We start from the raw sequence: 72089 nt of genomic DNA, 5'->3' as shown, positions 1-72089 counted from the left end.
AGTCTAACATATATAATATTGCAGTCTAGCGTGGTGTCACAGTGTCATTTTAAAAGTGTTGTCATTTTTTATGCACCCATATATATATATATATATATATATATATATATATATATATATATAGAGATGCGATCATATCATAACCCTCAAATCACATGATAACTCTATAACTAAATCTGGACCACACATATTTTATAATCTTGTGGTTGAGATTCAAACTTAGATTTACTTAATAAAAATAGGCGCAGAGGGTAAATATGTCATTTCGCTAATTTAATTTTTGAATTTCGCTCCAGATTCACTCCAGATTTCACGCTCTTCTCATCGGTTTCTTCTCAGCGATTTTCGATTCTCTCCTCTTCTCTGCGATTTTGTTTCCATACTTCTCGCTTATTTCGTTTCCATAGGCTCCAGATTTGATTCATTTTCCATAGTCTTCAGATTTTGTTTCCATAATTGTGATCGGGAAGATGTTTTCAATTTTGCGTTCTTATTTTCATTGATTACCTCTTCAATTGCTGTGAAAATTTGCTTCGATGGAATCTGTAGCAAATAACGAAGGTAACAATCATTATCTATTATTTAGCTTATTGATTGTGTTCATATTCATGTATTGAATTTGATTTTAGATTAATATTAGTTGTTGATTGGTTTATGTTTCTGATGTACTGAAATTCTTATTTGATTATATTATGTATTGTCGATTATGTGTTAAAATGATACTTTTGGCTTATAAATGTTAGGTTTACTGCATAACATGATAGTTTTGTCGGATAAAATGATATTATGATAAAATGATACTATGATAAAATGATACTATTACTGATTTGTAGGTATGTACATTCCTGTTTGTGATGATAGGTTTACTGCATAACATGATAGTTTTGTCGGATAAAATGATACTATGATAAAATGATACTATGATAAAATGATTCTATTACTGATTTGTAGGTATTTACATTCCTGTTTGTGATGATAGGTTTATTGCATAACATGATATTTTTACTGCATAAAATGATACTTTTAGTGCATAAAATGATACTATGATAAAATGATACTTTTACTGATTTGTAGGTATGTACATTCCTGTTTGTGATGATGCTTTGAAGCCAATGATTGGTATGAAATTCAATACATTAGTAGATCCAATCGGGAACCCAAGAGTTATGTGAACATCTTCATCATCTAAAAACAGTGATTCCCCACTGTTCAACTCAATTGATGAAGTTTTACTGTTAAAGTTGTTGATTAGATAATACGCTAATGCTCTTGGGAAACTTCTTATATTGAAGTTTAGGAGTGCGCCAAACCCAATCTCTCTAACAGCTCTTCTTTGATTCTCGTTTAGAGATTCAAGCATGTCAACGAAGAAGTCAGTATTCCTTCTTCCTGCCAAAGTTGCTATCCTAATGACTGTAATATCTTGAACAACTTTTTTCTTGCCCTTCTTTGATGCTGTCTTACCATCAGTTGTATCGTCATTCTTTCTTTTCTTCTTATTTCTTATATGTTCTACTTCTTCTGCTAATGTTCTACGTTGATCATCATCATCATCACGAATGTTCTTTCCTAATAAACAAAAGATTTCAGTGTGTTAAACAGTTTATGTCATTATATAAAGTCAAAGTATCATTTTATAATCTGAAACTATCATTTTATCAAGGGTATTATCATTTTATCTTCTGAAACTATCATTTTCTATATTTCAATGAGTTTAAAAAAGCAGAGAGGGAATAGCAGAGAGGGAATAACTTGTCACTTAAGTAGAACAAAACACTATTTACAAAGTATCATTTTATCATTTTCAGAAACTATCATTTTATGCACCCAAAGTATCATTTTATCAAGCAAAGGCACAATTTCTACATACAAAAACACAGCAAAAACACAGCAGCAGTAGCATCAGGACACACACACAAACAAACATAAAGTATCATTTTATCCCATGAAACTATCATTTTTTCATTCAGAAACTATCATTTTATCCCATGAAACTATCATTTTATTCCATATCCCATGAAACTATCATTTTATAATCTGAAACTATCATTTTATCAAGGGCAATTATCATTTTTTCTTCTGAAACTATCATTTTCTATATTTCAATGAGTTTAAAAAAGCAGAGAGGGAATAACTTGTCACTTAAGTAGAACAAAACACTATTTACAAAGTATCATTTTATCATTTTCAGAAACTATCATTTTATGCACCCAAAGTATCATTTTATCAAGCAAAGGCACAATTTCTACATACAAAAACACAGAGACACACACAACAACACACACAAAAACACAGCAGCAGTAGCATCAGGACACACACACAAACAAACATAAAGTATCATTTTATCCCATGAAACTATCATTTTTTCATTCAAAAACTATCATTTTATTCCATATATCCCATGAAACTATCATTTTATAATCTGAAACTATCATTTTATCAGAAACTATCATTTTATCTACATTTAAACAGATCATGCAAACACATAGCAACACACACAGCAAAACACACATAAACAAAGCAAAACACACACCGGCAGCATACATTGTTATGCATGAACGATATTGTATAAATATAAGAAATATCTACACTAAAAAACTACAGAATCTAAAAATAATCGAGAAAATCATCAGCAAAATGATAAATCGATCAAAATCAAAAGTGAAATAAGTAATAAACTTCATCCAACCTTTCTTCGATGAAAAAACTATGATTTCCTTCGACATATTCCAGAATTGTGATGATTTTTCCTTCGATTCGTAGGGTTTCAAATGCGATTCAGAGTGTTTGAGTGTTTCCTTCGATTCGTAGGGTTTGAAATTCGATTCAGAGTGTTTGAGTCTGAGATGAATTCAGAGCGTTTTCTTTTTTCCCACCAATTTTAAAATTGAAATGACAATTTTGCCCTTAATATATCCGAAAATGATAGTTTTATTTGATAAAATGATAGTTTTGTTAGATTAAATCTAGACCACATATTTTAAAAATGTGTGGTGGAGATTTAGTTATAGGGTTATCACACAAATTGGGGTTATCATTATAATGCACCCCTATATATATATATATATATATATATATATATATAAATTGAATTTAATTATACTTAGTTTTTAATTTAAATTATGTTTTTTAATGTTTCACTTTTTTTGAGCATGTAAATTTCTTTATTTATGTAAGTTTTAGTTGTTTTCATGAAATATCAAGTTTTCAATTTATTTCACAAATCTTAGTGGTTGTATAACTAAGAACGAAAGGAAAAAATAAATCATGTAAATGTTTAAGATTTTAAGTATATGTTACATATTATTAATAATGGAGAATTGGAGATTAATAAGAGAGAATAAGTATATGATTATTGTAATTAGTATCACGCCCGTGCTATGCACTTAATATATTTTTAAAATATTAATTTTCAATTTTAAATTAATTAAATAAATTAGAATCAATATTAACAATGAATAATATGGGTAACAATTTTAGTTATATGAGAATCAAAACTCTATACAAATCAACATTGAAACATAATAAATTTGAAACAAATCACGTAATATAATGTTTAAACAATAAATCATGGAGTATGAAGATAAAAATTTATCACAATAAAGAATTAAATACAATGGATAATTACTCATCATTTTTAAAACTTCTTTAGACACCACATTAACTTTAAAGTTAAAATCAAATCATTATGAACCTAAACCTTCAGTTCTTCACAATTTGTCACTCTTCAACAGAACTCGTAGGTAAAGTCGCATGCCTCACCTAAAACTACAATAAAATAAAGAACAAAATCAATTTTCAATGCGCAAAATCAATGATCAGTATGTATTAAAATGATCATCCGTAGAGTAAAGCATAAGATGTATGAGACCCATGAAAGTACACAATTGAACAATTCACACCACATAATTTTGTGGAGGCTTCCCTAGCCATCCAAATCAAGAAGATAAAGCTATAGTGACTACAAATTAACATCAATCAAAGTGACAAATAGAGAATAAAAGTATTTATTTATCTGGGAATGGGAGAGAGAGGTGAATATGTCTATTGGGTGAGAATATATATAGCATAACTGATTCCATGAATTTAACCAAAAGAAGCGTCAATAAGAAGCAAATCCAAAACTCAACCTGTTAATTTCACCAAAATCAAATATAAATATAGTAGTAATTGTATACTATCAAATTAAAGAAAAAAATATTAATTAGAAAGAGAAATAGAAGTACCCATAGCCAAACATGAGGAAAACACCAGTGGAGGAAGAAGAATAGCCACGACTGCCTGATATGTCAAACTCCAAGTGAGTGCAAGAACGATCTGATGCAGGAGTGTGGAGTTCTCTCTTTCCAGCAACATTTGCCCTTCAACAATCAAGATGTAAAACTATTTAGAAGAAAAATCCTTCAAATTACAATAATATTTTTTAAAAAGAAAACAGAAGCAAGCATAATATACATGTAGGGATGTTGAGCATCAATAACAGTATTACCATTGGCACGACCATTTGGAGAGAATGTTGGGAGATAGAAAGATTGCGCATGGTAAAATTTATTTCTATATTTTTTTTTTCTACTCCAGAATCCAGATTGATAAAAGTTGTTGCTTTGATGCTAACATTAATCTAGTATTTGTGTTAAAATCCACAAATTTATTTCTTTTTTTTTTTACTCCAGAATCCAGATTGATAAAAGTTGTTGCTTTGATGCTAACATTAATCTAGTACTCCCTCCGTCCCGGCTAAGATGACACATTGCTTAGCCGGCACGAGATTTTAGGAGTTATTGGTTAAAGTGTTTAATTGGAGAGAGAGAAGGTGGGTGTAAGTATTAAAGTAGAGAGATAAAGAAAGACGAATATTTTAATAGGAGTGAGAAAAAATGGTTGAGTGTATTAATTGGAGATAGAAAGTTACCAAAAAAGGAAATGTGTCATCTTAGTTAGGACAAACTAAAAAGGAAAATGTGTCATCTTAAGCGGGACGAGGGAGTATTTGTGTTAAAATCCACTGTAGCGCATGATGAGTCATGAGCCCCATGATCTTTTTTCGTAATAATTGCTTTGCTAACCTCCCACTCACTCACGTATATATGAAACATGGGAAACTAATCTCCACTAATAATATAAAATGTGGTTTCTAAGTAGGATTGTATATTTATTATAATTTCTGAATTTTATATTAATTGTATTTACACCCCTCAGCATAAAATGATTATTCAAAACCTCTCAAAACTCCGCTTTTATGTATTGTATACTTTATATATATCGGGATGCTCATGTTCCATTGCATGTAAATTTTTAAATGATATACTCTATCCGTCCCATAAAATTATATCATATTTCCTTTTTTGTCTGTCTAATAGAATTAGACCATATCTATATATGACAACTTTTTCTCTTTCTTTTTAACTTTATTGTTTATGGGCTCCACCATCCAATAAACATTTTCAACTACTTTTTCTTCTTTTTATCTTACTTACAATTACACATTAGAACCCATGTGAACCCCAAATAACTTATTTCTATGGGAAAGAGAGAATATTTGATAATATAATAAAGAAATATTTAGTCATTAATTGATTTAAATTCCGTTGAAGTCAAAAGATATGAATATTAAATTCCCTCCCCCCACCCCCACTTTAGTAGTCTTGGTTTTTCATTCTAGTTCGTCCCACGTTAAAAGTCTCAGTTAGAATCTTTCATAAATGGTAAATGTCGCACATTTCACTAACTTCGTTATACTCATATTTTATTACTACAAAACTAATTTTTCATCCGTTCCATGTGTTGTCACATTTTTTTTCTCGTTTTGGAAAACTTATAATAATTGGTTAGAGCGGAGAGAGAGTAACATAAGATAGAGAATAATGTAGAGAAAAGTCTTAACTACATTATTCTCTCCCTTACTTTATTTTCTCTTCACTTTAACTATTTATTATCATTTTTTTAAAACAAGTGCAAAAAAGAAATGTGTCAACCCTAATAGAACAGATGGATTATAGTATAAAAATGAGACTCACATTCCATTATTTTTTTCACCAACTTTCTTTTATAAACCCTCCATTTTCTAAAAATAGCAACTATTTCCATTTTGGTTCGACTCCTTAAAAATAGAAACTTTAGAATCTTTCTATTTTAGGACATGGACCCACAATCCACTAACTCTACTTTCACTACTTTTTTCCTCTTCCTCTTTCTTACTTTACTCATTTTTCTTTTGTTCTCTCTTACTTTACCAATTCTTCTCACTTATTTTACCAATTGTGTATTAAAACTCGTGTTGTTCCAAATGTTTCTATTTTTTTAATACAGATGAAGTACATTTTAAAAAATTCATGCACAACTCAACTGAGACTGCTAAATTGGACGGAGGAAATAATAGTATGTATATATAAAATTATCTTTATTTACATTATATTATTAATTTGGATCCCATTACAGACATATAAATATATCCAAAGAAGAGGCAAATAAAAAGGTAAATAAAATAACTGCCATATCTATTTTTTTTTCATAAAACTTCTTCTCCCGTAGTCCCATGGGAAAGATATGTACTACTACCTTCTTTCATTTCCAATTTACCTTATTCTCTTGAAATTTATTATTTTTTTTAAAAAAAATACTCCTCTTATCTTTAAATAAAAAAATATATTCTTAATTTGCAATTATAGATGCTAGTAGTATAATACTAAACCAACAAAAATTTTATTAGTTCTCTGTCTTCTTATAACCAACACTAATTTTCATAAGAAATTGGTCTCCTCGTAAAATCAGTTCCTCAAACCCCAAAATTAGAAAGAAAAAAAATGTATTCCCTAGAATGGAATAATAAATGTCAAAAATATTTCGCCTAACTTAGGGTTGATTTCTTCCCGAACATGTTGAACGTAGATATAAAAAGAATTTTTTTCAGAATTGAAATACGAAAATAAAATATTTTTGTAAAACAAATGACGTACTAATAAATTGAATATTGATAGCAGGAGGGAAAAAAATAAAAAATAAAAATGGCGCGTGGAGCAAACAAAAAAGAAGGCGGACCGTCCAAAAAAGCAGTAATTTTCTGGACCCCATTCCCTTCATTTATCCCTCTTTCACATTTTGCTTTCCTTGCTGATTAAAAACTCTGTTAAGGGCAAAAACTGGAGGAACTTCCCATTCTAAATCCGTCCTCCTTTTTTGCTCTTCCCAGATTATTCACCCATATTTAATCCCTAATTAACATCCAAATTCCATCAATTCTATAATCCAAAACTCCGTTTGGTGTGTTGGAAAGGGGAAAAACACCATGGCCGAAGAGCACGGATTCGAATCGCCCGAAGGCCACCGCCTGTGCGCCAATAACTGCGGATTCTTCGGCAGTCCAGCCACGCAGAATTTCTGCTCCAAGTGCTATCACGATCTCTGCCTCGAAAATTCCGCCGATTCCACCTCCGTCTTCCCCGCCCCGTTGACCGGCGGGTCCTCCTCCTCTCCGGCGCATCACACGGCGGCGCCGGCTGTCGCGATCTCCCTCCCTGAGAAGGCTCAGATCCAGGCTGCGCCGGTGGCGGTGGCGACGGCGAACAGGTGCTCGGCGTGCAGGAAGAAGGTCGGGTTGACCGGATTCCGGTGCCGGTGCGGAGTGACGTTCTGCGGGACCCACAGGTACCCCGAGAAGCACGACTGCACCTTCGATTTCAAGTCGGTGGGGCGGGAGGCCATCGCGAAGGCCAATCCGCTGGTCAAAGCAGAGAAATTGGAGAGGATATGATGATTAAGCTTAGATTTAATTTTTCATTCATTTCGATGTTGATGAATGAATGAGTGGATGGTGAATTCAACTAAGCAGATCGATCGATCCTTCCGTTTTAGATTTGGCCGCCGTTGTAGTGAATTCGATGTGTATAATTTTTACATTTTCTTAAATTTACTATAATAACCTCTTCTCATTTACGATTCAGCACCAGTTTCCAGCTATTGATGATTTGAACTAGCATTAAGGGCATCCGCAATGGGGCGGACGATCATCGTCCGCCACTGTAGCATCGCGGACGATGGGTAACCCATCGTCCGCGGACGATGCGCGGAGGATATCTATCGTCCGTCGCATTGTCTGCCACTGTGGACGAGGCGGACGATGGGTCACGGACGATGCGACGCGGTTTAGTTTTTTTTTTTAATTTTATTAAATTTTCAAAACCTATATATATCAAATTCAATTCATTTTTCACGCTTCATTTTTCTCACTTCACTCTCAAAATTCACTACATTTTCAAGCAAAATGGATTCCGGAGATTATCCGAATAGTCCGATGTTCGGTGGTGCACGATGGCCGGGTACAGAACCCGACGAATACCGGCCATTCGACACCAACGCCGAGTACGATCCCGACTTTTCAACCGACTCATACGGGCTGTCCGATATGGAGCCGTCTCCACATCGCCCCTCCGCCGCCACCGCACCTCGCCGCCGCTTCCGGGTCCGCCACCAAGAAGAAGCGGATTGATGTTTCGGAGGATTTGGTGTACGCCAACAACCAGAGGGTGACTGCGTATTGGGAGCGCATCGCCGAGAAATACAACGCGGCCAAGCCGGCGAACGCGTACAAGCGCCACAGGGAGTCGCTTAGGGCGGACTATATAGCCCGCCCCACTGCAGGTGGAATAGGAGGAGAATAAAATACTGACGTGGCGGTGCATAGGGTGTCGCTTAGGGCGTCTCATTGTGTTTTTATAAAAAATTATGTATTTCATAGATAGGATAAGCTCGGGAATAAGATTATTAGAGCATCCCCAATCATACTTTTTAGAGCATTTCCAAGGAAAGAGGGAAATGATGAGTTACAGTCTTTTCACCAAACTGAAACTTTAGATTATGTTAGATTTATTTTCTTTTCATGAAAAATCATTCTTAAATGGGAAGAGTATTTGAGAAGGTAATATATATATTTTCATTTTAAAGAGGTACTCCGTCCGTCCCTCTGTAGCTGAGTCGTATTTCTTTTTTGGTTGTTCCACTGTAGCTGAGTGATTTACTATTTTGGTAAAAAGCATCAATTTTTCTTTTCTCTTACTTTATTCTCTCTCCTTCTCTCTACCTTTTTCCTTTCCGACTTTATTCTCCATACACTTAACTCACTTTTAGCACTGTTTCTTAAATCCTGTGCTGAAAAGAAACGCCTCTACTACAGAGGAACGGAGGGAGTACTTTATTTACTTCTCCATTAATGGAGAGGAATGGAGAGGTAAAATTTTATAACCACCATATTTACCTTCTTTTCATGAAAAATCATTCTCCAAGAGAGAAGATATTTGCGAGTGTATTATACATTATTTGTTTTGGAAATCATTTTGTACTACCTTTTTTATTTTAGAAATTAATTTATCTTTCTATATACTTTTTTTCTTTGGAGTTTGTTATTTTTTGGATGCAGTACAAGACAAGACTTGGAGGCTAAGAAAAAAAATATTTTGAATTTCATTTATTTCCTAGTTAGTAAAATTAGGAAAAATATTAATTTTCCTTCTACAAATTAGGTTTTCCTTTTGCTTATTTTCCTTATAGTTATTTTTGCTTATAATCTTTTTAGTTATTTTCTTTCCATAAGTTTTGAATTTCCCTTTGCCTATATAAAAGGCCCCATTATTGATTTTAAAAGAAAGACTTTGAATATATAATTTTGCATTGAGTTTTTATACTCCAAAGTTCTCAATAAGTTTGAGTTCTTTATTACCAGTTCAGTCATTCTCATACGTTTCTGCGTTTCATTTGCGTCAGAAGGCTATATTTCTCTTTTGGAGTATGTAAATAGATTATATAACTTTTCTATATATCCTTCCTCTTTGGAAATGATGCTCTTAGCTAAGAGCACGATTGCGGGCCCGGCCCCCCTTTTATCCATTTTTTATTCTCTGCTCTTAGCTAAGGCACAATATCCCCAATCGTGCTCTACGTTAAGGCATGCTTCATGGGTCCTACTATTCTATTATTCAAATTAAATACTTCAATTACTAAAACACTTCCATAATTATAAAATACATTAGTAAACCCAAAATATGATTACAAATTCCCAAAAAATAAAAAAAGAGCATAACTAAAATTCCTAAAACGTGAGAATTGCATAATTTAAATTCAAAAAATTAATAAATAGTACATTTTTCGGGTTTGGAAGAAGACCACAACCTAGTGGCGGGCGGGCCGGTGGGAGGGGTAATAATACCCAATTGCACTTGAAGGGCTTCAATCATCTTGGTATTTACGGCTCTTTGCTCGGGAGTCATCCGGGATGGGTAGCCGCGATAGCTCTCTCCAAATACTTAGATAACGTGTTCGGGTTAGGAGGGAATGCAGGAGGTGGAGGCACGAGAGCTGGAGCCGCCGGTTTGGATTGGCTATTTGCGCGACGGGGTTAGCCGTCGCCACCTTTGACACAAGCGGACGACATGGCGAACTGCTCGGACCAGCCTCAGATCTATCCAAGTGAGCTCCGGCAAGCTGGCTTGCCACCTCGCCCTCGCCAGCGTCGGATAGCGAGCTCAACTAGTTGCCGGAGGAGCCCGAGGAGGATTGGGTGCCTCCCGACCACTTAGGCATATGATGCACCTTCTTCCAAGTGTTGAGATGCTTGAATGCTTTGTTGGTCATCGTGTGGAAGACCGTCATGGCGCTCGTGATGATGTCGTATTCGCTGGAGCCGTTCCCGGCCATCCGCTGTTCCTCGGAGAAACACCCATGGAACTTTTGTATGTCCTCGCTTGCTCTTCTAATCGCATTGCACAACATACTCGTGTTGCACTCCACAGTTCCCACAGGACGGTTGGTGTTGTAGATGTCGCAGCTGCGATCCCAGAACTGCCTCCCACTTTGGTTCGTGTCGACGGCTACATCTTCAGACACCGAAACATAGACATCGAACATCTTCTCAACCTCGTCCGGAGAGAACGGAGTGCAAACATTGGGATTATTTCCTCTGCTACTGCCACCGCTATCGCGACTGACATCGAGGGGGTTGCTCCGAAAATTAGGACAACAGTTGCGTCGAGCCAGAGCCGGATTCGGGCGTCTAGCCATATGGCCATAGGCAGCATTTTGCATGTCAATTGGGTAAGCTCCGTTGCCACTTGAAATATCCGAGCCTTGGGTAGGAGGAGAGGGACCTTAAATCCCGTATCCGGCGAGGTGGATGACGGAGTCCCGAACTAATTGTGGTTCCAATCGCCGAACATGTTTGCAAGAGAGAGTGTTTGAGATTTGAGAGAGAAAATGAGATTGAGAGAGAGTTTGTTTGGTTTGATTTTTTTTGGGTGAAATGGGAGTATTTGTTGATGAAAAATATGCATTTCGGAGTAAGAAAAATGAAAAATAAATTAAGAGTGGGGGAAAACGGATATATTTATTGGGAAGTAGGAAAATAATTTTTTTATATTAAAATTCAATTTTTTGCATTTTTCCAATTTAAAAATAAAAACATTTATCACAACGGCTATATTGAAGCCCCGTCGCGGGGGATGCGATTGGGCCTCACCGCCCAACGTGAAGGGGTCCATATATGACAACTTAAATGAATACGAGTCGACTAAGTTCATCTTTAACCATACATCAAAACTACTTTTTGGTGTAGAAAATTTCATTATCCATACACCAAACCTAAACCTAAACCCTAACCCTAACCCTAACCCAAACCCAAATTCTTACAAATAAGGAGAACAACACCAAATATGGTGCTACTACAAAAAATTACTCCCTCCGTCTCATTGAAGATGACTCACTTTCCTTTTTGGTTTGTCCCAATCAAGATGACCCATTGCTTAAAATGGAAATCCATTTATCTCTACTTTATTCCCTCTCTCTTACTTTACTCTCTCCACTTAACACACAAAATAAAGTTGCATAAAATTTCGTGTCATCCAAGAAAGGGGTCATCTTCCTTGGGACGGAGGGAGTATGAGATATTGCTAACCAGTCCATAATTATTTAATAATGTGATTTAAAACACATACAACAAATTACAATAGCAAAATGAAAAACATAGTCAAATAATTCGGTGCAAAATGAAAAACATAGTCAATATTGTCGAAGTACAAAGATATGTTTTAGTTGCATTGTCATTTGGTCGTTCTTGTTGTTGAGCTCTTTTCTGTAAAATAAGTCTTCTTTCGTTTTGAAAGTAAGCACGACTACGAGGATCGTCTATAGAACTTCAAAATGTGTTAGTTGATCATTTGTGAGAACAATACACAAATTTTGAGTCTTGAATTTTACTTATTTGGTATGCATATTGTGATATAATTTTGTAATTTTGAAATTTTTATATGTGTTATACCGTCCCACTTTAGGAGTTCCGGTTTACTACTTTTGGGTGACCCATTTTAGGAGTCCCGGTTGTAATATTCCATAATTGGTAATAAGCCTCACATTCCACTCACCTTCTTCCACTCACATTTTATTATAAAACCAATATATAAAAGCAGGACTCACTTTCCACTATATTTTTTCACCAACTTTCCTTTATATTTCTTAAAATCCGTGCCGAACTCAACCGGGACTCCTAAAGTGGGACGGAGAGAGTACAATTTATGTTTTAATTTTATTATAGCATGTTTAATGTATTTTAATTTCCAAGTTAGTGTAATTTTTTTAATACAAAATACATTTATTACATAAATATATTATAGGATGCAAATTTTATTTAATTATTTAATTTCTTTAAATTATTGATAAAAAGGTGTGGGATTAAGATGTAATTTAAATAAGTAAGTAGGTATAACTGAAAAAGTATTAAAAATAGGTGAATCGAGAATATTATTTTGGATTCGGAATTAGAGTAAATTATAGAAGTAAAATTAGTACTAAGATGACATGACTCAAAAATAAATATAAGTTTAGTGTAAATGGTTGCAGAGATAATTACGCATGAACACTTCATTTTGCTGAAATTTATAACTCTTTAATGTTTAAGCTGATAGGAGACACATTGGAGACTTGATCATGCAGTTAAAATTTATTTTATTTACATAATTTTTTTTATCTGCCGAAGAATATAGAAAACTTGAAAGTACAGAGTAATAGAGGACTTTAAAAATTATCTGTTCAATAATTGTTACAAGGAAAAACTAAAATAAAATAAAAAAGATAAAATGTTATGTAACAGATGATGGTTGAAAATTGATTTGTGCTGCAAGGAATTTGTGATTATTTTATGTGATTGGTGACGATTCAGTGAACCAAATTTTGTTGCGATTGTTGTTTCATAGGATAAGAGCAAACACCTAGTCACCCATTTGTTTCGTGACACATGGGTGCTACATAATTAAACTATTCAAAAGAAACAAAACTAACAAATGCAGACTATCAAAAATAGAAACCAAAATTGCAGTCTATTAAAATTTTTTAAAAAAATGAAATCATTATACAAGAAGTATCGTGATCATGTTATCGTCAATTAATTTTAAGATAGATGATACCATATATTTATTGTGCACTGATCTAGCAGTCAATCTAAAACACATAGGACACAAAATTTAAGACGCAAGTATTAAGAAAGTTTTTAAAAATAATACTCTCTCCGTTCCACAGTAATAGAGGCGTTTCGTTTTGAGCTCTCATTTTGAAAAAATGATAATAAATAGTTAAGGTGGAGAGAGAGTAAAGTAAGAAAGAAAATAATGTAGTGAAGAGTCTTATCTACAATATTCTCTCTCTTACTTTACTCTTTCTCGACTTTAACTATTTATTATTATTTTTTGAAAATGAGTGCTCAAAACAAAACGCCTCTGTTACTGTGGAACGGAGGGAGTACTCTCTCCGTCCCACTTTAGGAGTCTCGGTTGGAATATTCCATAAATGATATTAGACCCCATATTCCACTAACATTTTTTCACTCACATTTTATTATAAAATTAATATAAAAAAGTAGGATCCACGTTCCACTATCTTTTTTCACCAATTTTCCTTTATATTTTTTAAAATCCGTGCCGAACTCAACTGAGACTCCTAAAGTAGGACGGGGGAGTACTAATTTAGGGCACATAATAAAGTGTATCTAAATTAAGGAAAAATTAAATTAATTTTTTGCTTTTTCAAGACGCTTTCAATTGCATCCTCTAATTTTAGTTGTGACACTAACAATAAGGACACTTTTTGAAGCATTGATAAAAACACAATTTAACAATCTTAGTTGCATTAGAAAATGTCTTTAACGGATTTTTCATTGTACATATATCTGAATTATGAACTAAATTTATTTGATCGAACAATATATATCTAGATTGAAATCGAAAATTCCAATAATTATATTGACGTTAAATTGAGCCAGTTTGACAGTGGACCGATAATATATACTAGTATTTATTTTAAATTTGAATTGGTTTAATAGTAGGTTAGTCCAACTTGTGTATAAAAAAATTTCAATCTCCCTAAAAATTCTCTTCGGATGGTTTGAGGCAGGATGTATGCAAATAAAACAGAAAAATAAATACTATTCCATCTGTCCTAGCTAAGATGATACACTCTTCTTTTTAGTTTGCCCCAAATAAGATGACACATTCCTATTTTTGGTATCTTTCCCTCTACAATTAATACATTCAATCATTTTTTCTTACTCTAATTAAATATTCAACTTTCTTTCTCTTTCTATTTAATACTTACGCTCACTTTTTCTCTCTGCAATTAAGGACATCCACAATGGGGCGCCCTATGCACCGCCACGTCAGCATTTTATCCTCCTCCTATTCCACCTGCAGTGGGGCGGACTATAGCCCGCCCTAAGCGACGCCCTAAACATTTTATCTATTATTTGAATATTTAAATACTTCAAAATTTGGAAAACCAGCTTCATTTCATTAAAATTCAAACATTACAATACGAAATAAAAAAACTACAATTTCTCGACGGCGGCAATTGCGGTTCCAAACTTCTTCAATCATGTCGGTCATGAACTGAGTATGGTCTTGTTGGTTGTGCATTGAGGCCTATCACTGTAGAACCGCACCGAAGCCAGTCCGTAATCCTCGAGTGACAGGCGAGGTCGCCGTGCTGGAGCTAGATCCGGCTTCATCATCCACCCAATTGGTGACATGTCCACGTTCTTGTTCGACTATCATGTTATGCATGATGATGCACGCATACATGGCGTCGGCGATGACTTCCTTGTACCAGAAACGCGCCGGACCTTTCACGATTGCCCACCGCGATTGGAGCACCCCAAAAGCCCGCTCCACATCCTTCCGCGCGGACTCCTGCTTTTCCGCAAACAAGACTCTCCTCTCACCAATTGGGCAGCTGATCGTCTTCAAAAAACAGGCCACCTAGGGTATATGCCATCGGCCAAGTACTACCCCATATGATGTGTGCGGCCGTTGGCAATGAACTGAATGGCCAGACCGCGACCCCTGCACTGATCGGCCAATAGGGTGGACGAGTTGAGGACGTTGATGTCGTTGTTCGACCTGGCTACACCAAAGTAGGCATGCCAGATCCAGAGGCGGTGGTCAGCGACGGCTTCTAGGATCATCGTCGAGTGGCTGCCCTTGTAGCCGCTAGTAAATTGGCCTCTCCAGGCCGTCGGACAGTCCTTCCACTGCCAGTGCATACAGTCGATGCTCTCTAGCATCCCAGGGAAGCCGTGCACCGTCTCGTGTATCCGCATCAGGCTCTGGCAATCATCAGCAGTCGGGCGTCGGAAATATGTGTCGTCAAAAGCCTCCACAACTAACTTACAAAATTTCTTCAGACATTCGCGGCCAGTTGTATCCCCGACGTGAAGGTACTCGTCGAACATATCCGCTGTTGTGTCGTAGGCCAACTGGCGGATCGCAACCGTGCACTTCTGCAAAGGCGTAAGTCCGGGTCTGCCGATCCCATCTTCCCGATACTGGAAGTACTCATCACGTCCCTCCAACGTGGGCACAATGCAGAGAAAAAGATCTCGGCTCATTCTAAAACGTCGGTGAAAAACATTCGGGCCCCACCTTGGATTCTCGGCAAAATAATCTGCGAACAGACGTTCGTGCGCTACGTCATGCTCACGGGGGACATACGTCCGACGTCGTATTAGGCGAGGGACCCGCGCCTCCGCCTGCTCCTGCTGCATTTGTGCCAAGCATTCCGCCTTGGCTTCATTAACGGCATCAAACAAGGCTCGAGTCAAGGCCCGTCTGCAGCCATCTGATGTACTCAAATCGTAGTCGTCGGGATTCATTTTTGAGACGATGAGAGAGAATAATTGAAAAGTAATTGAAGAGATGTTAAATTGGAGTGTGTGAAATGGTAGAGAATAGTAGTGTTTAAATAAGAAATTTTTTTTGAAAAAATTCAAAACAAAAAACTAAACACGTGCCCATCGTCCGTGACCCATCGTCCGCGTCGTCCACAGTGGCGGACGATGGGTATCCTCCGCGCATCGTCCGCGGACGATGTATCCTGCGCGAACGATGGTTAACCCATCGTCCGCGATGCTGCAGTGGCGGACGATGCGACGGACGATGCATCGTCCGTGGCATCGTCCGCCCCATTGTATCGTCCGTCGCATCGTCCGCCCCATTGCGGATGCCCTAAACAAATTAACTAAGAACTTCTAAAATTCAATGCCGACTTAAGAAATGCGTCATCTAGCCGGGACGAATGGAGTATAATAACAGTCCAATCAGTGGAAAGAGCGAAGAAACTACTAGTACTAACATCGTCCGTCGCATCGTCCGCCCCATTGTATCGTCCGTCGCATCGTCCGCCCCATTGCGGATGCCCTAAACAAATTAACTAAGAACTTCTAAAATTCAATGCCGACTTAAGAAATGCGTCATCTAGCCGGGACGAATGGAGTATAATAACAGTCCAATCAGTGAAAAGAGCGAAGAAACTACTAGTACTAAATTTTATTAGTCATCCTTTCTATTATCAATTAATTTTAGAATTAGTTAAACACTATAAAATTTTATCATAGGATATATACACATATTTTGTATGAAAATTATCAAATTCAAGTAAAGGTTGTCGATCGATTAATCTAATAACAAGTTTTTTTCTGGTTAATTGCGTAGTCTTCCTTCAGGTTTGAGGAACACTAATCTTATCATTTCTTCCTAAGTAAACATCGATCTTTTTGTTTTCCTTTGATATTCTAACTCATTAATATAGGAAAGATGTCATTTTCGTAAGTATATAATTTGATACAATTAATAATTCCAGTCATAATTTACACATCCTTTATCACTTTTTTAAAGGATACTCCTTCCGTCCCAATTAGAAGTCACCATTTGACCGGGTACGGGTTTTAAGAAATGTAAAGAAAAGTTGATTGAAAAAGTTAGTAGAATGTGAGACCCATTTTTTATATATTGGTTTTATAATAAAATGTGAGTGAATTGAGTTAGTGGAATATGAGACCTACTTACTATTTATTGTAAAAATGAAGTGTGACTCTTAATTGGGGATGGACCGAAATGGAAAAGTGTGACTCTTATTCGGGGACGGAGGGAGTACTACAAGATTTTATATTAAATTAAATAGAATACAATGAAGAAAAAAATTTAATATATTAATGAGTAAAGAAAAGAGAGAATCTATCTCTTTAATAGAAAATGATCATTTAATTAGGACAAATAAAAAAGAAAACAAGATTACTCCAATGAAATTAATGGAGTAAATTTTAGTTATTATGTCACCTTATTTCAACTTTCTACCCGATGTTGATTTAGATCACAGCTTTCCCCTTCCACAAAAGCGTCATACTCTTTTTGCTATAAAGTTAATGCCAAAGGGATTCCATGTGAAGTAGCCTAAAAGTCCCATCCATTACAATTGGCTTCTTCAGATCATCAATCTTTTTTTTTTGTCAAAAGTAATTGCTCCATTAATTGAAAATGTTTGTGGAATCATTTGTTTCCACTATTTTGCTTCAGATTGGAGATGGCAAGTTAACGAATTTCTGTTTAGATGCTATAACACTAATTACACCATTTAAGATTCGAGATATCTGATTAATTGTTATTTTGCCATTGAACGATTTTGTAACATGTAAGCCTACAAGAATACTTGTATAAGATACAGATTTTCATATCTTTACTTAGGGTCGTTTGGTAGTTATGCTACAACAAGTTACAAGCTCATTTCTAGTTTTAACTGTGCATTTGGTAGTTATTTAACCTTAGTAAACAGCCCGTGTTATTTTTTTGGTCCAAGGAAGCACGCTTTGAAGTCTTTGTTTCACCTAGATTATTAACCCATAATTGGTTGGGTTAACTAACAATTTTGGAATTTGAACCAACATAGTGAAATAAAATTATTAAGTTATCCTCCATCTTCCCTATTCTCAGTACCATGATACATATCATAGTCATTAATTATCCTAATTAGGTGTAACAACTAACATGTCTAGGTTTTTATAATGGACTTACAATAATATCCTAAAGCATAATGGGCCACCAAATAATATAAATTGCCCATGCTGGATTGGATCAAGCATCAGGCCGTTGAATTGTATAAATGTAAACTTAAATGCCCTCCCCTTCCTAAATATATCAAATGATGACATGACTTTTTTATGAAACATGATGAAATAATTATTAATCTCAAGAAAATCAACAAAATAATTCGACTGAAGTTCTAAGCATCATCTCGTTTAAAATTTTACAGTACATCGTTGATTTTTTTTAAAAAAATCATAATTTCATGCAGTGCTTATAAGGCCAGATGTTGTTTCTGTAAAATGTAGAGATAGTGATGCTCAAATGGAAATGTGGAGAAAATGGTTACAATAAAAATTGAAAAGGAAACTATTATTTTCGAGCTATGTGTCACATGAAAGACTATATTTAACTTGTAAGAGTGAAGATTGAAGGAGCATCCTCAGATATTTGAAACTATTCAAAACTACAATAGCTAATTCTGTATCAAATGGATCCCTGACAAGTTAAATAATATTCTAGTCGAATCATGTAGGAGTAAATAAATTGATGAATTAAGGCAAGTTACAATATTGAAATCCAATTATTTACATGATTGAGCACCATCACAACTCGTCATTAGTAGATTTTGACGAAATAGCAAAGTCGTTGCATTGTGTCGATGAGATCAAGCTCTCCAACCATATCTCATCCGCGGTGACGGAGTTGGTCTCGTTGTTGCGGTGCCACGACCAGTGTGCGTGCGTGTTGTTCACCACCCTCAGCCGGCCATGCCCGAAGCTTGGCTCCCGAAACATTGAGATTGAAGGACTAGGGCTCTCAAACCTTTAACAATCAAAACAACAAATCACATTAGTAATGTATTAATCAGGCGATCACATTTGTAAAGCAAAGGCAACAAAGTTGAAGGGCATTTACGTCATTGCGAGTCCTTCTCTGTTGCCACCATCACCAATTGTGACATGAATAGGACCACATTGATCTGCCTTGTTATCATAAACCCTAGTCTGAAAATAAAAAAAAAATCATAGATTTGTACCACATTTTTGTATCATAATATTACTATATGTATAACAAATAAATACTCACGAATCTTTCGTATGCGTGAACATGGCCAGCAAAGACCACATCAGCTCGCGCGTTGTACAAAATATTTTCCATGGAAACCCTCATAGTTTCGCCCTCGCCTTTATGGGCAGAATTGGTATTGTACCATGGCGCGTGGATCAACGCAAAAATCCAAGGGGTTTTGGACCTATCAACAGTTGCCAAGTCAGCTAGAAGCCAGGCGTACTGATCTGAGTCAACATTAAAATCCGTGTAAGAGCCAAGCATGAGGACGTGGGCCCCAGCCACGTCAAAGGAATAGTATAAGTTGGAAGGGGAGTTGCTTTCTTGGTAGGGCATTAGCCATCTAGCGTTATAGGCTGTGAAACCCTGAGGGTATATGATTGGGAAGGTTTCGATCTCGTGGTTTCCTTCGGTGACCATCCATGGCCTGGTGCTTGCGTACGGCTCCACCAGCTGTCCGAACGAGTCCCATAGCGGTTGCTGAGTGTCCGCGTAAGAAAGATCTCCAGGTAGGAGGAACACATCATAGTCCCTACCGCCCACGTGGGCTAAGGTTGACTCTGTCCATTCCGTCTGTCCTAGGTCACCTATTTATAACAGAGAAGCGGATACAGAAATTTATTTTGATATATACTTTCTAAATATCGAAAGAAAATAATATTAATACATTTTTTCATAATAAGATATTTTACACTACAATTCACACAAAATATCAAAAATAAGATAGTATTATATAAATAGAAAAAAAAAGACTTGGTCCCCACACCCTAAGGTGTGTCCGAATCAAGAAAAACATGTAGAATAAGGTTGAGAGGGGCTTTGCTTACCGGCAACGGCGAATTCGATGGGGAATGCGGAGGGGGGTGTCCGGAAAGTGAACTCGGGCCCACCGCCGCCGCATCTATAGTAGTAGGTGGTGCTGGGTTCCAATGGACCAATCTTGACGTGGTGAATTTCTCCTGAGGTGTAAAAGAAGTAGCGGTACGACGTACTATCCTCGCCGGTGGCGGACGCGCTGTATTGTCCGGCCGTTTTACCGTATTCGACGACGGATAGAGATTTTTCTTCCGTTATCCACGAAACCCTCATGTAATCCTTCCCTGCCAATGAAATGTGTACCTGATTTTTTAAAAGATTATTAAACAAAAAAAAATAAAGGAAATTAAATTATGTACTAGTATGATTTTACGAGCACATGTGTGTGAAATAAAATAACCTGTTGGGGAGCAGATTCGGGCCCTTTGAATTGCCGGAAAATGACGGGCCGGGGTGGCGGACGCGTGAATTCCGGTGAAACTACCGGTGCTGCGATAGCCAAACATAATAAGAAGAGGAGCAACATGATATTTCAGGCGTGATTGGCTTGTGATTTAATTTGATCTACTGTTGTAAATACTTCTACTTATAATAGATTCTGAGTTTTGAAGAAGAAATAAATAATGAAGAAATTATAAATGAGGAGTATACGACGAACCTATAGTGTTTGACCAAAATTGGTGATTTAAGGTACAATTAGTATTTGGTATACACATTCATCTAATATTATGCTAAAGTTTGCAATGTTTGGAACAATTAATTTTATTGACTTTCATATTTAAAATATTTGACTACACACATTTCACATACAAAAAAAAATCAAATAGAAAATAATACTATTTAAAATATTGTAAAATTCTATAAGAAAAATGATAAATAATATTTTAAAAATGGCTTTCATAATATCTCAAACTTGGTCCTAATTTGGCAATTTTTCATTAACTCGCAAAATTTGTGAATTTATCTTTTGTAGTGAATTTCCTATAAATTGAGGAAAAAAATTGTTTTTTCATGGGAAATTCACAACAGAACCTAAGCTCACTATTTTTATGATTAAACTTTAAGTTCGTGGGAAAATATAAAATTTTGGTCAAAGTTTGCAATTCTTTTAGGAACTAATTTTTATTAGATTATTCAAAAATTAATTTTATTACATTAATCATATATGGCAGGTAACAAAAAATAAAATTGTAATTTTTAATGTACCATTATGTTTGGTATATTTCTATAGTATATATATCTAGTTAGAAGTGAGATCCTATATATTTTCACTTGTCAAAGTTTATCGGTAGAACATACCAAATCATCTATATTGTCACTTTAGTATTCCTTCATTATTGATTTTTATTTCTCATATATCAGTCGCATTTGTTTTAAAAGTTTTATTATTTGATGTCTATGAAACATTCTAAAATTGTTTATAGTAATAAATAATTAATTAATTATCAATATATAGATTAGTCATAACCATTAATCACAGTAATCTTTAGTCCCCTATTACTAATTAATGCCACTTCATTTTTCTTTTGAGATGTCAAAATTGTTATACATATAAACCAGGATATAAAAGAGGGGTTAACAAAACAAATTAGAAGAGATTCAACGACTTCGTCGATTATTGACGCACAAATAAGTGTTCTTACTTCCGAAAGAGAACAAACCATTAGAAAGTAACGTGGAGTATATGTTTTTTCCAAATCTACGGTGAACTTGGATATATCTAGGTTTTGATGGAAAAATTCCTTCACTTATAATATATGTCCTAAAATTACAAAAAGAAGTACTCCAGTTCCAAATTGTAAAATTAATCACTTATAATGGAATAATTGATCAAAACAAAAAATTTGATCACTTGCAATGCAACGAGGGAGTACTAGTATTAGATTTTAGGATTATTAACCAGCTCCACTAACTTTTTTACATAATCATTATTGTAAATTGTTTACATATTGATGAGTGTAGGAATAATTGTCAAACTTCTCATTGACTTCTTGTCAATCTTATCCAATGGCGGATCCAGGAACTAATTATTGTGGGGTCGAATCATATAGTAAATATTTAATATAAATATTTATATAAAAATATATTTTAATTTAAATACCGTAACTCATACTAGTATCGATATTCTAAAATAAAATATTCACCCTATCGCATAAAAATAGACTATATCGCCACTCTATAAATAGACACTTCTATTTTTTTAAAAACTATTTTTCTCTTTTTTGAGACATGCCTTATTTTTCGCAAACAATATTTCAATCACTTTTATTTCTATATCTCTTCTATTTTACTAATTGTGCATTAAAAATCTCATGCCATCCCAAAATGTGTTAATGGGACGAAGAGTGTGTAATTTTTCCGTAACATCTCCAATTTTGAAATTTCAAAACTAATTTTAATATGAATAATAAGGTTGAAAACTTAATTACTCCCTCCGTCTCAAAAGAATATACAATTTGGTTTCGGCTGTTCGGCACGAGTTTTAATACAAAATGGGTAAAGTAAGACAGAGAGGTAGATATAAAAAATAATTAAAGTATTGTTAATGGAGAATGGGTCCCACCTCAATAGAGAGAAAAATTTTCCGAAATTGGAAAGTATCTTCTGGGACGGAAATAGTATAAACTAAAATTAGATGAAATTGAGATATATTTATTTTATATTATATTTATTAAAAGTATTATGTGTTTATTTTAAATAAGTTGATTTATAGATACATAAAAATAATAGAGTGAACTACAAAAATGGTCCCTGGACTATGGGTTTATCTCGCCCATAGTCCCTGGACTTTAAAAATATCGCCAGTAGTCCCTGGACTAAGGGTTTATCTCGAAATTGGTCATTTTTGGTTTTTTTTGGTACGAAAATACCCTTTGAAAATACCCTTTGGTACGAAAATATCGCCAGTAGTCCCTTTGATATTAAAAGTGTAAAAAGACCAAATTGCCCAAACCCCCCAAAATAATATCAAAGGGTATTTTCGTACCAAAAAAATCCAAAAGGACCAATTTCGAGATAAACCCTTAGTCCAGGGACTACTGGCGATATTTTTAAAGTCTAGGGACTATGGGCGAGATAAACCCATAGTCCAGGGACCATTTTTATAGTTTACTCAAAATAATAATACTAGTACTTGACTACTTGTATATAACATTAATGGAAATTTTAGATTTGAATATATATTTAAATGACTTTCAAGAACTAATAGTACAAATTAAGAAAGAAAGAAAAGTTCAAAAGCCCATTCTACATTTAGTTAATTCAATTTAATCTAAGTTAAATTATGCAGTCACGTGTCATCTTTATTGATGCCTTTTAATTTATTTAATTTTAGTTTACAAGGTAAATATAGGGAAGATAATTATCTCTCTTCACCCAATACACAACCTTCACCCAATACACAACCTACCCATTTCCATTTCTCTCTCTTCAAAGAAAAACGAAAAGGCAGGCTCTTCTTTACTCCATTTCTTCTTTCTCGACTTCCGCCTCCCCTGCCGCATCCGAACGTCGCCCTCCCTCATTTTCTTCCTTTCTCTCTGCTCAATCTCATTATCTCACACTGGTGAGGTGGGGTCGGAGACGCGAATGCCGTAGGGTCGGAGGCCGATGGAAGGAGCTTCCCGACGGCACTCCGAGGCTGGTGGTGGGGTCGGCCGACCCCGCCCGACCCCACCTGGATCCGCCACTGATCTTATCATATTTGAAAATGAAATATAAATTTATAACTTTAATATTTTTCTTAAGTTATCTCATAATGATCAAAATTGAAATATATATGGAGAAATCAAATATGATATGATGACAAAATGACATTGTTTTTATAATAGCAACGTTATTATGTTTTGAGTGTTATATAGTTAAATAATGTGGTTCTATTGTCATCCGCCAACTTTAATTTTGGCCATTGTGGAACAATTAAAAATAGTCTTGAATTAAAAAAGTTATTAGATTGATCAAGAAATTAACAAAAAATTATGTTTTAAGAAACAATTATATAAATCGATTATTAGTTTTAGAGAGAGCACATTATCACCCACGATCTACCTACATGGATAAACTTTTCACTGGACTACATCATAGTATATTGCAAAACAATATGCATCGAGTATGCATCCATCAAAAAATATAATCGAGTTTACTATGTATTAATTTATTGCTAAATAATATGTAACACGCCGAGTTATTGCTAGTTGCATACCAATTAACATGGCAACGTGGAAGCAATAAATGCAAATAAATAAATATAATAAATAGTTACATTAAAAACACACAAAAAATAGTGTTTTTTAAATTGACCAAAACAGGTTGATTATACAAATTAACAAAACCAATGTACTCATGTACCCATTTTCTTTCTCAAATTATAGAACATCCTAAGCCGGTGCTAATCTGATTAAGTGACCACGATTTGCAAGTATACTACGTTTCGAATCTAACTAATAAGTTGAATTTAGAGCCTGCATAATAACGATAATCACAATAATAACAACAACAACAACAACAATAATAATAATAATAATAATAATAATAATAATAATAATAATAATAATAATAATAATAATAATAATAATAATAATAATAATAATAATAAGTGAGGTGATGTAGATATAGCTCCATTTTATTTTATTTTTACCACAGGTGTTCTGAACCCATTTTTGACGGAATCCGACTAATTATGTTCGACCGGATTTGCGAATAAAGGCCAAAATCTCTCAGCGGGTGGTGGAGTTTGAACCCTCATAACCTTAAGGTCACTACGCGGCCAACTGCGCTGCAATTCATTAGTAGAGAAGCACTTATTTGATTGCTTGTGAACTAGGGACAGTTTCAGAAGAGGAATCAAGAACGTATATTCTAGGAATGTACTATATTCATAAATCGGACCACATGACACATGTAGAACTGAGATTGACAACGTTGTAGCTATCCTAAGTATCACACTCAATCAACCCTCTAAAGTCTAATCATATTTCATGCCAAGTCACACATTTCGTGACTTCATCCAATTCTTTTAGACTGAGTTAAATTAAGTGGGCGAGAAGCTTCACGTTGTGGTGAACGTGGTCCATCGGCAATTAACTGGCATGTTTCATTTGTTGACAATTTTATATCATCTCCAATTTTATGGAGTACTAACAGGTATATTCTTTGTATTATTGAATTTCGTACCATATGATAGCTGTAGATAGACTTCACATCAAATTCTTAAATACTTTAATCAACGACTTCTCAACTTTAAAAGTGTGTGAAATGGAATATGCATGAGATCATTCCCTGTAGAGCAGGACTGCCCACCATCAAATTTAATAATTTAGGCAAACTACTGAATTGATTACGCCAAAATTAATTTAAATAAGTTATTCATTTTTTCCTAGTCTATCCCTTGCTTCAAAGTCTTCTATTACATTTACTTTGTTTTCTGTAAGATGTCATTATCAAGTTATTCAATCCTCGTATAGAAATCAAAAGTGATGGAAGTAATTTTAGTGAAAAATAAGACGCACTTTATAAGAGAAAAAAGATTTGCTAAAAACAAAAATGAGCTATTTTTGTGGGACGGACCAATCTGGAAAAAGAAGACTATTTTACGAGACGGAGGGAGTAGTTGTTATTTTGTGCTTATTCCTACAAACATAATAGATTTACATATAGAATGAGGGAAAACAAACCCCACGATTTCTGAGCCTCAAAAACACACACATTCACTCCCGAAGCATCATAACTTGATTCAAGAGCAAGAGGAAGGCACCTGAAGCATCATAAATGATTTGAAGACTTCCATCCGTCCAGCTCGATCTCCATGACATCCATTCTCTCATTGTTCATGTTTTTTTTTTTGTTTTCTACCGAATATTTTGTTAGATCACTTATGAATATGAGTGGCTAAAATTCTTTGTACGGTTTTTGGTGAAGACTACAAAATTTATATTTTGATTAATGCAATTGAACCTTTTTACCTAGATCTTGTGATTGTAAGTGTTCTCCTGCTTTTACTATTCTTTTGCCAAATCAACATGAGAACTATCTCCGTTTCACTAAATTATCCGAGAGATAGTTAGCTTTATGTGGTTAAGGGAACGATCATCATTTAGATTTTTTTTTTGATTGAATAAAGTTCAAACCACCAATGGCAGTGAGCATAAATGTTTCGACCCATCCGAAAACGGACAACAAGAGCGCCAAACAAGAACAAGCAACAAGCCAAAAACAAAGACACAAAAGAAACGAGCAACAAAGCCACGACCAACACACCTCCCACCAACAAAGAAAGCAGCAAAGAGGCAAAAGCAGCACCACTACCAAAAACCAAGACAATCCCAGCAGCAAACAAAAGGCAAAAGTGGAATTGGTTCTTTGATACCTTCTAGCCCATCTTCTAGCTTTGACCAGCTCATCATACATTTCTCCTGGTAGGAAAGGGGAGTTCGGGCACCACCCTTTTACCTATGAGCTGAGCCTCTACAAAATTAGTTTTCATTCAACCTCCCAATTTGGTTCAAAGTTTTGGAAAACAACTTTATTTCTAATCCACCATATGGACCATGTAATCACATAGAAAAGGGATGTCCATATGTTCTTATCGAACTTGTAGAAAGGTGCATCCATCCAAGTGAGAAAACACAAGATCGGGTCTTCGGGCAAGCTGAAGGCGAGATTCCATTGGTTACAACAGAAGTACCACAAGCAGCTAGAGTACTTACATCCAAACATGATGTGGTTGACGTTGGGGTTGGCAGCGGAAGCATGCAATAAATCAGAGACTAGATCTATTTAACAGATTATTTAGACAAATTCTATTCGCGCAATCACATGTATCATGCTCATAACTTGAATTAAAACATGTTTATTGATTAATTGAAACATAAAACATGCTTTTCTATGGAGCAGAAGTTGTACCTTCTTGATTCTCCAAAGAATCGCGGATGGCTTGCTACTTCTCCACGTGTCGATCTTCCATACTCGATCACGGATCTTCTGACTGGTTCCCGAACCGTACTCCGCTATCAGTGTGGGTTGATCTCACCGGAACACTTAGGACTCGAATAAAGAAGACAGAAATTCTCACGGAGGAGAGCTGAAATTTTCGTCCAGGTCTAGAGAGAGAGGCAAAATTTTCAAAAATTTTAAGAATAAAATTACGTATGTATATCTCTCCTTTATTCTCCTATTTATAATAGTTCATATTGGGCCCAGAAAGGGATCTATGGAAGGTTTTGGATATGACCTCTCCCAATTAGCTTAGGACTAATTAAATTGAACCCACAATTTAATACAAGCTTATATTGAAATATTATTTGCAGTCACTACAGAAATAATATTGCACTGCCCATCCAAATCCGAAATTATGAGTAATCTGTGGTTCCATTTAAAAATTAAATGTTTATTTCCCGCACTTAAGATAGAAATGTCCATTAACTTCTTATTAATTCCAAGAGTGGACTCAGCACGAAACCCTTATTTATTATTCGTAGAGTAATCAAACTCCAACTAGCTAGGTTCCGAATAATAAAACCTCGTTTCATGCTCCTCTTGAGGACATTATCAAACGAGACTCCCCTCGCGTGCGTTCCTACATAATAGTAATCCTAGCACCGTTAGATATCAATCAACACCATCCAAAATACCAGGCTTATTGGGTTACGAAAAACCCACACCATTTGATAAATCAAAGTTGTGCATAATCAATATCGTATGCTCAATGCTAACATATGTAGATTAAGAAATACTTATTTATCAAGACCTTGTCTTTCAGTAGATAGCATTAAGACACGTCTTTCTGTTAGATCTGTTCAGTGCTATACAACACCAATGTCATCTTATTTCATTAAGGCTTAAAAGCAATCGGACTGACATTGCAACCTTTATCGACAGGTAGTCAAGGCCTATCTAGGTTGTGAAATTCTTCTTTTTCTATGTTTAGAACTGACCGTGTTACCTTACAGTGGACGACGCCCACAACCGGTCTACTAAAACAAAGACTTAGACTTTGTTAAGTTCTTATACATTTAAACATGTAATAAAACAACCATTAAATGTACAACATAACAACATTATGACAAAAATAATCTGTTTTATTCTTTGGAAGTTATTACAGTATCTGATCACTCGAAACGTTATAACTCTAACAGTTGATAGTCTCTCGCTCTTCCTTGCAAAAAACGCATAGATCATCTGCAATTCCGGGAACTCCAAATCTGAAAAGTCTGTCCCTAGTGTTCAGTTTTCCTTGAAGGACAAACTACACCAAAAGTTGGGCATGAGGTGGGGCAACCTTATTCCATGCTAGTCTTCCATTACGAGAATGACTATCATCTTCTCCCATGAAGTGATTAACCTGCGGAAGAAAACTAGAAACAGAGAAAGCATTTGAAATGTCAAAAGTCCAAACTCTCACATCTCTCCCACTCTCACTCAATAAAGTTTGATCCACGGCTAGGTGAACATACTCCACCAATTCCTTCTCCCAAACAAAAAAGATTTCTTCTCAAAGTAAACTTCCAACTCCATCCACCACCCATGAACCCATGTCCTCAATAAAGTCACTCTGTTGTGTAGAGATCATGAATAAGTTTGGGAAATAGTTCTTGAGGCCGTCATCTCCAGTCCACTTGTCAAGTCAAAATCTGATATTTGATCCCTTTCCGACTTTCATTATGATCCATTTTTCGACAACTTCTTGCACTTCATTGCTACTTCTGGAAAAATCCAGAACTTGTCCCCAAGTACTAACAACATTCTTTCCCTCGAGCTTTTGGTGAGAGGTTTAGGTGATCGGGAACTTTGGCTAATTTGGACAAGGTATCAAGGGGGGTTTTCATGCGGAGGATTTTAGTAGGGAGGTGGTTCATGAGGTAGATAGAAATGGAAACTGCTTCGGGCCAGAGAGATTTTGGGACTTTGGATTCAATCATCAAGGCTCGGGGTACTTTGGATTCAATCATCTAGGATTTTCTGTTTTTCCTTTCGGTTACCCCATTTTGTTTTGGTGTATAAGGGCAAGAAGTCTGGTGGATTATACCTTTTTCTTCGCAGAATTGGGTCACGGCATTATTCACAAATTTCCTCCCATTATTGGATCTAAGAATTTTAACAGTAGTTTGGAACTGTGGTTGGATCAGTTTGAGAAATGAGACAAATCTATCAAATACTTCAGACTAATGTTTCAAGAAATAAACCCATGTCATTCTAGTGCAATCAAAAACAAATGTCACAAAATTTCTAAAGCCATTTCCACCCACAAATGGGGCAGGACCCCACACATCAGAATGTACTAAAGAAAACATGGAATTCATTCGAGTATTCGTAGGTTTAAAAGACTGTCTATGGCTCTTGGCCAAAACACAAGTTTCACAAGAAAAATTAGCAGGAATAGAAAGGTTCGGATAAAGAAGTTTAAAATAACCAGGGGAGGGGTGTACTAGTCTTCGGTGCCAAAGCCAAGTTTCTTGTTTCAAGGACCCGTGAGCCAGCATCGCATTACCAATTTGAGCTATCTCATCCACGTAGTAGAGTCCTTGCTTCTCAGTGCTACGCCTAAGAATCCTCCTCGTCTGAATATCCTGCAAGATACAAAAATCAGGGTGCATTAGCCGTGTGCAGTTTAACTCCTTGGAGACATGACTAATAGACATCAGCCTTTGAGACATAGTAGGACCATATAAGTAGTTCGTGAGACGAAGGGTAGGAGATATCTCAATAGTTCCAGATCCTACAACTGTAATCAAATCCCCATTTGCAGTTCTAATATATGATTTATCAACTTCACAACTTAGATCAATAAAATAATTTTTCTCTAGAGTCATAGTATCGGTTGCCCCACAGTCAAAAATCCATCCCCTCGTATGTGTATCAGCCATATTTTCAACATGAAATGTATCGAAAATATTTTGTAAGAGTGCAAAAGGGTTTTCAGACACATAATCACATGTATTGGGGTTCATTCGAGATTTGTGGAGATATTTGGGGTCATTTTCATATTTCAGTAAGTCAGGGGGGTGATATTTAACATAGTGGGGTCTGCTTTCTAATATTCCAAAATTTGGGTGTTTAAGAGGAGATATAACATAGTCATTAGGGTTTAGTTTAAAACCAAACCATTTACACCCTTGTTGCGCCGCCAAGCCCACGCCGTTCCCGGTCCATTCGGTGAGGTTTCCGGCGCCTTGTACGCCGCCGCCACCGGATTGACCATCTTGGCGGTTTACTAAACTACCGACGGTTGTCTCCTTCTGATTCCCGATATTTTCCTGTCGGAGCTGCGCTTTACCGCTCACTCCAGCAGCGAATTTCACCTGCGCCGGCGAAGCCTTCGTCTTCTGCCGCTCCTCCCACCACTCCGGATACCCCAATCGTTTAAAGCAGGTTTCCCATGTGTATTTTTGTTTTCCACAGTGGGACTACCATAATTTGGAGGTGTCGGGACGGTGGTTCCCAGGTCGGCCAGTGGCTGCGGGGCGTTGTGGTGGCCCGCTCTGATGCGGCGGCCGGTTGCTCTGTGCCGCCAAGCCTTGCCTGATTTCCCCATATGATGAATCGACTTTTTTGCCGTCGGCTTATGCGGTGGGTGCGGCGGACGTCGGTGGCATGATTCGACGTCGAGCTGCCTTCGTCTTCACCCACCCGTAGGCAGCCTCCACTGATGGGTAAGGATCTTCCTTCAGAATCTCTCGTCTGATTAAATCATACTCCTTATTCAACCCTGTTAAGAACTTCACCAAGCGCTTCTCGTTCGAATGTACCCCGTACTGGTCGATTCCCTTGTCGCAGCAAGTAACGGGCTGCTTCTGGCAACGATCTATATTGATCCACAACCCGTGTATCCTCCGGTAAGATGACTCTAAATCCAGGTTTCCTTGTCTGATTGCAATTACTTTCTCCTCTCGATCATAAATCAAATACTTATCTACCTTGTTTTTGTATTCCACGGCGAGGCTATCCCACGGTGGTGTGCAAAATCGGAGATGATGTCGTCCTCGATGTTATCTACGATCCAGGAGAACATGATGAGATCGTTCTCCTCCCATTCCTCAAAGCCCTTGCTCTTGGGGCTCGGAGGTTCGTTTCTGATATAGGAATAAGCCCCTCGGCCTCCTATCTTCACCTTGATCAATCTCTTACTGTTTCTCAAGCTTTTCGTCTGATTTGGATTATGTTTCGTCTCCTCCTCTGTATATGACATGTTTTTGGCTGTAGGGTTCGATTTGTGGGCTTGATTTTGGTTGAAGAAAGGTCGAAATGGTATTTTGGCTATGATGAAACTTTTCTGAGCCTAGGATCGTTTTTTCTGCTCTGAGACCATGTAGAAATCGGTAGAAATATTCATTCTTATTCACTCACCAATGTACATGGATTATACATCTTTTATAGGCTACATAAATACAATATATGGTAAACCTAATTTTCATTAATTGTTATTCTATCTACGGTAGAATATTCTTGCATATTAATCACGTATCATATTCCTGATTTCTTTCCTACATGTATCATATACCTTATCAAAAATGTTGTATCGTATACCGTATCGAAAATATCGGTATCCAAGAATTTTATATCGTCATTGTATCTAAAAAATTTTGGTATACCGAACTTTTGGTGTGGATAATATCAATACCGTTACCATATCGATTTTTCAGTATATCGTACCGAACTTCGGTATACCATTCAGAACGGTATAACGAAGTTTGGTACGATGTACTGAAATATTGTATTGTTTCGAATACTTGGATAAATATATATAAATAAATAAAATGTATATATATATATATATATATATATGGGTTTGACTTCAGTACGTATTGATTTTCAATATATTTCGGTATACACGCTATATACCTATGATTCAATACGTATTGATTTTCAATATATTTAGGTATTGCAATATTGTCGATATATATCGTATATTCGTTATACAACAGTATACCGCGTTATAAGAAAATTCATATTGTTACCGTTTCGAAAACTTATGAAACGGTATCATACCGTACCAAAAATTACGGTATACCAAAATTTCAATAATTTTTTTATATCTTTCGGTATGATTGATACGCTCGGATTTTGCACTATTTTAGGGCCCTTATTTGGTCTGTTTTTAGTGTCTAAATCGCAATTTATGTCCATTGACGGACTAGGTTTTCGGTCGCGTGTGTAAATGCATGGGTGTATCCAACTGATCAGGATAAGATTCCTAACCTAGCTGAGTCGTTGGCACGACAACCAAACCTGGTGTCAAATAAATTTCTTCAACCCACTTCTACTGGCTAGTATAGTGGAGGTAAGGGTCGAATCCCACAAGGATGGACACGTTCGGATAACTGCGGTGACATTCCTGGGTGTTTTTTGGTTAGCTACCACGCTTTTGGGGTTGGGATTCTACCTAGGCGAGAAATAAAGATGGTACTCTACTGACTAGTAGGCGTGAAAATGACAGACATGTGGTTGTGTTCGTGAAAATAGGGGACAAGATATTTCAGAGACATGTGAAAAGTAAACAATTACTAAAAGAGGAAACTTAGATAACAAGGTATATCTGGTCGCTGGTTGGCTTTCTGACAGGTCTGGAAGGTACAATTGAAAAGTAAGAGACAAAAGCAAAAGCAACTAAAAAGCAAAAGTGGTCCAAGGCAAAAGTTGATTTTGACGTTTTCTTCTTCACCAAGTATTAACAAAAATCATATGAACACAAACTCCATGACAAAACTCAGATTCATGAATTCAAACTCAAGATCCATTAATTAAAATGCTTAACTTAAGATGAAAAGCTGAAACTGCAGATTACTTTTACTGACTAACATGCAGGGTGGTGATCACAGCGCAGAACAAAAAAAACTCATGCACGAAAACTTAAACTGAGACATAACTACAATTTTCGATCAATAACTTCAGATATAGCCTACTTGACGGAAAACACATGCACGCACTTAAAAATTAAAAGCGATGACTAAATCTAACTTTCCTAGGCAGAATGAAGCAAGCTTAAACCAAAGAGACATACGAAATAGAAATTTAATAACTTAAACGTTTGGATCTTCACTAAGTACTTCAAAAGGCAACAAGATAAATGTTTGCAACAGATCCAATGAAGAAAACAGGTAAGAACTAAACTAGAAAGCAAATAACGATTGTTTTGCCACTTCGGGCAGTGATACTGCTATACTACTACGGTAAACTGGCTAGAACGGTAGAACGATGATTTCTCCGGCAGACTCTTGGACGTCAAGTGACCATAGCTGTGGCGAGGAACGAGAGACTGGATAATGCTGAAAGGCTGATCTTCTAGAGAGAATTCTACTAAGTGTGAAGAGTGAACGACCCGAGTGTGTGTTTTCTCTCTCCAAGTGGCTTCTTTTATAGGGAGGCTTGCCCTTGCTTTTAGGGTAGACTTCCTTCTCGATTTGACTTTTCTGCCCTTGTTAATGATCATCCCAGCTATCCTTCTTCTCCATCTCGAGCCTTTTCTCTGGCATGCATCCTGGTTAGTATTGCACCCTTCTAGCGCTCTTTTCACTTGCGTCGCCTGAATCGTCTCCTACTGGCTTGGATCCCTTAATCCTGCACACTTAAGCAACTGTTTTGCAGATAATACATGCATTTCACGACATACTGACCAGTAACCAAGGCTTAGAATACGACTTATCATCCATATTTCACATATTTTATCTATTTTGGTATTTTGACATGTTTGGTGAGAATTGTGCATATTTGAGCTAAAAATATAGGAAATAGTCGAAGATGAAATTCTGGCGTGTTCAAAGATGCCCAGCGGCCAGCTGCGAGAAGGAGGTGCACGAATTTAATTAGATTTTCTCCAGATTTTACCAAGATTAGTCAATCTTTTCCTTTCCTCCATAAGATTCGACTTACTCCCTATATATACCTCCTTAAACCTCTTCATTCAGAGACACCTTTTACACGCTTTGCCTTACAATTCTAGAGCAAAATATTTGAGAGTTCATCAGTGTGCAAGAGGTTGAAGATGAAGTCAAGTGAAGATCAAGGCTACAGGATTCTACCTTTGGGTTTTATCACTTTAGTTCTTATGTTTACATTGTTTTCCCTTCAAACTATGTTTTTAGATTATTCTATCATGTGTAACTAAATTCATAGGATTCTAGGGATGTGTTAGTAACTCTTTTTTGGTTTATACAAATTCTGTTTTCTATTTAATATCCGTTTTGTTTATACTTCGTTTCTTCCTTAAGTTGTTCCGAAATACTGCATGTTTGAGTGACACATTCGATGTCGATCTGCTATAACTTGCTACATAATCGTGAGAGGAGGTTGGCGAGTTAGATCCACTTAATAGACACTACGATTAGCTTCCCTTAAAACAGCACTGTTAATTGAGAGTGGGGACTTTTCAAGGGTCTTAGGAGCTTCTAGGAGTTACGAATCTAGGATTGACAACCCTAGTGTTAGTAATCTACGCTTATACCGCATGTGCAGAACTTAAGTGACTCGTCCTATCGAAGTATAGACTGTGCTAGGGTATTGTAGAAGGAATTTGTGTAACCATAGTTGTGAACGCACATCCCTGAAATTCTCTTATCTCATCTATTCGACCTCTAGTTTGTGCTGTATTCATCTCCTTTCTGTTTTCAATTCAATTGTTTTCACAAAATTCTCTGGTTCTCCAAATAGTAAAAGAAACTTAGTAGAAGGTATCCAATTGGTAATCTTATTCCCCGTGTTCGACAACCCGGTACAGACCTTTAGCTATACTAGATCTACCATGTATACTTGCATGTATTTTTAGTGCTAATAAATAGTGCATCAAGTTTTTGGCACCGTTGCCGGGGAATAATATCACCTTGTGATTGATATCTTTCAAAGGACGATTTTACTACTTTGAATTTTTTTGCTTTCTAATTTTTGATTTTTTTTTAGTCTTAATTTTTTTTTTTTTTCTCTCTTTCAGGTAGTTTATGCGAACTTGAACCCGATCGATCACGAACTTGAAAGGACACGTAGGATAATAAGAAGAGGATGACTAGCAATGGCGGAGGAAGAAAACATGACCGAGTTGGAGAGGTTGTAGATCCAAGTCAAACTATTGATGGACGAAAAGCTCGCTCGAGAGGCGCAGGAGAAGAAAAATAAGGAGATGCTCCCTGTTATGCACATGTTCAATCACGAGAACGTTCTTACGTTTCCCGAGGGCCATCGGGTCGACGCTAACAACTTTGAGTTGCGCATTCAAAGGGTTGAGCAGCATCCTTTTTCAGGAAAGGCCACGGAAGATGCAAACCGCCACCTATCGAGATTCGTGGAGATTGCCAATACGCTCAAATTGAATGGTGTCGACGACGATGCCATTAGGGTACGCTTCTTTCCTTTTTCCCTTACAGATTCTGCTAAGGAATGGTTTGAGTGTCTACCTACAGAGCAAGTGTCCACGTGGAAAGACATAGTGGCAGCTTTCCTAGACAAGTACTACCCGCCGGGCACCATATTGAAACTGAAGAGTGAGATCTTCCAGTTCATCCAGCGCCCAGACGAGCCTCTTTTTGAGGCCGTAGCTCGTTTCAAGGGGCTCCTCCGAAAATGCCCCAACCATGGTTTTACCGTGGATCATAAAGTAGGCATATTATATAATGGCTTTAACGAGCAAATTTGTGCCATGTTGGATTCAGAGGCCAACGGAGGATTCCTAAGGAAAAGCGGGGCAGATGCAATGGTAATGATAGAGGAATTTGCCACTAACAGCCGCGGGTGGTCGAAGGAGAGGCATCACTCTAGGAGAGTTGCAGCAGTAGAGACAAACGAGGAAAACTCCCTTGCAAAAGAAGTGGCAGAGCTGAGGGTTAGGTGAATCAGATGGACACATCGAGGAGAGAAGATCCAGTACCACCGACTTCCATTATAGCAGTCACAAAACCCGACGCTGAAGCCGCTCCCGTTGAGGATGTAAACTACGTGCAACAAGTAGGCGGTCCCAACCGTTCATTCAATAACAACAATTATCGCCCTAACCAGGGGGGGTAACTACAACAATTATAATGGGAACCGTCCTCACCCCAACCTTTCGTACTCTAACAACAATTTCTTGTAGCCCCCTGCAGGATTTAATGTGGGGAAAGGTGGAGTTGTTGAGCCCGCAAAGAAGGAAGAGAAATATGAGGCATGGATCATGAAAATCCTTGAAGTGCTAGTGCAAGATAGAAAGACCAACTACACCAAGATCGGAGTCGTGGAGGCAAGGTTGAATAACCTCGAGGCTGGTATTACCACGCTTACAACTGTCGTCACCTCAATCAAAACGTAGATGGATCAAGTCCAACAAAAGATTGAGGAGGACAAGAAGGCAGCAGCGCGAGTAGCGGACATCAACAAAAAGTGGGTCGCGAAGCAGAAAACGGGGACAGAAAGCAGCTCTGAGGTGCAAACCGGAGTCTGCCCGACGCCCAGCGGACCGCTGCAAGCTTCGCAGCGGGCCGCTACGGAGCCGGCAGAAGCACATGCGCCCAAGGATTCTCTCGTGCGCCATAATGGGATTGTGCTCCCATTTCAGCCAAAGAGGAAGTTTAAGCTTGAAGAACAATTTAAGTACTTCCTAAATATGTTCTGCAAAGTTCACATTAACATACCTCTCGTTGAATCATTGCAGGAAATACCTAGGTATGCAAAACTACTTAGGGAGGCTGTGATGCGAAAGAAGAAGCCTACGAAGGCCGATCTCAAGTTGCCTCTTCATTGCAGTGAGATAATTAAACGGGAGAAAGCAGTGAAGCAGAGGGATCCCGGCCAGTTCATCATCAGATGTTCGATTGGCCAAGGAAAAGTGGACAAGGCACTCTGCGATCTTGGGGCTAGTATCAACATCATGCCACTCAAGTACTACGAGAAGCTCAACATCGGGCCACTTATGAAGGCAGACCGCACAATTAGGTTGGCCGATAACTCCGCAATCAAGGCGGTGGGCATGATCGAGGACGTATTGGTGAAAGTAGATGATTTCATTTTTCCCGCTGATTTCATTGTACTTGATATGAAGGTTGATAAAAATGTGCCACTAATCCTCGGACGAGATTTTCTCTCCACGAGCAAAGCGCTTATTGATGTAGGTAGGGGGGAAATCACGCTTAGCGACAATGCTAGCAAGTCTACCTACAAGATCGAGAGTGAGATGTTCAAGTACGAGGAGGCACAAAGGGCCAAGATGGAGTACGAGTGCAGAGTCGTAATGATGACAGATACTACGAAGCCTAAAGGGCCAAAAGAAGGGGAGGATTGTTCTAACCCTTCTATCTTTGTCATTAATACTGTACCTCCAGCCCCGAAAAAGGGCAAGCCTAACCCCCTTAAAGTTGCAACGCAGGGAAAACCGAAGGGGAGGAAGAAGAAGGGTCTGTCACAAGATGACCCCGAAGTCGACGTGATCAAAACCGCGAAGGGAAAGTACAAATGGTGGAGAAAGATGGGCACGAAATTGGTCCAATTCGCGGTATTTAGCACAAGGGTCATCGACCCGCCTAGCTAGTTGGGTAACTTCAAGTCGAGCCAACAACTTCAAAACCAAGGCGCTTGTTGGGAGGCAACCGAATAAACCTGCAGCGGTCGCTGCGCAAGAAGCAGTGACGCAAAAACTGCTATAAGAGTTAGTTTTTCTTTCTCTTTTCTTAATCTTTTCTCTCCATTCTCTCTTGCACATGACCTCCACTCAAAATATTCAACAATTCCACACACCCTCACTCAAGTTCATCCATTGCATCTCATCTTTCGGGCTTCCATCGTTCAAATCACTCCAAATCAAGGTATGAATCCTAACTTCAATTTCTGAGCTTTTGCTTGAATGGGATTTTGCTTTATTTAATGAATTGTTCGGTTGAGAAGTTTGTTTTAACATGGGGGATGAGTTTGATGTTGTTATTTCATGATTTCATTGGTTATATTTGTGAATTGGGTGATGAATTGTATATTTTGATAGTGAAATCCCTCCTTGATCTTTGTTGTTATACTTTGTAATCATGTTCATAGCATTGTGAGGCTATTATTATTTCCATAAATAGCAATACATGAGTAGATAATAGAGATTGTTATTTTGGTTGTTTATGATGATGCATCTTTGCATGGGGGATTAATTCACGTCAGGGGATGGATTATGGGTGTTCTTTTGTGTTGATTTTGTTATATAAGTCTTCATGAATCACTATAGAACATATGCTAGGTACAAGCTTGCACAACATGGTTTATTTTTATTGCTTATTGCTTGGTTGATTGCAAGTTTGGGGGGAACCCTTGTTTGTTATTTGTTGATGCTATTTTTATGAGTTTGGTGTTTCTTTGAAGGAACATGACAACAAGAGGAAAGCCCGAAAATGCAAAGAGCTATGGCCTTAGCCTTCCGTTGGAAGCACACAAGGCAATGTGGAAGAAAGTCTCAGCTAGAGACACCATGCCTTCAATATACCCACACGATCTTCCCCTCGCCACTTTGGGGATTATAGAAGACTTTTGGGCGTTGTGCGACGTCAATGAGAGGAATGGCCTCGGCCATATGTTTCGTGGGAGGTGGCCATCATACCGGAGACTCACTCTTGAGTTTCTAAGTAATTTTAGATTCAACAAGGACCGCCGCACCCGCATCCCCGAGTCCATTGACTTCCGCCTCGTCAACCACAACTACACATTCACTATGGCGGATTTGTGCGAGGTGTTCCAGTGCCACAACCCCAACCCCGGCGAGGAAGTGGTGTATGACTACTCCGACATGTGGAGAGCTATGACCATCGAAGGGGAGGACTTTATGACGGCCTACGCCAAGTCTTCTTCCATCCGCAACCCCGTCCTTTGATACCTCCACCGGGCGATGATGCAGCTAATGTTTGCCCGGATTGACGGTGGGAGTGTTTCCCAAACTGAAATGGACGTGATTTGGAGCTTGCTCAACAAGAAGGGGATCCTCTTCACCATCTACGTCGACCGCATCTCCAAGAAGGACGGGAGCCCTATTTGTTGCAGTGGGTTGATCACGGCAATTGCCGAATATGTGGGCATCCCGACGGTAGACTTCACTCCGGATATGGGTGAAATGTACATCATCTACGAGGTTTTGTTCGAGGTGGGGCTTTTGAAGATTGACGCGAGCGGCCAAGCCTTCTTTTTACAGTCGGCTCGGGATCACTTTCCCGTTCCACTCCCACATTTGACCAAGTTGATACGTGGGACAACAAGGACAATTGGAGGCTCGACACCGCCGCCCACCGGAGTGCAATTGAAGCTAACCCCATCGAAGGGGAGTTTAGGAAGCGGAACATGCCGATGCGCGTCCCCAACTTCGAACCGGAAGTTGATTCCACCTACGCCGCCATTGATGAATATGTGGAGGGTGGAGAGCATTCGTATGCTCAAGGAAGTGGGGTACCGCCACTGCCGACGCCGCCTCGACATGAAGAGGAAGAGGAGGACGAAGTAGAAGGTCACCGCCGCCGCAATAGGAGGAACCGCCGCCGAGGCCGACCGGATCCAAAAGAGGAGTTCCAAGCCGGTACTTCCGCCCAACTAGGAAAGGTGTTCTCCTATTTGTAAAACATGTCCAACACTTGGGACAATCGTTGGGCTGAGCAGCAGCAGGTAAACAACTTCAACCAACAAGGTTGGGAGGCCCAAGGCGATTGGCGGGCGACCGAGACAAACTTTTGGGAGGCTCAAAGGCTCGAGGACGTTCATCCACGACAACAACTTGTCGAGCTTCGCCAAATGGCCACGGAGGCTCAAGAGGACCATCAAACTATGAGGGAGGACATCACCTACCTCATCGGCGCATTCGAGGACCTTAGTGCCCGTTTCCCTCCTCCTCAAGAATGATGTAGTCAAGCTCATGATATTACATTCCATCTATGTTTAAGTATAGCTTAACGTTTTGATATGATGGTTTGGTAAAAAGGTGCATAATTAGTGAATTGCTTGTTCGCCTTGAATCATGCTTTATACCTTGTGAGATTTGAGCTTTAATTTCTTTCTTGTGTGATTTATCTGCATTCATGTATATGTTTCTAGAACTTGCTCATAGTCTGCCTAAGTTTGCATAGTGTTTAAGTTGATATAGGAGGATGTTAGGCCGTCTTTTCTAGCCTACTTTTATATCCAAAATTTTCAAAAATTTTCCTTTGGAGCCAATTTTGAGCCTTTAAGCCTTTTGTTTGGAAGCCAAATTAAATGGGGACAATTCCTTGGGTTAGTATAGTTGTTATATCTTTCGTAAAGGAATTGGAGAGATGAGGAGGAAAAGTTGAGAAAAAAGTAGCGTGCTTAAATAAAGAAAAAATACAAGTTGTGAAATAGTGAAAAATTCAAATATATGCTTAATCTTAGAAAGGTTGCATATGAAGAAAAAAAGAGAAAAAAAAGAAAAAGGTATGAAAGGTTGTGAAAAGAAATAAATCAACAAAGGGTTGGAAAGTAAGTTGAAGGAGAAAAATAAGTGTTGAAAGTGTCTTGGGATTTAGAAAAGTGGAGTCAATTTTACTCTACTTGGGATACCTTTATTTTTGAGTCACTTTTTAGCCAAATGTTCCTCACCTACCAAAGAGCCTACATTACAACCAAAAAGAAAGACCTTTCGGACTTTTGATGATTAATCACATTTAGTAGAGGAGGGATTAGACTTTGAGCAAGCCTATGGTAAACTTTGCATGATGCATGATTCGAGTGCTTATAAACTTAACCCTTATACACTTTGAGAATGAGAGAAAGAACACTTCCCATCTTTGGAAGTTTGCCACATGTGAGTGCTTGAATTCAAGGTTTTCCACGAGTTAGTAATGAAAGTACACTAATAAGCTCTGCTTGATTTTATTGCGTTAATACATGTTTAATCTACTCTTTCATATTTTGAGGCAATTATGACGTCTAGTCCTTATGTAATCCGTGCGTCTATACTTGTGTCTTTATTGTTTTGTTTGAAGACAAACAAATATTTAAGTTTGAGGGAGTTGATACGCTCGGATTTTGCACTATTTTAGGGCCCTTATTTGGTATGTTTTTAGTGTCTAAATCGCAGTTCATGTCCATATTACAGCGATCGTTGTAGGACATGCAGCGACCGCTACCCAAATCCGCAGAGGCTTCGGACAATGCACAGCGACCGCTGGCCAAGGTGAAGCGGTCCGCTGCGAGAAGACGGTGCACGAATTTAATTAGATTTTCTCCAGATTTTACCAAGATTAGCCAATCTTTTCCTTTCCTCCATAGGATTCGACTTACTCCCTATATATACCCCCTTAAACCTCTTCATTCAGAGACACCTTTTACACTCTTTGTCTCACAATTCTAGAGAAAAATATTTGAGAGTTCATCAGTGTGCAAGAGGTTGAAGACGAAGTCAAGTGAAGATCAAGGCTACAGGATTCTACCTTTGGGTTTTATCACTTTAGTTCTTATGTTTACATTGGTATCCCTTCAAACTATGTTTTTAGATTATTTTATCATGTGTAACTAAATTCATAGGATTCTAAAGATGTGTCAGCAACTCTTTTTTGGTTTATACAAATTTCGTTTTCTGTTTAATATCCGTTTTGTTTATACTTCGTTTCTTCCTTAAGTTGTTCCGAAATACTGCATGTGTAAGTGACACATTCGATGCTGATCTGCTATAACTTGCTACATAATCGTGAGAGGAGGTTGGCAAGTTAGATCCACTTAATAGACACTACGATTAGCTTCCCTTAAAATGGCATTGTTAATTGAGAGTAAAGACTTTTCAAGGGTCTTAGGAGCTTCTAGGAGTTACGAATCTAGGATTGACAACCCTAGTGTTAGTAATCTACGCTTGTACCGCATGGGCAGAACTTATGTGACTCGTCCTATCGAAGTATAGACTGTGCTAGGGTATTGTAGAAGGAATTTGTGTAACCATAGTTGTGAACGCACATCCCTGGAATTCTCTTATCCCATCTATTCGACCTCTAGTTTGTGCTGCATTAATCCACTTTCTGTTTTTAATTCAATTGTTTTCACAAAATTCTCTGGTTCTCCAAATAGTAAAAGAAGCTTAGTAGAAGGTAGCCACTTGGTGATCTTATTCCCCGTGTTCGACAACCCGGTACTGACCTTTAGCTATACTAAATCTACCATGTATACTTGCAGGTATTTTTTGTGCTAATAAATAGTGCATCAATGATACGAACGATATACCATTTTTCCGATATTTTTACCCACCCTTAATCCTACCAAGTAACAAAAGAATTACTTAATAAATTTACCAATTATACAAAGTTTAATACAAAAAATAGCAATATATTCATACATACAAAATTTTAACTTTTTCAGATATCACATTTAATCTAATAAATAAGTATATATCAGAATATCAGATACACATGTAACATGATACAAAATTTCCACTCATGAAATTTCATTGCTTACTTCTTTAATTCTAATGAGCAATTGCTTTAATAAAAATGCATTACTCCAATTTTTTTAATAATTTAATGGTAATTGTTAATAAAATTGTGTTTTCTTATATCCAAGAACATAACACTGTAAATTTAAATCAATTAAATTTAAATTCAAATTCTTCGCTTTAGAATTTCATACTTCTGCACTGATATGAGGAAGCAAGCTAGGGCAAAGAGTGGGCAAGAGTGGAAGCAGAGATGGCGGAGGTGGTGAAGAGGCGGCAACAAAGTGGAGGGCAGAGGCGGAGGCGGTGTGGAATGTGAGAATTTGTGAAAACAAATTGATTTTTTGGAGTTCAAAGTCGTCTAGAGGTAGCAGACTGAAATTTTTGAGAAATTGGGCTAAAAGGTAGTTTGATCAATTTATAATTATTGGAAGGAAAATAATAAGAAAAATGAAGAAAACAAATATAATAAAGTAAAAAAAAAAACTCTTATTTTGAAAAATCCGTATGCCTCGCGCCTATATTTTGAAAGTTCGAAAAATTTAATACCCAATCTCAAAAGGTTAGCAAATTGAGACCCCCATATTCTAAAATTTATCCATCTTAAATAGGCTCGAAACGTACTACAGCCCAGTAGCCTAGCCTAATACCCACTTCGCAACATCCAAAACTTAAAAAATTTCATATTCGCTGACAAATTAAAATTTATGACCATATATATGTCTTTATAATAGACATCCTTTTCTTCATTTTTTGGCTGAATGAGATAAATATCCTACTTTCCCACTTAAAAAACATTCTAACTTTTCGCACACTACTTATACCATGTTTGATCCATGCTTGGCTAAATTATTATTGAATCTCCTTCATATTACTCCCTCTATCTTTCGTTGTATGTTTCAATTTTTCATTTTGATCCGGCTTTATTAATTATCACATTTTATTTTTATTATTTTTTTATAATGAACCTCACATTCCACTAATTCATTTTAAAATCCATGAATTTATTCATAATTATGAAACACAGAGTCAAAAAATCAAAAAATCTCCATATCTTTAGGACCAAAAAGGATCTTTAATCTAAAGATTTTAAATGATACTCCCTCGGTCCGTCTCAGTTTATCATTTTGATTCGTCCACTATCAGAAGTCCTGGTTTATCCATTATGAGTCATGTTTATCATTTTAGTACGTCCACTATTAGGAGTCTCGATTTGTTACTTTTACTATAAATGTAAGTAGACCTCACTTTCTACTAACTCATTCCATTCACAATTATCTATTATAAAACTAGCAATGGAACTCATATTCCTCTATCTTTTCTCACCTACTTTTTTTATATTTCTTAAAATCAGTGTCGAAATCAAATGAGACTCCTAATGGCAGGGTGAGTAATACATATTAATATAATAATACCTATATTCTCGAATTTGACAAAAAACTATTTGACCAATTTCTGGTCCAACTTTCAAAAATATTTAATATAATCCTTTTTTCCAATTATGTTATATTTTCGAATTTAGGAGAAATTATGTAAAATTTGACTAAATTTTATCACAATTGCAAACAGGGGAAAAAAACACAAATGCGCACGTAATTATATGCAGAGACGTGACAAGAAGATATGTGCGTTGCGTCCTCTCTCTATTCTAAACGGCCCCGAAACTAATGCATCTCTCCTCATCACCATTTTCATTGTCAATACATATACCACAATCTTTTCTTTGATTACTTGTCTTCAATCGTTAATCCATTTTCATTTATGGCCCCGAAACCTTTAATTTTGGTATTGGCCTTCGCCGTAGCCGTTGTTTCCGCGGCCGAATACCGCCGGCCGCCACCGCGGGGTTCTCTTTCTCGGTTGCTATTAGGAGAACTCAATGACATTGATTCCACCACACCCCAACAGGTGCTCTCTCCACACCCCAACAGGTGCTCTCTCCCTCTCAATTAATTTGAATTTGACTCATATAATCTTTGATCAACATCGTCGGCAGGATTAGTATAGGAACTCCATAAATTGTAAGAGAGATATGGTAATTGAAATGATGAGACAATAATAGGATTACATTTTTTCATGGTGTTGAGAAAATGTAGTTGGGATATGTCTCTGTCTCCTATGTGCATCCATTGTTATATTCAAATGCGATGCACCAAACAAACCAACCATGCTGAGGTTATAAGCTAAGTAAAAATCAATAAAAAAATAAAAAAATTACTAGGAGTTTTTGGTACTACCATTGAGTACGTGTTCATTATGAGTCATGGTTCACTTTTACTATAAATGATTGTTTGGCATCACTTTTACTAACTCATTCTATTCACATTTTATTATAAAATGTCAGACATTCCACTATCTTTCCCCATCTACTTGTCTTTATAAAACTACGCCTATTAATGACAGACGGAGAGAATGTTCAATTTTCCACTTTATTTTAAATAGTACTCCCTCCGTCCCGGATGATTCGGGTCACTTTGACCGGGCACGGGTTTTAAGAATTGTAATGTAAAGTGGGTTGAAAAAGTTAGCGGAATGTGGGTCCTATCTTTATATATTAGTTTTATAATAAAATGTGAGTAGGAATGAGTTAGTGGAATATGAGGTCCACTACCAAAAATGGTAAAAGTGAAGTGAGACAAATTATGTGGGACGGACCAAAATGGAAAACTGGGACAAATTATTTGGGACGGAGGGAGTAGTAGTATTAATTTTTGAAATTTCTTGACTCAACTAACTGGAACATGTTAATCTCAGGTGCACATATCTGTGAGTGGCACAGACCACATGAGAATATCATGGATCACATCGGATCCGACTCCAGCAGTTGTACGCTATGGTACAACTCCGGAAGCCAACATGTCCTCCTCCTCAAACGCCACCACACGAAGCTACAAGTATTTAATGTACCGCTCCGGCGAGATCCACGACGTCGTAATCGGTCCATTGCAAGCCAACACCGTCTATTACTACCGCTGCGGCCCCGCCACCACCTCTTCTTCTCCCCTCTTCAAATTCAAAACCCCACCATCACTCCTCCCGATCCAATTCGCCGTCGCCGGCGACCTAGGCCAAACCGATTGGACGAGATCCACGCTCCAAGGCATCGCAAAAACAGATTACGACGTGCTGCTATTGGCCGGCGATTTATCCTACGCCGACATGAATCAGAAATACTGGGACAGTTTCGGGCAATTGGTGCAATCGCTTGGTAGCTCGCGGCCTTGGATGGTGACGCAAGGCAACCACGAAGTGGAGGCGATTCCTGTTTTCCACGGCGAGAAATTCACGGCTTACAACGCGCGATGGGTGATGCCTTTTAAGGAGAGCGGATCGAGCTCGAATTTGTACTACTCGTTCGAGGCGGGAGGCGTCCACGTGGTTATGCTGGGGTTGTATGCGGATTTCAAGGCGGATTCGGATCAGTACCGGTGGGTGAAGGCGGATTTGGGGAAAGTGGACCGGAGCAGGACGCCGTGGGTGGTATGTGTTGTGCACGCGCCGTGGTACAATAGTAACGAAGCGCATCAAGGGGAGTATGAGTCGACCGGGATGAAGGAGTCGATGGAGGAGTTGTTGTTTGATGCTAATGTTGATCTTGTTTTCGCGGGCCATGTCCATGCCTACGAGCGCTTTGTACGTGACTTTTCTTCACCCTCTTATTTTTTCAAACAAAAATTAAAATGTGACCTATATTCTGAAATCTCTTTACATAGGTGCGAGTTTACAAGGATGAGGCTAATAAGTGTGGTCCGATGCATATAACCATTGGCGATGGGGGCAATCGCGAAGGACTTGCTAAGAGGTTCGTTGTCTCATTCTCTTGTCTATTTTTTTAATTAATTGTGTTTGGAATTTACTTTTCATTCGCGTACAGGTTCAAGAACCCACAACCTAAGATATCTGCGTTTAGGGAAGCAAGTTTCGGACATGGCCAACTTTCGGTTGTGAATGCAACTCATGCTTTGTGGACATGGCACAGAAATGACGATGACAACCGCGACACGGTTCCATCTGATCAAGTTTGGCTCACAACCCTAACTTCGTGTCCTTAGTTTCTTTCACAACCCTGTATTTAGTATTTACATTGTCTGTGGGTACATTTCTACTAAATTTTAATTTTTTGTTCACTGCACGCACAATTAGTTTTGAGTACACAATTATGATTTTGGGCTTTACTTTCTGGGCTGATGCATTATCTAACTCGACTTAATTCAGACAATTTATGATGGTCTACTAATATTTTTAAAATAAAAATAATTACATGCGTAGAATGAGAAGTGCTTAATTTACCAAATAATTAAAAAGAGTAAAAAAATAACAAGTAAACTTGAAATTTGTACATGCAAAAAAAATGTGTTGATATTATCTGATAGAGTTTAATACAGTGGTCAAACCAGTAGGAGCCATAGGGGCCTTTGGGCCTCCAACCCGTATGACATTTGGGTATATAATCCTCCATCCCAAGGAAGACCCTTTTCTTGATGGATATAAGATTTTATATAATTTTATTTTACGTCCGATAGGGGTAGTTGACAATTTCATCCGATTTTGACCATTATTTTCATATTCGTAATAGTGTGAAAAGAAGACTCGGCTCTAACTTGTTCAAGAATAGTGGCGTTTAGTCTCTCGACCTTTTGACTTAGAATTAGTCAGTTCTATTTCTAGATGGGGGCAGGGGAATGGCTGGGGAGAGGAAAGGTTCCTTTTTTTGAGGGTACTCCCGGGAACAGATCCAGTTGAGACGGGGTGGGGCCTGTAGCTCAGAGGATTAGAGCACGTGGCTACGAACCACGGTGTCGGGGGTTCGAATCCCTCCTCGCCCACAACCGGCCCAAAAGGGAAGTACCTCCTCCCCCTCTGGGGGTAGGAAAATAATGATCGGGATAGCGGACTAAAAGCTATGGAACTTGGGTGTGGGTCTTTGGAATGGTATTTATCGTGAATGATGGAATCATTACACATAGTATGCTCCTGGCCCATCAGCGTGTTTTTTTGTTTTACGCCCCGCAACTCTTCTATTAGTAGCATAACAAACTTCCTCATTGTGCTAAGTGGAGAGAATAAAGTAAAAAAATGAATAAAGTAGAGATAAATGCATTTTTATTTTTAGTAATGGATTATTTTAATTGTGCCAAAATGTAAAGTGAATTATTTATGATGGGGTGGAAGGAGTATTAGTCATGTATACATTTGAAATGTAGCAAGATAGATTCCTTCTGCCGCCAGCAGGTCGGTCATGATTTTAATTCTTTTTCATGATATAATTTGTGTTTTAGGGAGCAGATTGGTGAATAACTAAACATTTTAATAAAGTATTTTTATTTTACATCATATTTTCAACATCTGTAATTAGTAAGGTTAAGACTTTTTTAATCTTACAAGGAATTATATATCCACTCATTATACTCATACTCCCTCTGTCCCCAGAGAAAAGAGACTTTAAAGATGACATGAGTTTTAATGTGAAATTGGTAAAATATTAGAAACATAGAAAGGAAAAATTATTGAAATATATTAGGGGATGTTCGGTTTGCAAGATTGTATCCGAGATTAAATTTGTAATGTGTTTGGTTCATGAGATTCAACCCCACAACTCATCATAGATGGATAATCATAGGATAATTAGTCATAGCTTACCCCCTATGACTAAAATAATCTCACAACTCAATCCTAGATTGTATCTTGATATTATTTTTATCTTAGAAACCGAACACAACCTTAGTAGACAATGAGTCTCATCTTAGCGGCTGACACCGGCCCGGCAGAGCTTCCGGGCGGGGCTTTCGCTTACTTTTCTCATGGAGATCGAGGACCCAATACAACCTCTCGGCCAGGTCTTCTTGATCAATTCTGTACGTCCGCGTGTCATGTCGTGACGACTCTTTCTAGACGGGATCTAGAGCTTCCAGAGCGTCCATCAACTAGATCTGAAAATCTTACAACAAGAAAGGTCGTAAGAGAAGCAAGAACACCTTCCGACCATAAGAAAGAAAAAACTTGATTGTTTTGAACATTAGTTCCCCGCAACTACAGGCTCGAGCATTTCTCTCATAAAAAAGTAGACGTAAGTGAATTTATAGATTGTGGGAAAATAAAAATAGAAAGATAAAAGGTGTTTTAAACTTTTTTTTATTATATTGTGAAAAAATAAAATAGTAAGATTAAAAAAAAAAAAAAAAAAAAAAACCACAATTAGGACTGGATTTCTAGTCTAGGAATGATCGAGATGAGATTCTACCATTACACCACCAATAATACCAAATTTATTTAATTGATCAGCATTTGTTATGATTGTTGGTTTTTGGGATACAATTTTATCTTATATAGGTTCGTCAATAACTTGTTAGTCCTCCGTCATTAAACTCTCATAGTCTCTTTCTCCTCTTTATTTGTTTTATCACTTCAATTTATTTTCTCTGCAACCCAACAAATTTTTGCGTTCTTGTTATTTCAATTTCTTAGTTGCTTTCCAAATTTTTGCACAAAATATACAATGTTTTAAAGCATAAAGAAAATCACAATTTTTGGTTACCATATCAGAGCTAAATCTTGCTATATATCTTTTGAATCAACTGGACGGTCTAATGAAGAGAACAACATTTTATGTATTGGTATTAATAATAAAATTAATTAGGGATATTGGCATCTAATATCACGAAACTTTCAAAAAGTTAGGATTTTCCCACGAACTTTACCCCCAGTTTGTTTTTTCCCACGAATGAAAAAAATCATGTTATTTTAATAGATTGAAGAATAATTTTGGAGGGTGTGCTTCAAGAAAAACTATCTTCAAAGATTGAAAAACTTGAAGCTCTCAAAATTGTTGTCTAGAAATTACGAAAATAAATCCGTATCATGATATTATTTGTGGAAATTTTTTCATTCTTGGGAAAAAACAAACCAGGGGTATATTATTTGTCAATTTTAAAGTTCGTGGGAAAAACCCAATTTTTTGAAAATTTCGTGATATTAGATGTCAATATCTCTAACATTATTATTACTACCAATTATTGTAGAATTGTAGTTAGATTGAGATTTGAGCTGATTTTAAGTTTCTTACCATGGATGCCCTAACATAATGTATTTCTATATTGAATGATGTGATTGTGGATTGGTTCCCTTCAAATATTACTTAGCATGAAATTTTACCATTTTATACTACCAAGAACAACCCTAACAATTTTATTTGGGTCCAGGAAATGCTGATTGAAAGAAAATGAAAGGAAAAAGGAGGTAAGGGAGAACAAGATCTGGTAAAGGGCCCACAACAAAATGAAAAATTAAGGTATTGTGATTAAGGTTGGTGGCAGTGAGCTGATTCGCCCACCACATAATATGATCTAATTAAGGCATTCATACTGTTGTAGGAAAGGCAGACTCGACTTACAAAAAGCTAATCGCAATAAAATCTCATATTCGGAAATTTACAATTAATATATAGCAATTAGAAAATGTTCCAAATGAAGGACTATAGTATGAAAGGAACGTATGTGAAGTGATTGAAATATGAATATAAAGCATATGACATGGTGTACTATGTAAGCAATAAAACATAAGTAATTTATCTTAGAATCGCTATTTCTGAATATTCATTTACGTTGTATTATAATAATATCATAATGCGTAATTGCACTATCCCATACCCAATTCTCCCCGAAATTTGAACCCTACCAAATCTTATTTACAGTTTAAAAGTTCAACTTTAAAACCAATATAGAAAAAGTGAATGCAGGTAATTATTTGAATATTGTATTTGGATTTGGGTGGTCCCATTTAATCCACATCACTCCTAAGTTATTTTGAAAAAAAAAATGGAAGTTCACGTGTAGGATTCAATGTACCATACTGAATTTCATCTTAGCGTTGCAACTATTGTTATTATGTGAAATAATAATTATTTAACCAGCAGTAAAAAGATTTTTTTTTTAAAAAATTACTCCCTCCATCCCAGAAAAGATGTCGCATTTTCCTTTTTAGTTTGTCCCACAAAAGATGTCACATTTTCTATTTTTGAAAACAAAGTTCTCTCTCATATTAATATAAAAATTATATTTTCTCTCTCCAGCTAACATACAAAACAAAACTTTCTAAAATCCCGTGTCATCTCACAAGTGTGACATCTTTTATGAGACGGATGGAGTACGTGGGTGAACTATAACCTTTCTCGTACTAAGTTTTTAGAATCATTCATCTTATTAAACTAGTTATCTTTTTACTTAAGAATATAATAACGTCACACCACTTGGAAAACGATCGAGATATATAGATCCACCATTGGAGACCTCCACCATGGCCCAAGATTCTTTTGTTTCACTTTTCTATTCCTAATTAAAGAGCATCCGCAGCGCTGGCTCGTTGCCAGCTCGATCTCGTCTCGTCGAGACGAGCCAGCATCGTGTCAGCGCCGCAAACATATGTTGCGTCGTGTAGCCAGGTGCCGAGAGGAGACTGGCGAGCCAGCTCGCAACACGCGTTGGCCACGTGGCAAGCTCCAGTGCGGCTGTGATGTCCACTCGCCGGCATGCGAGTGGGCGTCGTTTATATCCGTTGAAAAAATATTTTTTTATTTTATTTTAAAATTCCAAAAAAAATAAAAAATAAAAATCCCCCAAAAATACTAGCCGTTTTTTTTCAATATTTTAATTTTTTTTTTCTATTTTTTAAGCCTCCAATCACTTCTATAAATATCAAATCATTCACACAAATTATCCACCATAAAAAAAAACTCTATATTCTCACTCAAACACTCTACATTCTTTATCTCAAAACATTATTCTTCTCCCAAAGTTTTGAATGGTAAAGCGTCGGCCATCAACTTCACCGCTAACAACCGCCAGTATAAAATTGGGTAGTATCTAGCCGACGGCATCTATCCGAAGTGGCCAACCTTCGTGAAGACTTTCAATAGGCCGATAAACGAAAAACGGGCTCTTTTTGCGCAGAAGCAAGAGGCTACTCGCAAAGATGTGGAGAGAGAGTCTGGGGTTCTACAAGCTCGATTCCATATTATCAAATCCTTGGCTCGTACGTGGTTTATGGAGAATATGGTCGACATCGTGTATACGTGCATAATCTTGCACAACATGATTGTCGCCGACGAAGGACCTAATGCGGAAAATTGGTTCAACCCTGAAACCCCGGGAGGCTCTACCGCAAGTAGTCCGCCTCGCAATGGAGTGCATCCTTCTTTGCAAGAGCGAATGTGTGTTCGGGCAAGGACACGTGATTCTATCGCCCACGCCCAACTCCAGGAGGATCTAATAGAACGCATTTGGGCAAAATTTGGCAACCGTTAGACGATCACCACATCACTTTCCATGATTATGCGGATTTCAATAAATTGTAATATTAGGATTTCAATTATGTATTTTTCGTATTTTCGGATGTTGTAATGTAACATCCCTAACCCGAAACATGCATCATTTTATATATTTATACATTTTTTTTGTACAATTTTATATTATTATTTACAAAATAAATATTACATACGTTCTAGAACGTATGTAATATATAGTTTTCCATGCATGAAATACTATCATGCACAAACACGCATTACTACACATGCACACAAGTATATTCACTACTTAATAATTAGGCAATATATATATTGTACATATGAAATATTTATTTTGCAAATAATAATATAAATTGCACAAAAAAATGTATAAATATATAAAATGATGCATGTTTCGGGTTAGGGATGTTACAATTCTTGCCCTCTTTAAGAATTTTGTCCGCAAAATTCATTTCTCTCTAAGTTAATGCAGTCAATGAAATTGCTAAACGGTAAACAGATGTGGATAATTCTTTCTCATCTTTTCCTCAGTACGTCAGTATTTTTCAGAACATGCGAAGGATCAGATCGATAAAGCTGAATCCTACTGACGTAGAAAATATTATGAATCTGCGCCAACTCTGGAGGTAATGTTAACCTATACGCCAATGGTCCAACTCTTTCAACAATATCTCACGGTTCAATATAATGAGGACTCAACTTACCTTTTTGCTCGAATCGCATGACTCCTTTTTGAGGTGAAACTCACGAAAAGAATTTATCAAGACTGAGATAGTAAATAGCGGATCTCTGCCAATATATAAGATACTAGAATACCACATAAGCGTTCCTACAGATAATGATGTCAAATCTTCAAAGCAAAATAATGTCTCTAATAACAGATTTTGAACAGAATAAGAAACTTCATATACTTGCGATTGTTACTACGCATAAGCAATAAACTTTCCATTAAGTCAAAAGATAACCAAATCCATGTTTCAGCGCATCACTATAAATAACATAATATATTGTACCTGCGGAGATAACCAAAATAGGTGACATATTCAACCGATGCTTTCACTCATTAAAACTCTTTTGATATGCTTCACTCCATATAAAAGAAGAATTATGCCGTACTAACTTCATTATCAATTGAATAATAACCGAGAAAAACTTCCAGTTGAAAACCAGTTCAATCTTTTGTAGATCCACTTCTATTCCAAAACCTGACACCACGTGTCCCAACAATACCATATGATCTAGCTAGACTCACGCTTACTCAACCTTGCAATGATCTGTTTATCTCGCAAAACTTGTAATACTCACTGCAAGTGACTAACATGCCCATCTTGAAATTGATCAAATAAGTCTTCTATTCTCGGTAATAGATATTTATTCTTCATTGTCACTCGATTCGACTTCCAATAGTATATATAATGTCGCAGTGTATCATCTTTCTTCTTCAAAAATAATATTGGTGCTCTCTGACAACTCTTGTAACTGTTTCTTCAACTCTTGAAACTCTAATGAAGACGGTTGATAAATATAAATAAAAATAAATGCAGTGCTCAATAGAGAAATATGTCTCCTGATAAGGTGAAAATCCAGATAAATATGCACTTCCAATAAATCAAAAAGGCGATCTAGATAATATAAGAAAACCTGGAGCAATATATTGATTACCATAAAATATCACTCGATCCTGTCTCGATGATTATACTACCATTTCTTTTACTTGACATGGGTCGTAGGAACTCCACATGTTATCAGGGTCGGCGGCTGACGCATTTTGGCAACCTTCTCTTTCTCATAAATTTTGCATGTAGATAAATTTATAGTATATAGAGTGGTGAGAGGGTCCCACTATGGTTTAGAATATTTTGCAATATGTACTTGATAAATGTTGGTTTTGAACTTATATAAAAGGTGTGTTTCACGTACTTGGTGTGTGGGATATTTATTTTAAATTTCAGAATTTATTTATAGTAAGTGCATACGTCATAAGGACTGAGGTGTGACATGTAATCTTTGTGGTTTTTAATGATTTTATGAATTATTAGTATTAATTTAATATTTCAATGAAATATTAATTAAATTTGTTAGAAATAAAAATAAAAAATTAAATTAAATAAAAATCAAACCATGCAAGTTTGGTTTTTTCCTTAGAGTATGTCACTCGCACCGGCAACACCCGCACGAATCTCGGCCAATCACAACACGAGTGTTGCACACACGCTCACAACATCAATCGACCAAAAATAGCCGTTTTCCATTTGTATTATAGTATTTTTATCAATAATATCACACCTCAAAATCGTCATCTTCTCCTATTACTTCTCATTTCTCTTCCAAATTCTCCTGTAATTTCTTTTAATTTTTTTTGTAAATATCACTTATATGCTAGACTTTGTTTCCAAACATCACGATTACAAATTATAAAAGAGAAGAAATTAGAGCAAAAAAGGACTACACATTTATGAAATGGTATATTTTCAAGCATTACTCAAAAGTAAAAATTGAAAATAATACTAGTACTATAGTAGGACTAGGAGAAGTGTTGAATCGTTGATAGGGTCATTGCATGGGCTTCTGGTTTCTCCTTAATCCCTAACTTGCTTTCACATTCAACTCTTCCACACATGCAACAATCAAATAAATTCATTATTAATTATATGTATAATGCAATTAGTATATACTCCCTTTGTCCCGCTTTAGCAGTCCCATTGACTTTTCTGCCCTCTTTTTGTAGAAATGATAAAAAATAATTAAAGTGGAGAAATGGTAAAGTAAGAGAGACAATAATGTAGATAAGACTCTTCTCTATATTATTCTCTCTCTTAATTTACCATTTCTCCTCTTTAATTATTTTTTATCATTTTTACAAAAAGAGGACAGAAAAGTCAATGAGACTCCTAAAGCGGGACGGGAGGAGTACTACTGCTAGGTAAAAATTGTATATTGTCACTTTCAAGGAAAGCTGATTTAAAACAAACCAAGTGAAGCTGATTTTACTGTATGAAACTAGACTACCAAGTTAATGATGTTGCAAGAAAGGTTATTCCAATAGAAAAATGCAGTTGTGGGTGAATAATTGTAGTAGTTTCATAGGCATTGCAGATTATGATGAGCACTCAATGGGAATAAATAAATGCTCTATGCCCCTTTTGTCCATCTTAAATATTTTGTTCAATGCTCTATATGAGAAGGGAGATAGAGATAAATATTAAAACAAATCCAAACACATGAAATCATGAGATCCTTCTCATTTATTTCCTTTTCTTATTTGCAAGATCGTATTACGATATTAATTACTCGTAATGATAGATAGGCTACTGTTTGCTAGTAAAAAAGAAAAGTGGTTTATGTTAAGAAGAGGAGAGGTCATGATTAGAAAGCTTTTTGCCTTTTCGACAAAATTTATAACAAAAGGGATATCTCATCAACTTAACCAATTACTAATTCTTTTATCTTTCGTTTAATAGAGAATTACGCCTTTTCTTTTTTCCTATACGGAGTACTCCCTCCGTCCCAGGGAAGATGACCCCTTTTTGGGACGGCACGCGATTTTATGCAATCTTGTTTAAGATGTTTAAGTAGAAAGAGAAAAGGTTGGTGGGTGTTTTAAGTATGAGAGAGAAATAAAGTAAGATATGAAAATAAAGGTAGAAAGAGAAAATATAAATGGATGTTTTAAGCAAGAGAGAGAAATATGAAAAATCTATAATTTATTTCACTTATTGATTTAAAAAATTCTCAAAATATACAATTAAAAATATTGACAATTTCAACAAATTTTTTTAAATTAATTATATGCTGGATTAAAATTTTTGAAAATTAGGATATGATTTTGTCATTTTCTAAGTTAAGGACTTATTCAGAAAACATAATTGTAAAGACCCATTTGATTGTTAATTTAATTAAAGTGTGAAAAATCATAAATTCATAAATTACGTAAAGCGTAAAATTATGTGAAGCAAAAAAAACCTGAATTTAACTTGGCGGCAGATCCATTCATTCAATTCTGGAAATTTCAACTTGGCGGCAGATTTAACAATTGAGGATTTCATTCATTTCATTTTGAAACCTTTCAAGTTGGCGGCAGAATTCAACAATAGATGAAGCAAAAAGGATTCTTCCACACAAAAAATTAAATTGCTTCCTAACACTAAACCGACAGCTGATTTAGAGGAAGTCATGGTGGGCAAAAAGGAGTCTTCCACACCAAAAATCAATCTTGTCGTCCAATTTATCCGTCGTCAAAATCGGCAATACGCCTGAAATTTGGGAAATTTGTTTTGACATCGCCGGAAATCGCATCGGTCTCGTCGGCCAATGCGGTTCTCTGCTCTATTTGGCACAGACAAAAAAGAAGATTAGTGAAAGGAGAAGATTGCCGGAGTAGATTGCCGGAGACGATTGCCGGAGATGATTGTCGGAGTCGATTGCCGGAGACGATTGCCGGAGAACGAGATCGCCGATTAGATCTATGGTTTTGTCAAAGAGAAGCAGAAGTGGGCGGTCAAATTGGGTAGTTAATTAGTGAATTAATTAGGGTTAATTAATTAGATTTAAAATCCCTTATTTTCTCCTAATTATTTTCTTACTAAGTAATGGGTCATCTTGGTTGAGACAGACGAAAAAGGAAAGTGGGTCATCTTTAGTGGGACGGAGGGAGTATTAAATAGGGAGTCCAATACTCGTGTCAGAGGATAATTAAGTTGTCAATATTGCAGATTAAATTATTGGAGTAACAAATGTGCAGCGTAAGATTATTATTTTAGAGTTACACGTGAAAATTGGTTATATATTGGGCCATAGCAATTGAAGAAAATAAAGATTTATTTGTATGATAAGCTAAATGCTAGCCCGAAAGGATACATAAAAAATCTTAGATGTATTATTTAATTTTGTGGTATGTATATATACATTATAATATTTTAGATACATAAATCTCATTTCCCCTGTTTCAACCAAATTTGTTGATTTAAAAGTTTGTCCGATGTTTTAACTAAATATTAAAGGTGGTTATTGTCGTTTCCTACACGTTTTGACTTATGAGGGTGATTTGTAATTTGTGAAAATTTGTTATACATTTAATCATATATCATCATTTAATAACCTTAATATAATATTTAATTAAAAATGAATGCAAAATTAAAATGATAATTTTGATACTAGAATTAAAGAAGTAGCATTAAGTGATAGAAATTGAGTGAAGCATATAATGATAGAATAAAATAAATGGATGCAAAATTAGGGTAAGAAACAAAATAGAAATAGGGAGGGTGGATGTGATGATTACAAATCGGAAAATACCGAGAATGCCTCTGTGGTGCCAGGTAGGCATGACGACCCCCCAAAATAGACCTAATCATTGTATAAACAACATTAAAATCGTTGTATGATTATACTCTGTATTTTTGTGTTCCCTAATTTTCAAATTTTTTGCACTATATATATTGCCCCCTGTGGCCTAATTTTTGTCACATACATTCTGATCTTCAGAGAAATTAAAAGGCTCTTCAGTCTTCTCCTCCAACAATTCTGCCTCTCCTTCCAAAAGGTGATCTTTTTTGAAAACCTACAACAAGGGCAAGATAGAGAATATTATTATTATTCTTTCACCAACAAAGCTAGGCAATTTTTCTAGTAACCTTTGATTTGCTTCCCACCAACAAACCAAAATCTTAACCACTCTCTCTGCATGCTCATGAACACTTTATTTATTTAGTTAATTAATGCCATGTTTATTCTTAATTTCAGACAGGAAAATGGAAAAGCTAAACTCGAAATTGCACTTGGAGAATTACTACATAATGCAGGAGAATGAGAGGCTGAGGAAGAAGGCGGAGCTTCTCAACCAGGAGAATCAGGCGCTTCTCAATGAGCTCAAGCACCGCCTCGCCGCCGCCGCCGCCGCCGCAAATCCCACCACCTCCTCTTCCACCGCTAAGGCCACCAAGAAATCCAAGAAGTGAGGCCAATAATCATCAAGATATATAGGAGTATTAAGGAGAAATGGTAGTAGAAATAATATAATCATCTTTTGTCTTAATTAAGTCTTTTCTTTTTGTTAGTGTTTGTCACTCCAGTTATATCCTAGAAATGAATATTTTGTTTTGTTATTTTGTTTCATTTTATTGCATCCACAAATTAAATTCACTTTATATCTTATTTTGTGACAATGCCTACTACCAATTATAATAAGATAGTAATAAAATGGTCTAGCTGTATAAATAGATTTATTAGTTAATCTAGTAATCAACAGCATTGATATATCGTCAACATTTTTTCGTGTGTTAGATGGCAGTTTGCAGTTGAAATGGCATTAATTTGAATTTTATGCACATTTTACCAAATAAGTATATTTTGTCGTATTTAGTTTGAAATAAGTCCATTTCGTAAAACATCGAAATTATTTTTATTATAATTATTACTTGTAATTTTCTCCATTTGATTCAAATTTAATATTAGAGGCTGCAATCATTTAATATAGTTTCTGTAATGCAATAATTATTAGTAACACTCATTTACGTTTTCTCTTTTGTTTTCCTTTATACAGCTGAAATAGCATGAATTATTTAATTTCAGTAAATTACAGTCTTTATTTATGACTTGTTTTAATTTATCAAAAAAACCCGTTTTAATTTATCACTCATACATAACATATTTAATTATTTATGCTCTCTGTTTGTTGAGTTTACAATTTATGAAAATTACCATCGTTTGAATAGATAAAAATAACTAAATTAGAAATTTAGTTTAAACAAATACTCGATTATAGTAATTTATTATGAATTGTTAGTATTATATGCCCCCAGGAGTAGGACGATCGATTACAGCAATTTTGAATGTTGCAGTCACGCTGTTTGTGTTTGGTCTGTAAATCAATTTCGTACTGTACCATTTATAACCCAATCGCAAATAAGGCTTAATTTTTGGAATGTTGTTGTGAGCAAATTATATAAAAAAGCTTTTTGTTGGTATCATCACGAACGCATCTCCTACATAGCACTCGTCTAAATTGGGGTAATTAGCATCAATGTTTTTCAAGATTTAAATCACATCATCCATGACTCACTCCACCCGAGTTTAAACATTAAAAAAGAAATCAGGAAAATCTAAGTGTGCTTGACTGTACAAATTTTCAAATAAAATGCGCCAATTTAATCTCGTACTATTTTATTTTTAATAAATGAATTTTACATAGACGATAAAGACAATTTGATCTCGTGCTTTACTTCAAATAATGAATTTCACTTGAATGGTAATAATACCGTATTTGAACATTTAACACGTGGTCATAACACAAATGCAAAACAATAAAATTTAGAGCTCAAATATCCACTCTTCGATCTAGAAATTTGACATTTTGTTTTATTTTATAGTGAATTTCGTGTGCGTGGTAATAATATCGTTTTCAATTTTTAGAACGTGATAACTAAACAAAATATTATTTGTAGAATTTAGCATTCGAATGTCCTCTATCACACTTTATGATTATGGAATTTGGCCACATGATTTATTTTAATAATTATTATCAATAATAATAATACTGTTTTGAACGTTTAACACGTCGTCATGAAAACAGTTGCAAAACAACAAAATAAAGAGCTTGAATATATTACAGAGTAAAGAATAAAATGGTCATGAACATATGGTCATTTTATTATTTTGGTCTTAAACTTTATCTTTTGATTTTTTTGGTCCTGTACATTTCAAATCGGATCACAATTGGTCCTCCGTTAACTATTCCGTTAATATTTAACTGTCAACGATTTTAATCATAATTTTGACCAACTTAGGCAATTTTTAATTATTTAATCATAAAAAAATTTAAATAAAATCATAAATTATTGATAGGGGATGTAGAAAAGCCGATCACGAACGATCGAAGAGCAATTTAAACAGAACAACAAAAGCAGCAGCAGTTCCATCTCGTAAAATCGAGACCCACAATACGAAAGAGTTAAACCAAAACAGAGTCATCATTGGTTGAAGAATTACTATTGATTTCCACAGTCATTGTTGTTGAGAGGCGCCGGATATTTGAGTGCATTGAGCTCCATGTTGCGGAGGGCAGCTTTACCCAGATCAATCCCACACATATCCGACAGCCGTACGAGGTATAGCAAGACGTCTGATAGTACTTCTCCGACATGAGTTCTCTCTTCCTCTTTCCACCCAGGAAGCCCTTTTGCCACCTCCTCTTTCCATTGAAATATTTTTGACAGCTCTCCCACTTCTACCACCTGCAACCCATTCTTCTTCTACAATCAACGCTACAAACAAAATACTTACTACTTTAAGCGGAAAAAAGGGGATATATGCCAAAAACCCCTTTCGATTTTCTAGCCGAAAACCCTAGATCATTTTTGGGGGAAATAAAAAACAACAATATGTAGGAGTACTTCATTTTTCCAGAACAATTATATGTTACGAGGGAGAAGAGAATTAGTGGAGGAAGAAGATGAAAGTGGCAATGAGAACAAATAATTTATGATTTTGTTTAAAAAAATAATTTTGATGATTAAATAATTAAAAGTTGCTTAAATTGGTCAAAATTGTTATTAAAATCGTTGACTGTTAAATATTAACGGAATAGTTAACGGATGACCAATTGTGATCCGATTTGAAATGTACAGGAACAAAAAATTCAAAAGATAAAGTTTATGACCAAAATGATAAAATGGACATATGTTCAGGACCAATTTTGGCCTTTACTCTATATTATATCCCACTATTTGGTTTGAAATTTGACTTTATGTTTTGTTTTATCAGTATTTCACGTGGGTAGTAATAATAATTTTCAGTGTTTAACATATGATCACGAAACATAAGTATATAAAATCGTGCTAATTTTTAGCATTTGAATGTCCTCTATCACACTCTAGCTATGGAATTCGATCATGCATCTTATTTATGATTATCATGGAGTAGATGGTAATAATATTAATTATTATGGACGTTTAACACATGCTTATAAAGATATAGGCATTGCAGTAAAATATCGTTCGAATGTCCTACATGTCAAATTTGATAATGAAACTAGACCTCATATTTTATGTTATTAATGAGTTTAGTGTAAAAAGTAGTAATATCATTAATGAATATGCTTTGCTCCTTAATGTATAGGAATAATATCATTTTGAACGTTTAATACTACATGGCAAGAGATGCAAAACAACAAAAATTTAAAGCTTCGATCTTCTATATTCCACTCTTTCAGTATTAAAATTTGACATTTACTCTATTTTATTAATTAATTTCACGTGTGTTGTAATAATATCGTTTTCAATATGTAGCACGCGATAATAAAACAAAATCAAATCATAACATTTAGCATTCGAATGTTCTCAATCTCAATTTATGGTTATGGAATTTGACCACATGTCTAATTTTAAATACCGTTTTGATCATTCAACACGTGGTCATAACACAAACGCAAAACGCAAAAATTTATAGCTCGATGGGAACTCCTATTTCCATTCTTCAGTCGTGAAATTTGACATACTTTTTTTGTTTTATTAGTGAGTTTCACACAAGCAGTAATAATATTGATTTTCAATACTTAGCATGTGATAATGAAACAAAATCAAAATCATAAAATTTAGCATTCGAATGTCATCTTACAATTTTATGGTTATGGAATTTGAACACGTGTCTTATTTTAATAGTGATTTCACGTGGATAGTAATAATATCGTTTTGAACATTTAAAACGCGGTCATTTTACATGTGCAAAACAATCAAATTCAAAGTTTAAACAAACTATATCTCACATTAAATTTGACTTTATGTTTAATTTTATTAGTGAAATTCACTTGGGTAGTAAAAATATCATTTCAGTGTTTTACTTCACGTGATCATGAAACATAAGCAAATTCATAAATTTAAAATAAAAGTATTACGCAAATGAAAATGTTAAAAAAAAAGGAGGGGGCTTGTCATTAAGATTCTATGATGGGAGGATCTAAGTAATAAGTTAAAACGTCATCAAATCTGATTGCACAAACAAAGTCAATGTTATGGTTTACATTGCGATCATGTCACGAATCACGTCATTGCCTTGCCTATAGGTTGACCATCAAACCCAAACAGACAACATCTCATATCAAACTATAATCATATTACACATTTCAATAAAAAGTCTTAACATTAGAATATAACTTATCTGATTAAATTGCTTGGTGAATATATGGTTAAAGAAGTAATTTCTGTTCCATTAAAAGGGTACAATTGGCTAAGATGGTGGATTTATGAGTAGTTCTTTTTGCAATAAAGAATATTTTAAAGGATAAATTATAAAGAATGTTATTTTATAAAGAAAATTGTACACTTTCTATGGGTAAATACTAAATACGGAGTAATTGTTAAATATTACTCACTCCGTCCAAAATAAATAAATATTGAACTAATTTGGGCCGCCCACTAAAGACTAATTCTAACATGTTACAAATGCTCCTTCCTAGCCACTCAGAATTGCATGATTTGTATTATCAATTACTCTCAACATTCCATTTAAAATATCACTTTCTTGAATGTATATTTAAAATATGATTGTAAAGTGTATTGAATGTATGTTGTAAATATGACTGTTAAGTGTATTAAAACAGAAAGATAAAGATAGCTAAGTGCTTTATTTTAAATATGGGGTGAAAAAGAAACAAATTTTATTCTAAAAAACAAAGAACATCTTTATTGAGGTAAATAAATAGAAAATGTGACCATCAGAGGAAATAAAAAATATTTGCTGAGCACTGTAGAAAAAGTATTTTTTGTTTAACATATTACAAATGCTTCTTCCTATCCTCTAAATTTAGGAATTGTAATAGTTTTTTTTATTGTTTAATCTACTAATTTTAGGGCCTTTAATGTATAATCAATAATGAGTAATGACGCCTCTAGTAGTACATGCAAGAGCACATTTCAGGATTCAGACATCATATATTTATGGATACATAGTAGTAGTATTTGTGTTGAAATAGTGATGAATGGGTTGAAATAGCGAAAACAAAAATAGATTATAGGTAGGGTATGATGACTGAAATGTTAACGCAAATTTCAACGAGTCATTGAATGAATGCATCTTCATTTAGAAAATTTCCATCTTGCCCAGAGATTATAAATGGGATTCTCTGATGCCTTAATTTAATATACCACTATTATTACTATTACTCTTTTTTTTTTATCCCCATTTTTTTGTTATACTATTTGATTGTGCATCCTCAGCAAATCTTTGGTCATGAATACGTATCTTGAGACATCATTTCTATCTAAGAGAATCCTACAAATCTACAATGAAGACGAATTCGGTCTATCTAAATCTAATTATGGATTTCCTAGGAATTACAAAGAAAACAAAATTTGGCAATTCGATCTAGTAACATTTAATTAATAATGTAGGTGGGGGGATGGGATCCTCAATTCCTCACCCTCCCTCCATAATGTTATCTTGTTTCAAGTACTACAATGATTTCTACTTGATGCATTTTTCTGGAAGATGAGTAATATGATGGCTGCCTACCTACTAATTGGAAAATTGAAATATGATCAGAAAGTGAATCATTTGCATTTAAATTTTTGCATAAGTCATCATATGTTTTTGATCATTCGACCCCTGCAAGGATGGTACAGCCGTCATTTCTTCTTGACTAAATTTCTCATTAATTTACGCTCTCAATGTACCAATTTAACACTAGTATTACATTCAGAAATATAAATACACCATTCATATTAGTAAATGAGTAAATTACAACCAAACTTGGATAATCTTTGGCACAACACTAACTGCAGCTTGATGCAAAACTACGTTAGCTCCAACTGCAGTGTCTATGCCAACAGCTGCAACCGTGTGCTTCGTTGTTGTACAAAGGTGGGTTCGTCAAAGGGAAAAGCATCTTGCTGAAACTCACCACCCCAAGTACGAATACCAGACTCACCATTCCTGAAAACCATCAAATTAAAGGAAACTCACCATGCAAAATAAGTTAGGACAAAATATACAGGAAAGAATAAACTCGCTCAAGGTTAAAAGTAGCAGGGAAATAGCGCAAGTAGCAGAAATTGTGACTCCCCCTTATACCTCTCTTAAAATGTCTTCCATGAATAGTTCACACAATTAAAGAATCAGTGGTATACTCTGCATCATCACACACCTTAATTCTTGTTTCAATCTGTTAAAGAAACATCACTCGAATAACAGCAAAGAAGAGCGAGTTCACTCTACTAAGGCTAAGAGGTCCATTCCACCTACAACTCCGTATATCCATATGCTATGTTTGCCCAATTAGTCAGAATCTTTCTACTTATAACACCAGCAGTTCAACAAGGGGTAAAATTCTCCAGAATCATACGTGTAGGTGTAATAAGGTAACAATTTGAAGTGTAAAGCACACAAGTTCAAGAAGCAAAACTCTGAGGCATCAGATCCCTTTTCCTGCTTGAGAGGGGGAGATTCAACGTTTGATTAATCAAAAAGACAAAAATGGAGGAGAGATTAGTTTACCAGATCTCCTAGAAAGTATCACAGGTAAGCCCATGAAGTTGCAAAACATATGAGCAACTAATGGAGCAGTTAAATGCCCTGCAATTAACAGTGTTCAAAAGCATCAACAGATTGTACTAAATCAAAAATGAAAATAAAAATCTAGTGAAGCATGTATATGAAGAATTCACCCACCGGTACGAATGAGAAGAAATGAGGCATATGCCCCGAAAATGACAGTGTATACCAACTGGAAACCTGAAAACAAGTCATATACGCTATAGGTTATAATGTATTACATCAGTAAGAGCCATCTTAGTTAAACTTGAAGAACGACTCAAACTCAGCATAGAAAATTTACTTAAGGGTTTTTGGCCTTAAAAACCATAAACTTTTCCCGAATTCCGGTTTTTCCCACCAACTTTAAAATTTGTTTTTAAAACCACGAACTCTTGATTCGTTTGCTATTTACCAACCCGACCCGAATACCAAATCTCCGGTGCAAAATTGTCCAACGTGGACAATTGGAAACATGACTTGGAAACTGATTTTTTGACAGTGAAATCACACTATTTTTTGAATTAAAACTTAAAATTAAATAAGTAATCTTCAAAGAAAATTTCTGGAGATGCAATCTGCAATTCTGGAGCTCTTCAATCTGCAAAAAATTTAAGAAATAATCTTCAATGAATTTCTCAAGATGCAATCTGCAAATCTCGAGATACTCCTTCATCGAGATCTCTTCAATCTGCAATTCATGCGGCCAAATCTCTTTCTCAGCTCTGCTTCAATTCTCTCTCACAGCCGCGCGCAGCTTTGCTGCCTCCGTCGAATTGAATGTAGCTTGAGCGATCAGATGCAGCCACCTCCGTTCCCATCTTCACCGGGAATCTTACGTCCAGCCTCAATTCTCGTCTAGCTCCGGTTCAATTCACGTTGTCTCCTGTTCAATTTCATTTCGCGAAGATCCGCTGCCGACATTACTGTTGCTTCCCTTCTGTCGCCTCCACCGAGGTCTACCCTGTCGCCGGCGTGCGAGCCGATCTCCCATCTCCATCGCTCTTCTCCTTTTTGAAACCATCTCCGTCTGTCTCCGCCGCCTTGCATCTGGTTGTTGGTTTCGTACACGGCGCTGCTGACGAGCGGCTGAGGCGGTCGAGGTCAGAGTAGTTGAGGGGGGAGGAAGGGGGGTGGCGACGCTGAAATTTGGGGAGGCAAGGGTGTGAAGAGGGAATATGGCAAAGATGAAGGGTTGGAAATGAGAATTCATTAAAGATGAAGGGTGGAAAAAGTGAATATGGCAAAATTGAATAAGACATGTGGCATTGCCAAATAGGATCACACATGTGATTTTATTGCCAAATAGGATTAAAAATGACATATAGACCAATCGGGTTTCACCGGTGACCCGCCGTAGGAAGAAGCAAACGAATCAAAAGTTCGTGGTTTTAGAAACAAATTTTAAAGTTGGTGGGAAAAACCAGAATTCGGGCAAAGTTTATGGTTTTTTAAGCCAAAAACCCTTTACTTAATGATAAGAAAAACAAATTTAATGAAGCTGATGTAGCATCTAGCTAACTACTTAAATGAATTAGAACATGGCTATAAATTCCCCATGATCACACACTATACCATCAGGTGAAAGAGGAAGCAAACAATACCTACAACTTGACAGGCTTTGAGCAAGCTGTAGTTCCTTTGGAAATAAAACTCCAATAAGTGGTTCAGATGAGCTGCAATAAAATAAATAAGACATTAATCTTCAGCTAGAGATAGCAATATTCAAATCTAGCCATGTCTAGCAAATGTTTTTAGTGGAGGGGCCTGAAACTAAGAAAGGGAAAGAGGCAAAAAAAAGAACACAAATTTAAGCTAAAATAAACAGCATGCCCACTCACGGTGAAGTCATTCATTTGTTTATAATGATAACACAGAAAGTATTAGGCTTCAGTTGCAACAACTGAAAAAATAAGTGGTATTTTATATCCTACTTACCTAAACTGAAAAATACTGGACAGAAAAATATAACAGTGTAAGTACTGAATCCTCCACACAGAAGCAAAGGGATCATACAAGCTCTGAATACCAACTCTTCTGTAAGTGGAGCCTGTTCAAAAAACGAGAGACTGATCAAAGAAAATTTGAAAGTAGTAAAATTCTTACAAACAAGAATCATAAAAGACAGGCCGTAATTATCTGTAATATGTGACAACTAAAACATGGGAGCCCAGATGTATAGGCATGAGACTTTGGTTCAATACGTTTATACGTTTGCTAAACCACCCACCACTAAACAGGGCAGTGGAATGCTTGATGAAAATTGACAATATCGAATGAGTACAGAGTATCGAACACATTTATGCCTACTTAATAATTACCAATCCTAAAAATATGAAAACTTCCGGACTAGAGTTGGCGTACAATCCCTTTGTTTTTTGTAATGTCATATCTCCCTTAAAACCTCATTTAAGGATCAAAAGTTAAGATGTAACATGCACTGATTGCCTCACAGGACTAGTATAGAATATCTCAAGAGTCAAGAGAAATTAATCATTTAATCCGCCATAACAAAATAAAAAGGGTTGCATCGAATGCAGTTAGGACATAGAAGGTAACCAAGAACACTAACCACAAAATAGTTACGCCATGATGACATGCAGGTAGCTGTTGAAACTACCCAATCAATTATCCTCAAGAAAATGCTCTTAATACATGCAACTGAAAGATCTCCACCACTCTCAAAATATTCTCTGCTGGTTTGAAGCATAGATAAAAACTTCAAGGCAAAGGAACCAGAGTACATGAAGGCAGTCAGCAAAAGCGGGCAGACCAGAGCTTGCCACTGTTAATACAGAAAATTGCATTGAGCAATCAGTCACCCTTTTCAATCTGCAAAATCAAATGTAACAAGACAATAATGCTATATTCAAATGCAATGGTCTGTGCGATTTCAGAATAACATTTTCTCATACTCACAATGTGATCTGTTCTGATGCCATAAACACCAAGAAGACTTGAGGCATCCCATCTTGTTATCTGGGAGCAGAAAATAATACGTGAGTCGTGAGATAAATAAATAAGAAACAATAATTTGAGAAAATTCTGTAGTGGTTAGGAATGGATAATCCATGAATAACTAAGTCCCTTCTTCGTATGGTGGAATGAAATGAGGGTGGAATGGAATGAAGGTAGGAATGGATCGAAGGTAGTAACGAAATGAAGGTAGGAATAAAATGATAATTTCTTTGCATTTCCTTTGCATTTTCATTCCATTCCCTCCTTCAATCCATCATACCAAGCAGATGATTAGAATGGAAGTAGGAATCACATTCCATTCCATCATACCAAGAAGGGCCTAAGAAGTTGATGGTTCATAAACCACATCATGAATCTATGATCAACTATGAAAAGGAATTATTAGTGACTTTCAGTTGTATTCCATGTCAAGCTTTACAAATAAACTATAGCATACACAAAAATTATCACTGAGAATTAGTAGAGCAAAAGTGATGAACATGTTAACTATCCATATATCAAACCAAGAAAAGAACATGAAACACATATATGAGTATCAAATCAAGAATGCGACAGAAACAGTTATGAGTAATCAGTACCATGTATAAATCAAAGAACATCACTAATCAACATGAAAACTTACTGAATTGAAAGTCATTACTGATCACAATGTGGATCCACCTAAAATACAATATTCAAAAGAGAGTTGCCATTGAGAGATGGATTCATAAAGTGGGCAAAACAGGGATTGGAAGAGATAAAGGCACCGTACTCATTGACTCATAACTAATTAGCTTCCTGTTGTAAAAGACATGAGCACCGTACTTATTGACATTTCTACACATTTCCTTCCATTTAAATGTCAAAACTGATTGAAGAATAGATTATCCACTACTGCAAGTTCAAAGTCAAAATTGATATGATATAAAAGCGCAGCATTTAAACGAAATATATCCAGGAAAATAAAAGCTCCTTATAATCAATTTTTCAGCAAATTAGTTGCTACTGCTAGCATTCAAATAGAGAATCTAAGAGAAAAACTGAACAAACTACAATAAAACAATTGGGGAGATTGAAAACTAGTCGATCCAAGCAAACATTACTCTAGAAATAAAATGTAGAGTAAGAAAGAAGTATTACGGGGAGAATGAGGATGGAAACGATGATTGAGACGATTGAAGAGACGGCAGCGCATATGAAACGTCGTTTGAGGAAGGAATTAGAGGAATTAGGCGGGGGCAATCGAAGAATCAGAGTTGGGGAATAGAGAATTGCAACGTAGAAGACAGCCATACCGAAGCACGCGGCCACAGCCGCCGTCTTGGTAGCGCCGGCGTCGGCATCGGCATCTTGGCGTTCCATTTTATTATACTAGTCGATCGATAAAATACGTAGAGAGCAGGTGCGTGTATAGGTGCGGAAGTTTAACGAATTGACTTTGAGTTCACTATAACTTATTGGGCCAACTTTTTTACTGAGATTTCTTTTATTTGGGCTAAATTCATAAGTGTCCGAAAAAAATGTATCCTGACATACAATTTCATTATTTTATTTATATGAAACTAAGTTTTAACCTTTTTGCTCTCAATCAAGTCAATTAACCACATATCAGAATGAGAAAATATCGGATATGGTTATTTTAATGAACACACAAAATCGTGTAAGACCATCTCATGATCAAATATTTAAATTCGTAAACAACCTCATTAATTTATGAATCCAAATCATATCCAATTAAAGAAATAAGATAGAAATTTAAGGATTCTTATGTTAAAATCAATTGGTGATACGAGGAGTGATTCATTTAATTTATATAGCGGTTTTAGCTTTTTTATCAATTTATCGATTGGGATATTTGATATGCTCAGACTTTGCACTTGTTTTAAGGCCATTATTTGATCTGTTTTGAATGTCAAAGTTGCATTACATGTTTATTTATTGCATATTTTATATATTTTGGTAGTTTTACGTGTTTTATGAGAAATGTGCAAAATAGAACCTTTGAAGATAGAAAAAGACCGAAATAAGAAGTCTGGAGAAAAGAAGAAATCCAACGGTCCGCAGGACCCCAGCCAACGGCTGCCGAAGCCCATCAACCAGCGAAGAAGCAGTTGTTTGACTCGGAAATCACACCTGAAAGAAGACACAACCGGAGACCGCTAGACCATAGCCAGCGACCCGCTAGAAAGTGTTCCAAGAAGTCAGAGAGTTGGCAGGAACCCGCTGTGCCTTGTCTAGCGACCCACTGAGATTGGGCGGTGCAGAATTTAGCCTAATTTTTCTCCAAGACTTACCTTGTTGGGATAGAAGATATACGATATCAAGGAGCACGACTTAAGGCCTATAAATACTCTTGAAAGCATCGTCAAGACAACCTTTTACTGCATCCTATACTTAGAGAGATAATTTGAGAGTTATTGGACATCATTAAATATCATTCCACCACACTTCGAGTTTGAAGCTTGGATTCAAGAGAAGATTGGAGCATAGTTGTTTTTATGTTTTCTATGATTTCTCTACAAACTATGCGCTTAGTTAGTAACTCTTTTGGTTTATACAATTCCCGTTTTTGATATCCGTTTGTTCATGTTTACTTTATTCTAAGTTGTTCGATAACGCTCCATGTTTGAGTAACTCATTTTATGATGAATTCTTAGCATGTAAAGTAATCGACAGAGGATTTGCATGTTAGAGGGACTTAGTTAACACTACAATTAATTCCCCCTAAAAAGGTATTGTTAATTGAGAATGAGAGCGTCTAATCGTTCTGTTCGGAGTTAATAATCTAAGTCAGACAAACTAAGTGTTTAATCTACTTTGTGCCGCATGGGCAATACTTATGTGACTTGCTCAAGTTAAGCATGAACTATGCTAGGATATTATAACTGTGTTTGTTTAAACTATAATTGTGAAAGCGCATCCCTGAAATTTCCTTGTCATCATATGTTTTTCAAATCTTTCAGACTGCAGTCTTTTACAATTTTCATTAATTACTTTAATTTACTGCTTTGTTTTGTGTTCAAACCAACCCAATCGTGTATCCAAACAGTGATAGAAGCTTAGTATTTGGTAGACAATCTGTGATCGTATTCCCTGAGTTCGATAACTTTGTGCTTACCCTTTAGCTATACTATAATTGTCTTGTCATACTTTTAAAATAAAAAAAAAAAATTAAACTCCTATATGAAGGAGGAGGAAAATACAAATAAACTCCTAAGAAAGGAGGAAATTACAACTGATGTCAAGAGGGCTCGAACTCAGCACCTCATACATTGTTAATTGTCTTGTCATACTTGCAAGTAGTTGTAGTGCTAATAAAGCAGTGCATCAATATTGTTTTAAATTATTTTTGTTTTTATTTGTCAACATCCTCCCTCAAACCCTCAAGGTTGGGTTGAACTTTTTTTTCTAATTTGTTGGACCATTAGCCCAAATTCAAAGCACAGTATACAAGTATACAGCTGGGGCAATCATTATTTTTGTTTCAGTCTAGTATACTGTTGGATTAGTTAATTTTGGCTCACAGTCAATGACCCGTTCTAATACCATGATAGAAATACATGAATTTCATCCGAAAATTAATTGGTGATAGGAGGAGTGACCCATTAAACTTATATAATAGTTTTAGTTTTCTTCTTACACTTTGAGAGGTTGTTTTTAGTTACTTTTTGTTTTTACTTGCCAATAGTTAGAGCATCCCCATTCATGCTCTTGCCAAAGAGCATGGATGTGGGCCAGGACCCACATTTATTCATTTTTAATTCCTTAGCTCTTCCGCAAGAGCACAACACCCACATCCATGCTCTTCCGCAAGAGCATGCTCTTACACTATTCAAGGGTCCCACCATTCTATTATTCAATTTAAATACTTCAATTACTAAAAACATTTCCACAATATTAAAATGTATTAAAAATACCCGAAATACTATTACAAATTACTAAAAAATTAAAAATTACATAATTAAAATTCTAAAAATTAAAAAGTAATAGTCACATAATTAAATTCATAAAATTTTAAAAAAAAACACTACTCATGGTCGAATTTCGTCCAAATGTGTTTGATTAGGTCTTCATGTAGTTTGATGTGCGCTTTGGTATCGCGTATTGTCAATCTTCTTTCGCTCCTCTCGCGCACCGTAGTATGCACACCTTAGCCCACAATAGGAGTCATATTGTAGTGTATCATCGTAGTTTAATTATTTTTCGTTCGGGTCCATTTTTAAATTTAGAGACTGTTTGAGCGTGAGAAGAAGATGTAGGTGACTGGTATGAAAAAATTTGAGAGAAGTATGAGTGAGAGATAATTTGATGTAAATGTGGATGATGAATGTGTGCATTTATAGACGATTTTAGGATAAATTATTTTTAAAAAATAAAAAAAAATAGTAGAAAAATGGCTATATTTTTGGGAATTCGATTTTTTTTTCTTTTTTGGATTATTTTTTTATTTTTAAAAAAAATTGAAATTTCCAAAGGCATTGCCATTGGCCAATGGGGATGCGCCACGTCAATGTGCTCTTTGGCACAGTGATGCTCGTTGGCAAGAGCACAACGGCGAGCACAGTACTCGCCGCGCCGACGGCAAGAGCATTGATGAGGATGCTCCATACTCCATAATTTTAAATTTACTGATATTTTGTTTTAATTCAATATACCTCATAACCTAATTCATAAATTCATCAATCTCATAGCATTCAATCTT

General features: G+C 36.2%; 5 protein-coding genes, 1 non-coding gene and 2 pseudogenes across 11 annotated transcripts; 5 read left to right on the top strand and 3 right to left on the bottom strand.

Annotated features, from left to right (window-relative positions):
- The first annotated feature begins 7104 nt into the window (after window positions 1-7104).
- On the top strand, window positions 7105-7939 carry LOC125203904 (A20/AN1-like zinc finger family protein). The gene has a single exon (XM_048102415.2). It carries the CDS (start codon window positions 7286-7288, stop codon window positions 7748-7750), a length of 465 nt encoding a protein of 154 aa, XP_047958372.2. The 5' UTR covers window positions 7105-7285; the 3' UTR covers window positions 7751-7939.
- A 2579-nt stretch (window positions 7940-10518) lies between these two features.
- LOC148923216 (uncharacterized) lies at window positions 10519-11073 on the bottom strand. The gene has a single exon (XM_089061431.1). It carries the CDS (start codon window positions 11071-11073, stop codon window positions 10519-10521), a length of 555 nt encoding a protein of 184 aa, XP_088917557.1.
- Window positions 11074-18829: 7756 nt separating this feature from the next.
- Window positions 18830-20891, bottom strand: LOC125207765 (purple acid phosphatase 22-like). Of its 2 annotated transcripts, none has more exons than XM_048107241.2 (5): window positions 20668-20891; window positions 20279-20570; window positions 19470-20038; window positions 19299-19387; window positions 18830-19205 (listed from the first exon to the last, which is right to left on the bottom strand). In XM_048107241.2, the coding sequence occupies exons 1-5, from the start codon at window positions 20791-20793 to the stop codon at window positions 18986-18988; spliced, it is 1296 nt and encodes a 431-aa protein (XP_047963198.1). In that variant the 5' UTR covers window positions 20794-20891; the 3' UTR covers window positions 18830-18985. The 2 variants fall into 2 exon arrangements, with proteins under 2 accessions (XP_047963198.1, XP_047963200.1); XM_048107243.2 differs by having other exon boundaries at window positions 20279-20551; window positions 20668-20875.
- Window positions 20892-39521: 18630 nt separating this feature from the next.
- LOC148923215 (uncharacterized) lies at window positions 39522-40073 on the top strand (annotated as a pseudogene).
- A 4337-nt stretch (window positions 40074-44410) lies between these two features.
- Window positions 44411-46778, top strand: LOC148923214 (putative purple acid phosphatase 20). The gene is made up of 4 exons (XM_089060608.1): window positions 44411-44540; window positions 45364-46242; window positions 46323-46411; window positions 46484-46778. The coding sequence occupies exons 2-4, from the start codon at window positions 45394-45396 to the stop codon at window positions 46659-46661; spliced, it is 1116 nt and encodes a 371-aa protein (XP_088916734.1). The 5' UTR covers window positions 44411-44540; window positions 45364-45393; the 3' UTR covers window positions 46662-46778.
- A 578-nt stretch (window positions 46779-47356) lies between these two features.
- TRNAR-ACG (transfer RNA arginine (anticodon ACG)) lies at window positions 47357-47435 on the top strand. Its single transcript has one exon. It is a non-coding gene; the product is annotated as a tRNA-Arg (tRNA).
- Window positions 47436-57339: 9904 nt separating this feature from the next.
- Window positions 57340-58011, top strand: LOC148923212 (protein LITTLE ZIPPER 3 pseudogene; annotated as a pseudogene). The gene is made up of 2 exons (XR_016132336.1): window positions 57340-57449; window positions 57650-58011. The product of XR_016132336.1 is annotated as a protein LITTLE ZIPPER 3 pseudogene (transcript).
- Window positions 58012-63568: 5557 nt separating this feature from the next.
- FACE2 (farnesylated protein-converting enzyme 2) lies at window positions 63569-68817 on the bottom strand. Of its 4 annotated transcripts, XM_089059993.1 has the most exons (9): window positions 68528-68817; window positions 67349-67408; window positions 67002-67214; window positions 66592-66681; window positions 66368-66479; window positions 66034-66105; window positions 64568-64630; window positions 64394-64471; window positions 63569-63832 (listed from the first exon to the last, which is right to left on the bottom strand). In XM_089059993.1, the coding sequence occupies exons 1-9, from the start codon at window positions 68747-68749 to the stop codon at window positions 63699-63701; spliced, it is 1044 nt and encodes a 347-aa protein (XP_088916119.1). In that variant the 5' UTR covers window positions 68750-68817; the 3' UTR covers window positions 63569-63698. The 4 variants fall into 4 exon arrangements, 3 of the variants coding, with proteins under 3 accessions (XP_088916119.1, XP_088916117.1, XP_088916118.1); XM_089059991.1 differs by lacking the exon at window positions 66592-66681; XM_089059992.1 differs by lacking the exon at window positions 66592-66681 and having other exon boundaries at window positions 63690-64324.
- Window positions 68818-72089: the final 3272 nt, after the last annotated feature.

Source organism: Salvia hispanica, chromosome 6, assembly GCF_029641045.1.
Source record: "Salvia hispanica isolate PSC_SH4W2 chromosome 6, Shi_PSC_v1, whole genome shotgun sequence".
Taxonomy (NCBI): domain Eukaryota; kingdom Viridiplantae; phylum Streptophyta; class Magnoliopsida; order Lamiales; family Lamiaceae; genus Salvia; species Salvia hispanica.
The sequence above is the reverse complement of the archived record's forward strand: the minus strand, read 5'-3'. Positions and strand labels throughout refer to the sequence as shown.

Excerpts from the sequence above, each read along its gene's own strand:
- LOC125203904 (XM_048102415.2), top strand. The coding sequence starts at position 7,286 with ATGGCCGAAGAGCACGGATTCGAATCGCCCGAAGGCCACCGCCTGTGC.
- LOC148923216 (XM_089061431.1), bottom strand. The coding sequence starts at position 11,073 with ATGCAAAATGCTGCCTATGGCCATATGGCTAGACGCCCGAATCCGGCT.
- LOC125207765 (XM_048107241.2), bottom strand. The coding sequence starts at position 20,793 with ATGTTGCTCCTCTTCTTATTATGTTTGGCTATCGCAGCACCGGTAGTT. Across the intron at positions 20,039-20,278 it reads CATCGAATTCGCCGTTGCCG|GTGACCTAGGACAGACGGAA; the intron begins GTAAGCAAAGCC and ends TGTTATAAATAG. Across the intron at positions 19,206-19,298 it reads AGAGAAGGACTCGCAATGAC|GTTTGAGAGCCCTAGTCCTT; the intron begins GTAAATGCCCTT and ends TGATTGTTAAAG.
- LOC148923214 (XM_089060608.1), top strand. The coding sequence starts at position 45,394 with ATGAGAATATCATGGATCACATCGGATCCGACTCCAGCAGTTGTACGC. Across the intron at positions 46,243-46,322 it reads TCCATGCCTACGAGCGCTTT|GTGCGAGTTTACAAGGATGA; the intron begins GTACGTGACTTT and ends CTCTTTACATAG. Across the intron at positions 46,412-46,483 it reads CGCGAAGGACTTGCTAAGAG|GTTCAAGAACCCACAACCTA; the intron begins GTTCGTTGTCTC and ends ATTCGCGTACAG.
- FACE2 (XM_089059993.1), bottom strand. The coding sequence starts at position 68,749 with ATGGAACGCCAAGATGCCGATGCCGACGCCGGCGCTACCAAGACGGCG. Across the intron at positions 64,472-64,567 it reads ATTTCTTCTCATTCGTACCG|GGCATTTAACTGCTCCATTA; the intron begins GTGGGTGAATTC and ends TGTTAATTGCAG. Across the intron at positions 63,833-64,393 it reads GATACTTTCTAGGAGATCTG|GAATGGTGAGTCTGGTATTC; the intron begins GTAAACTAATCT and ends GATGGTTTTCAG.